The sequence below is a fragment of the Nycticebus coucang genome, chromosome 12 (genome assembly GCF_027406575.1).
Source record: "Nycticebus coucang isolate mNycCou1 chromosome 12, mNycCou1.pri, whole genome shotgun sequence".
Classification (NCBI taxonomy): Eukaryota; Metazoa; Chordata; class Mammalia; order Primates; family Lorisidae; genus Nycticebus; species Nycticebus coucang.
The window spans coordinates 13,855,129-13,923,999 of record NC_069791.1 but is presented as its reverse complement, the minus strand read 5'-3'; the positions used below and the strand labels follow the sequence as shown (position 1 = coordinate 13,923,999).

The following is a 68,871-nucleotide window of genomic DNA, read 5'->3' as shown; positions in this document are numbered from 1 at the left end:
AGACGTAGGTCTGGCCGCAGGGGGCAGTCTTGATGTTGCTTCCCCCCTGAGTGGCCTGTGTGGCTTGGCATTTGGGAGATGAGTGGGAAGCGAGGGCCCCTGGAAGCAGGAAGGCCTGTGGCTGGTGAGTCCAGGGTCATGCAGGCTGAGGCTGTGAGCAGGATAAGCTGCAGGACCTCCGACTGGCTGGGGTCGGGCAAGGCAGGCTGTGTACAAATGAAGGCAGGGCTTCCTGCTCTCTATGAAGGACTGTCTTGGGGGTGCCCTCATAGGGCTGACCCAGGGAGCTGGGCATGACGACGACTTGGCCGGCTGCTGTCCTCAATGCGTGCTATGTCTTGCATTCCTTGTTATATCATGGTCAACTCCAGGCAGACCCCAAACTTGTCATGCTTTGTCCAAGTTCTTGGTTTTGGCACACATTGTTGCCTCTGCCTGGAACATTTTTTCCCACTTAGTGACAGTGAATTCATCATCCTTTGTATCTCTGCTGGGACACAGAGATACACAGAGATCACAGAGATCACATCCTTCAGGAAGCTTTTGATGGTGCCCCAAGTCTGGGGCAGGCCTCCCCTCTGGGCCTCACGGCACTGGTTCTACCCTTAGCGTGCGAGTCATACTTGCCTGTTCACAGTCCCCAAGAGACTGTCTGCTCTTGGAAGGGAAGGACTGACTCTCCTTAACTACTATTTTCCTAACATCATGCCTGACATGTGGTAGGCACTTATCAAAATAAAAGATGAAAGGTGGGAAGTGGGTTGCATGGAGGGGAAGGCTGAGAGTGGATGCATCTGGGCAAGTCACACAGGACTTGTACATCATATGCCATGTTAAGGAATTTGGGCTGTTCTGGAAGACAATGTGGAGCCACTGAGGGCTACAAACCGGGGAGTCTTGATCAGTATTCCACGTGAGAAAGACTTCTGTGGCAGCATCATGATGAGTGAGTTGGATAAAAACAAGAGTAAGCACAGAAAGACCAGGGGATCCCTGCAGTGATCCCAGAGGACCTGGAGATGGGGTGGAGTTGGGGAATTGACAGAGGGTTCACCTGGGTCAGGAAGAGGGCACCTCTGAAGTGCAAGGTGATGCCTAGAGAGGAATGGGCTGCTTGGCACTTGTTTCCAAAGCCTTTGCGATGTCTCCTCTGCCTTGCAGAACTGTGAACCCCTCCAGGAACCCCTCTTTCCTCAGTGCCTCCCTGTGCCAGGGCCACTAGTTTCTATCCCTGACAAGTCCTCAGCAGGGTGGGCCCAGGAGCTGGTGAGCTGGTGCAGTCTAGGGGGCAAACTCCTCCATGCCCCCCATGTGATCCAGTGAGAGGCAGAGTTCTCATGAAGTTTGCTTGGCAAGTTTATTGAAAACGCAGGAACACAAAGAGCAGTACAGACAGACACCCCATCCCACCCCACTCCCAGGCCCCTCAGGGCTTCCCGACACAAACCCTGCAGCAGACAGGGCTGGGCCGCACACCACTAGCAGGGCAGGGGCACCGGCAGTGTTGCAGGGCCCACCTCTCCATCTGCACCTTCACCCATCTCGCAGACTCACATGCCACAGCTAAACTGACAACACAGGAAGAGAAGCAGCCAGGGCCCGTGACACCGGGAGAAGAACCATCTCTGGGGACTTAGGGATCCCTGGGCCACCAAGGAGTGCAGATCCTCTGGGACAGAAAGAGAAGGAAAGAACCTTCTCCTGCCAGGGAAAGGAAGAGAAGGAAGCCAAGGACGGTGGGCTAAGGACGCTGCCAGTGTGGACAGTTAACTCTCCCTTCTCCAAAGCCACCCAGCGATGGTGCCCGAACACATTCTTTTTGACTCTGAACTGTCCCTTTTCTCCTCAGGCACACAGATTTTTGTAGTTGTATTAAATCTGCATTTTCAAGGCTGTTGCTGGATGGTGAAGAGAGATGCGAAGGAAGGGAACTGGGAGTCAGGAAGAAGCTAGCCTGGTTGGGGCTGCAGATGGAGCACCCACATGGTGAAAAGCTCCTCCAGGAGCCCTGGGGCCAGGCAGAGCAGCCAGGGGAGAGCCAAGGGGTAGCGTCTTGGCAGGAGGGGAGCTGGAGGCCCCTCAGGCCCAGAGTCCGGGGGGCAGCAGGCATTGGGCTGGTTCTTCTCTGGCAGCGGCTGGGCTGAGGCTGGGCTGTCAGTACTTGGTCCGGCGGGAGGTGGTGGTGGACGTGAAACGGACACTGCTGCGGCCCCCGCTGCAGCTGCTGAAGCCACCCTCTGTGGGCAGGGGGCAGGAGACGCTGGGGACACAAATCTCGCCCTTGGCGCCCGTGCTCAGCAGGTCCCCACCAGCCAGGGTGGCCCGGGCCCCACCTAGGCTCGAGCCACAGGTAGTCAGGCCCCTGCCGGTGGTGCAGACGTTGCTGCTGGAGAAGGTGGCTGCAGAGCGGGAGAGGGAGGAGCTGGTGACCAGGGGCTCAGGCCCGCACACCAGGCCGCCGCGGGAGCTGCTCACGGCTGCAGGGAGGAAGGAGGAAAGTGTCAGGAAGCTGTGGACTGTGGGGTCTGGGCTGCACCTGGGAGACTGGCACCCGTGAGGTCCCAGGAGAGGCAGGGCTGTGGCATCTGGGAAGTGGTCCCTGGGGTCTACACTGTCAATATCCACTTTTCCCTTCACTTGTCGGGGTAACTCAAATGCTGACTATGCTAAAATCAAACATACAAATTAAAATGGAAGCATTCAGCCAATTCCCCAGATGTCTGCCTGCCTGGTCAGGCAGGTGGTGTGAGGTTGGCAGTGAGCTGCTTCTCAGCAGCGGGAGCGGCAACTCCCAGAAAGCAATGGGGCTCTTCCAATTACATTATGCCCTCACAGGGGCCCCCACATTTCCTGGAGCCTGGAGCACGAGAAACCCTCTGGCACTAGTCCCTGTCACTTCTCTCCTGACCTTCTGGTGTCTCTGCTCTGTGGCCCTCAGCTGTCCATTGGGCACATTGTCATGCCCTGGGGTTCCAATCTAACTAAACCTCTGCCCCATCTGCAGAGCACACACTCATTTCTGTCCCCTCCTTCTAGCAGAATCTTTTACCATTTGCCATCTCCGCTCAGGAAGTACTCTCTGTCTCGGGTCCCAGCTCCCCTGACTGCCACGGCCAGACTGGCCATCTTGGGAGCCTCCCAAGTCCACAGGGAGCCTGAGTTTAAGGAAGTTTGAAGGAGAGAGAAGTGTGTGAAGGGCAGAAGACTTAAGTTTCTTACATATGTTTACTGGTCCAACGCCTTCACAGATCCTGGAGAGGGAAAGAAACAAATCATTTTACAGGCACTGTTGTTCCCCCAAACCCTCCTTGCTATAAAAAGGGCTTTCTTGTCTGAGTGGACCGGTGGAGCCGTGGTTCTCACCCTGGATGTTCCCACACTTCTGGGGAGCTTTGAAAAACTCCATATTCCTAGACCCTTCCCTAAAACTATTAAATTAAAATATTTGAGGAAATAGATTATTTTTATTAATTTCAGCTAACTAACCAACTAAGCCAAACATCCAATGATTCTGGTGCAACTTGTTTACAAACTTGCGTGGCAAGGACACCCCAACTACTGTATGCAGAAAAAACATTGTTACCCCTAGAAATTGCTCATTTCTGCAAATTCTTCACCTAGTCCCCTCCCCTGCAGAGTCTGACTCCATGCCCGCCCTCCTGCGCCCTGCACCTGCTCACCGGATTTCCTCGCCCTCCAGCAGGCGCCTATAGGTGGCGATCTCGATGTCCAGGCCCAGCTTGGCATTCATCAGCTCCTGGTACTCACGCAGCTGCCGGGCCATGTCCTGCTTGGCCTTCTGCAGGGCGCCCTCCAGATCTGCCAGCTTGCACTTGGCATCATTGAGGGCTGCCTCGCCCTGCTGCTCAGCCTCGGCCACCGCGGCTTCCAGTTTGGCACGCTGCGGGGAGGGCAGGTTGCAGGGGGTGGGGGCTTTGGCAGGGCCAGGGGATCCCCAGGTGGGATCCTCTTGGTGGGAATATAGTCTGGTGCCAAGCCAGGGATGGACCCCATGGGACTGGTGCTCCTGCAGTTGATGTCGCCGGGGGGTGGAGCGTTGCTTTACTTCAGTTTGCATCCCCGCTGACTTTGCCTTTTCAGACTTCTGCTGCCCCAGGCCCAAGGGGGCCAGGAAGCGAAGCTATTCTTTCTGCCTTACTTCCCTGTCAGGGTCTGCCCCAGCCTTTCCTTCTGTGTGGAAAGCTCTCCCTCCCTTCCGTATTTTCCTCCTCCAGGAAGCCTTCCTGGCCTAATTTCTCCATTCCTCTGTCTGAGTCTTGGTGATCTCCCTCCCCTCAACCAACTTGGGCCCTGCCGCTTGGGGCTCTGCCTCGTCTCCCCCCAGAGCTTTCTCTCATTTCCTTTACCCACCTGAGCCTTGGCATGCTCGATCTCTGCCTTCAGCCTCTGGATCAGGCGGGTCAGCTCATTGATCTCGTCCCGCGTGTTACGCAGGTTGTCACAGTGCTGGCCAGCTGTCACTCGCATCTCTTCATACTGGGTGCAGAGGGCATTTTGAGGGTCTGAAGGTCAGGTCAAGAACCCAGCTCCCACTGAGCAAGGGGCCTCAGACCTCCACTGGGCCCTCTCTGTTATCTATGATTCTTGCCCCCAGACCTGCCCACACCCCTTTCCCAGCCTCCCCCACCCACCCACCTTGGTCTGGTACCAGGCCTCAGCATCAGCCCGGCTGCGCCTGGCCACCTCTTCATACTGAGCCTTGACTTCGGCGATGATCCCATCAAGATTTAGGTCCCGGCTGTTGTCCATCTTCACAATGACTGATGTCTCTGAGATATGTGACTGCAGCAACTGGATTTCCTGTGTTGAAGAGTCAGCAAGACAAATGGGCTCTGAGTCCCATTCAGTGGATAGCACTCTGCCATAGGGTCCCCAGGCATTGGTCGGGGCAGAGGGCATTGGTTCAGAGCAGAGCTAGACCATCCAAATCAAGGGCAAAGAAAAAGACATGTCTGAGAAAAGTTTCAGTCTGACTTTAGAGCTCTTGTCATACACTTGGAGCTGCCCCTTTAACATACTGCCTTGCTTAGGGGAGTATTAAAACCATGGGGGCCTAAGAACTTGGTGGAGGGGTGTGGGGCCAATATTCGGGCTTAAACATTTTTTTGGATGATCCACAAAATGGTCGTGCTGGTCATGGGCCATTGAAAGCTGACAATATTTTAGAGCATGGTGGTGTAGGAATCCCTACATCTCAAGTCCTTAAAGGAACCAGAGAGCTTGGACCTGCAAGGTGAGGGCTCTGGAGGATGCTTTCCTCAGCCTTTTCACCCGGACCTAGAAATTCAATTCTGGCTAGATCTATGCCAGACCAGATTGCTGATGAAGCAAAAGGTAGCATCCTGGTTTGGCTAATTAGGTTAAACACATTTTTCCTTACTGCTCCTGGCAAAACAATTTTCCAGAGTTCTGTGGTCAGTAGATAGGCAGTGACATTCCAGACCCCAGTCTTTAGACTGGTCAGTAAGGATTTGGATCATAGATCCAAGGAGTTTATTTATGGCCTTGAGGCAGCTCCCCAGGGTGCCTCCTCTGCTTGCAGGCACATGAGCCCTTAGGGCTTGGGGGGAAAGACTGATGCCACATGTTGAGGATATGCTGGCTCAGACCAAGCCCTCAGGAGTCCAGGCCAAGCACTGGACTTGGACACTTTAGAGAAGACGCCTCACCTCCATGTACAGGGCTTTCAGGAAGTCAATTTCCTGAATTAAGGTATCCGCATTGGCCTCTAGATCAGACTTAATCAAGAAAGCTGCATCCACATCCTGCACAGAAGAGAGAAGAATAAAATGCTCGTTACCTGTGTTCTGTTGGACCTTCCCGCGGCGACAGGAGCTGGGTGGGAAGGTTGGGCCAGTTCCTACAGGCCGGCCAGAGGTAGTGAAGGGAAGCCCCTGGGTGCAGTGAAGCTTAGTAACGACAGCCCTTCTCCCTGCTGCAATGTGAAAACTACCCCTGTGGCTGCCAGACATTTTGTGATGCTCGTTTCAAGATGGGGAAAGTCTAGGTAATCCAAGACACTCAGGGCATCTTTTCACACCTCTGCTCTCACGGGACCTAATCCTAAATAATGTGAGGCCATCTTGGAATTTCACAAGGAGCCTCTTATGATCTCAGGTCTTCCACTGTGAATCGGAGACTCCACGGGGCTGCCTGGGTAGATTCCTAGGGGTCTGAGAACACTTGCGTGTTTGGAGGAAAAGGTTGCCTGGCCTGTTGCTCTCCTTACCTTCTTCAGAGTCACAAACTCGTTCTCAGCATTGGCCCGGAGGCCCACCTCCTCTTCATACCTGCATGATAAAGATAAAGAGGGTGAGTTCTCACTCTGAACTGAGAGCCAATTATGCCAATTCCCCAGTGAAGCTCTTAAGACTTCTTGGTTTCATCCAGGATAAGAGTTCCCTGCTGCCACTCCCACACCATCATCTTCTCTGTGCCATCTTTTAAGACTGTTTAATGAATTCAGACCCCTCAGTTTCTCCATATCCCTTTTGCTTTCTCAACTTGGATTTGAGGTCTGAAAATCAGGTCCATTGCTATATTCCTCTGATAGAAGCAACTTATGATCATTGCACTTGACCATGGAAGAAGTAGGACCCGACTCAATGCTGAACTTGGGCACTATTTTCAAAACCAGAGTGGTCCCTTTTCCTCAGGGGGGGTCTCCTTCCGTTCTTGATGTATCACTGTCCCCCCCATCTCTGTCCCCAGGCTGAGTGTTGTAACCAACATTCAACCCTGATCCTTCAGCTGATCTCACTTGAGCTTGGCTGATGATTTGGGGGCCAGCCCATGCCTGTCCTTGGCCTCTGCAGCCCAGATGTCACTCACTTCTTCTTGAAGCCTTCCAAGACATCCTGCATCTGGTTGCTCTCGGCCTGGAGCCGGGCCTGGTCACTGACCAGTGTCTCCAGCTGCCTCCGCAGATTGGTGATGTAGTTCTCAAAGATGGGCTCCAGGTTGCTCCTGACGCATTTCTGCTCTTGGAGGAAGCTCCACTTGGTCTCTAAGAGCTTATTCTGCTGCTCCAAGAACCGCACCTAAGGCCACAGGGGCAAGGGAATGAAGGCATTTAGAGTGCTTGACAGGGTCCTCCATTCAACAGCTGCTCAGACAGCCAGCTGCTCAGCCACACTTCACAGTGTTTTCTCCTCTGTTGACTGTCATCCCACCTCTCACTCAGCAGAAGCTGGAAGGGCAGGTCTATAGCTCCCTCCCCATGCTCAGCTACTAATAGAGACTTTTAAGCCTCAGCACTTTAAGGAATTGTGTCTACCCTCTAAAGCAGGTGTATGCTAGTTCAGTGGGAAGCTGGAAAGATTGATTCTGCTTACACTGGGGTTTCCTACAGCTCTGGCAGAGAGTGAGGAGCAGAGTAAAGGACATTCAGGGTGAGGCAGGTGCAAGAAAGGGGGACTTTTCAGATTATAATACCCAACATCTCAGATATTCCATTGGCAGAGATGTGTAGAGCTGAAGAGAACTTAAAGATCCTTTGCTCCAACCCCTCGCATTAGAGATGAAGAAACTGAAGCTGACAGAGGTCATGTTCTGTCACAACCAAACATGTGTCTCTGACACAACCAAAGCACCCCACTCACATAGACAGGGTTTGTGGTTTGTCAGTTCTTCTGGGTAACCCATGTCACTGCTTCCCTGCATCAGCCAAAGTCTAGTGGCTGCGATTTCCCCCAATCTAGCCAACTTGGCAGAACCTTGAAACTCTGTGTTGTGGTATGATTCTTTGTTTTTTGTACAAAAATTACTCAACTCTGTCTTGAACTCTCCTAAGCCTAAGCATGTGAGGCCACTGGCCTCAGAAACTATGAGGACCTCATAAAGAGCACATGGACCTTGAAGGATAAAACCTTTTAGACACATGCCAGCCAACACCTGGCTGAAATCCTGATGTTTCCAGCCTGTTCGGGAGCTACTTCAAAGTGCCCGGATGGTAGGCCTTAGCTTTCCCAGATGCCCTCTGACTTGGCAGGATGTTCTTCTTTCCTTCAGAAAACACAGCTTCTGCCTTACTCTGCCCGCCATGTATATTCCTCTGCCCTGTCCTCGCTGTGTAGCAAATCAACCTAGAAATCATACTGCAATGCCTTTGGCAGACATCTGAAGGACCTAGGTCAAGGTCAATGCCCCAGAGCCTGGCTGGCTCTTTTTAAGAAAAAAAGCACCCATATACATTTTTTTTTTCATTCCTCATACTAGACTCAGAGATTCAGCTATCACAGGTACCTTGTCAATGAAGGAGGCGAACTTGTTGTTGAGGGTCTTGATTTGCTCCTTCTCATCCTTCTTCACTCTCTGGGCATTGGGATCAATCTCCAGGTTGAGAGGGGTCAACAGGCTCTGGTTGACAGTCACAGCTGTGATAGATGGAGCTGCTGGAACTCCAATTCCTCCGAGTCTGTAGCCAAAGCCAGGGCTGCCAAAGCCATAGCCAAGGCCACTGCTAGCTCCACACGCCAAACCAACACCACTGCTGGCCCTAAATCCTAGACCAGCACCACTCCCACCACCAAAGCCCAAGGCCATTGCACTGCCAGCACCAAAGCCAGCTCCACAGCGGATGGGACAAGGGCCTACAGCTGCCATCCGGGGTGAATATGATCCAAGGTTGACGACGCTCCGACTCCCAAAGCCACCAAAGCTGCCAAGGCTCCGAAATCCAGACCCACTCCTACAGGAGACAGAGCCAGCCCGGAATTGGTTCAGGTTCTGGGGTGACCCAGCTGAGCAAGAGCTGAAGTTGGCCATCCGGTGACCAGAGGTGACTCGGTAGGAGCGGCAAGACATGGTGGCTTCCTAGGTGGGAGCAAAGAGGCACGTGTAGAGTGGAAAGCTGGAGCTGGGAGTCCTCTGAAGCCAGTGGATCCTTCTCACCCCTTTTATGTGTGTGGCAATCTGAGGCTTGGCCCCATAAAAATTAGAAAAAGCCATTTTCAGGCATTTATGAGCTTGGGTAGTTAGCAGAAACTCTTCATGCCTGTAACCTCCCTGACAACGGGCTAACACAGACACACCTAGTCTCATCGGGGTGAGGGCTGTACCATCAAACGCATAAACATTAAAAACACATAAATACATAAACATTATAGTCCTATTTTCCTCTATAAGTCTACCACAATTGCCAAAATGGGGCATTAATTTGCTTTGGTCATAAATGCAACAGGCTTTTTCACTGTAAGTGTGGCTAACCACCAGAAAGTTAGGATGGTAACAGTGCTAGCAGAAAGCTCACAGGGGATGCATCTGTCTGTGAAGATATTACCCCCTAAACAGATGAGGGGTGTGCAATAGAGAGACAGGGTCTGCACAGCTCCAAGTAAATAATGGTATGGAGAGAATATAGTTTATTACATCTCTGGAGATAGACACATCTCGGATTTGAAATACTCAAAGTATATTCATTCACTTACTTGTTCATTCATTCATGCACCAATTACTGAGTACCTACTCTCTACTAAGCAGTGTGTTTGGTGTTGAAGGTACAGACATAGCAAAGATAGCCTCTATCTCCCATGGTAGTAAGGGAAGATTTGCCTTGAGGACTTCACCAGTCAATGCTTTCGTGATATGATTTGAGGCCAAGGTATGTGGAAAGCTAACCTAATAATTTTAAGCCCCCCAAATAAAGCATAGGGCTGGTTTTATGGTGTTGCTCATTCAGGTTCTGCAAATTATGGGTGCATCTTTGGTTAGGACACAGGGACCCAGAGCAATAAGCATCTGGATAGAAAATGGCAAGTTCTCATCAACTAGACATTGTTATCATTATTGCAGCTATTTTAGGGCTCAAGGACAGACCTAAAATAGGGCCTTTTCTATTCTAGCCTGTCCTGTGCCTGGGGACACACTGACTGGAGGCTTGAGATTCTCTGGGATGCTTGGATTCTACCTAGAAGGGGATGAGAGCTTTTGACCGGAAGTATACAAGGTCTGGTGTGCACCATTGTCTATTCCTAGCTATCAACTGTGTGTCTGAGGGGGGAAGAAGCAGAGGATAATAACAAGAGAATTTCATCCTTCCTGTTACCGGTGGCCTCCGTGTTAAACTCAGTGGTGTTTTCAGCGCTCATTTCACTTGACTTATCAGCAGTACTTGACTTATCAGCAGTACTTGACTTATCAGCAGTACTTGACCTCACTGGCCACGTCCTTTTCCTTGAAACACTTTTTTCTTTTGATTTCCAGACGCTGTACTCTCCTGATTTCTTGCCACTCTTTTATTCTTCTTAGCTAGTTAGTTCCAGCTCATAACCCCAACTTCTAGACACTGCAGAGTCTTCAGGCTCAACCCTGGCACCCATTTTCATCCTAGACACATTCCCTTGGTGATATCGTACAGACTCATGGCTTTAAATACTATTGTTAGTGACTGCCAGGGCTCATCTGCACCCCAGACTCCACGCCTGCATTCCACCCGTATATTTTAATCAATATCTGTATTTAGATATCAGTTAGGCATCTCACACTTAATTCAGTTGTCTCTCAGTATCTGAAGGGGATAGCTTCCAGGATCCCCCCACCGCGCCCCACAGATACCAAAATCCACTGATGCTCAAGTCCCTGACATATAATGGCATGGTATTTTCACATAACATATACACATCCTCCTGTGTACTTTAAATCATGTCTAGATACTTGTAACACCTACTGCAATGGAAAAGCTACGTAAATAGTTTTCATAGTGTTTTGTTCAGGGGATAATTATAGGAAAAAAGTATGAATGTTTTCAGTATAGACACAGTTAAAAAATATATTTTCTGTCTATGGTTGCTGTTGAGTTCACAGATATAGGACCCGCGGGTACAGAGGGCTGACTATATCCCAAACTGTTCTCCCAATGGGTCCTGCTAAATATGTTCCACCTGTCAACTTCACTGTCCCTGCTGTAGTTCAGGTGAAAAATCCCAGGTTCATCTCTTTTCTTCTTTTGTCTGTATCCATACTCAGTCAACTGGCAAATCCTCCCCTCACGACACATCCAGCTGCTGCTTCTACCCGCCCCACTGTCCCCGTGATGGCCCAAGCCCATCGCTTTTCACAGGATCTGTTCATCAGTCCTCCCAACTGTTCTTCCAGCTTCCTCTCTGCCCCTTTAGACTTTTCTTAGCTCTGTAGTCAGAGTGATCCTTTAAAACCATGCTAGATCGTATCATTTCCGTGGCCTAAGCCCTCCATGGCTTACCAGCTACTCGGGGTTCCTGCCCTGAAAGAGGCTGCACAATGTACCTCTCCCTTCCCCGACCTCATTCCTGCTGCCCGATCCTCTCCAGCCGCTCAGGCCTCCTGGCTATCCATGAAACAGGCAGGAAAACTTCTGGCTCAGACACTCACTTGCTCACTATTCCCTCTGCTGGAACTTTTTTCCTCCAACAGCTATGTGGCCAAGTCCCTCAAACCTTCTGGGGCTTCGTGCATACTCACCTTCTCACCCCCCGTTGAAGCCTTGTCCCATGTCCTCCCTGTCCCCCTGCCCTGCTTCCTTCCCTCCTTAGCATGTATCACCACCCAGGGATCCCATCTACTGCAGGGGTTTGCCTGTGGTGGCTGGAGTGTAAGCCACGGAAGCAAGCGCAGCCGTGTGTTTCGTTCTTCTGGGGGCATGTGGTGAGCATGCTGTAGAGTTTTGTTGAATGAATGGACACACTACGGGGGGGGGGCGGGGGGGAGGAAAGAAATGGAGGACGGAGCAGGGAGTATAAAGAAAAGGAATTCAGGCATTTGATTTTGCAGAAATTTCAGAAAAAGGAAACTCCAGTCTCCCTCATGTACAGGAATGGCCCTGGGTGGCAAAGAGACTTGAGAACTCAGGGACAACCTGTCCAGTTTGCTCTGCAGCTCTGGCCTCCAGGGGTTCTGGGTCAGGCTGCTTGAAGAAAAGGGTTTCCCACTCCGGGGTCAGGCAAGGGGTTCCAGTAGATCGGGAAGGGGACCAGAGGATGCCCTGTGGCGGCGAAAGGGGATGGGAAAGGAGCAATGGCCTGGAGAACACCAGTGAGGACAGAAGACTTGAGCCTGATCTTGGAGTCAGATGGACCTGGGTATAAACCCAATTTTGCCACCAAGCAGCAGGGAGATCTTGGGTAGTGATGTACCAAGGGCAGGTGGTGGCAAGGTCTGTTCCAGATGCAAAGCAGCAAGGGGAACTTTATCTGAAGAGAACTTAAAAGCAACGATACATTCACCCAGACGTCGGCCTGCTGTTTACTCTCGCCAAGCCCTGGCCATTCTAAGCCACATCAGTAGTCACCCCCATGTGTACTAGGGCCTTCAGGAAGCCTCAGCTTGTGGGTATGTGATGTGGAGCATCCTGGTCCAGGATAGTGTGAGCACTGAACGTGAACTTGCCTGGGATGTGTGCCGTGCAGTGCCTGAAGCTCTTACTGCTCCCCACTTCCTCGCTCTCTTTCTCCCTCCACTCCTCCCCTTGCCCCTTCCCTTCCTCCCCTTTCCTCTCACTTTTGCACAATCCTCCCTTCACTTCTGAGGGATCCTCCCTGTTCCCGTCCAGCCCCCGCCTGCTTCCCGCTCCAGGGCTGAGGCATTTAGACTCCATTAGCCATTCCTGGGCTGTCCCACTTCCCACTTCCTCAGCCCTGACCAGGCCATGGGGGTAATTAGAACCAGTCAAGCATAACCCCTGTGCTGGGATGAGCTGTCACCGTCAGCAGTTTACAGGTCTGAGGCATTGTTTTTGCCAGACAAGGTATAACCAACTCAGCCATTTTAGGGGTGGCAAGTGGAGAGAGGGGGAAGAGTTCCCTGGCAGCTCTGGGCTGGAGGCTTTGCTGCTGTGACAGTTTTGCTGTTGTTGTCAGACAGCCTCAATGTAATCCCGGGATGTGCTGGCTGAGCCTGGCCCCAGCCCCTCACCCAGGTCCCTGTACAGCCGGGTCCCCTGGCTGCTGGCTCATCCTGATGCTATCTATGGGTGGGGGTGATGGGGAGTCCCAGATGCTGACAAGCTTTAGAGAGCTTTCGTTTTGCCTGGGGATGAGTCTGGGATGAGTCTGTGCTGAGAGAGGCTAAGGGAGGCTGTCGTGCTGAGACCTGCCCGTGGGAAAGGAAGCTCAGAAGTCCCCCAGAAGCGGGACAGGGTGGAGGAGGCTATGTCCATCCTTGCTAGTATTTCATAATGAATGCTTAGAGGGAATTTAGCACCTCCCCAGAGGGATAGAGCACCCCCTTCCTGTTTGGTATCTCTCCCACCCCATCCTTATAGGAATAGTGATTTTTTTCAGGTTTAATCCAAATGCCTCACTTTGCCTGCACAGCTGTCAGCTGTCCAGAGTGAAAGTGTTGCTCCTGGTAGCTCAGTCTGCTGCAACCAACTTTTTTTGGGAGCTGATGTATGCCTGACACTGCGTTTAGGGCCAGGATGGCTGGGACAGCCCTCTTCCTGCTACCCGGTGCAGTGATCCCAAGCTATCCCTCCTCTGCTCACGATGCCATCTCCGGAGCCATTTCCCAATCTAGGCCCCTGCCGGGATTCTTTCTGGGCACTTGGTGGTCCCAGTGGAGAGTGGCAGTAGAGGGTGGACCTGGGCCACATGAGACAGGGCCACTGGGGGCAGAGGCACCTGGGGTGAAGAGAGGCTGCCAGTAGCACCTGAGAGCGGTGGGAGGGACAGGGATGGGAAGTGGGGGACCTCTGTGGAGGCAGACACAGGCGCAGAGCTCCGTCCACCCTCCCTGTGCCTCTTGGGCGGTTTCTTCCCCGGGGCCTCACTGGGGTACTCTGAAGGGGCTGGAATTCGGATTCTCAGGCCGAGTCAAATCCAGTGGAGCTCTGGCTTCCTGCAGACAGTTCTCTCTCCTGCCCAGGGCAGGGGCCCGGGCCTGCTCCTCCTGTGTCTCAGCACCCAGCCCAGGGCTGGCCCAGAGAAGACGCTCCTGGCGTTTAGGGATTTGAATGGGATGTGGACAGCCGCACAGCCACCAGGAGGCACTTTTGTCCCTCGAGTTCTCTCCTTCCATGGGGAGGAGGGAGAATGGGGGCTCTGTGCCTGGGTCCCACACTGCTGGCCCTGGGGGGAGGCTCTCGTGGATGCTCTGCAAGGGCGTGCCTGAACTCTGCGCTCATGCCCAGGACTGAGCCGAGGCCACCGCTGGATGAGCAGTGAGGAAGGACAGATGGCTTCAGACCCTCCCCTGCCCAGCAAACTCTCCTCCAGGGCCTGGGTACTCTGGAACCTGAGCCCCCCACTCACAGCAGGGTCAGGGATCCTCCCGCCCTCTCCTCCTTTATTGCAACTTCAGTCACCAGAGTGAGTGCGCGTTTTCTGCCTCAGGTGGGGACAGAGGTGGGCGGTCTCCTTGGAATCTCAGTTTTTGTTGACTCTGGGACCCTGTAGTTTCCAGAGCTCATCAGCAGGGAGCTGAGCTGGTTTTAGGGCCAGGCCAGAATGAGGAGGCTTAAAGTGGGAGCTGAGGCTCTCAGGCCCCCATGTTCCCTTCTGCCCTTCCCTGATGTGGAAGTCCTTAATCATAGACCCCGTTGGGACCCAGGCACAGGCTGTGTGCCCTGCCCACAGCTTCTGACTCCTCAGAGCTGGCCGATCCTCAAGGAAGCTTTTGAGGTCTGTGTGTGGGGGGGACCCTCAGGATCCTCCACGGCCCTGTGCTCTGCACCTCACAGCAGTATGCACTGATGTAACTTCATGCTCAAGGTATGTACATCCTGTTGGGCTGTGAGGCCTGTGAGGTGTGGGGCCAGGGCCCCAGTTTTTAAAAATGGCCCTATTGAGATATACTCACTGTATAGATATATCACTGTACAGTCCACTCATTTAAAATGTACGATTCAATGGCTTTTAGTGCATACAACCATCGCCACAGTTGACTTTAGCCATTCATCACCTCAAAAGGCAACTGATAGCCATTAACTCACGTAACTTCCCCTAACCTCTGTCTCCCCCTCCCTCCAGCCCTAAGCAGCCAGGGGGGCTGCTTTCTGCCTCCAGCATTCCCCATACTGGACTTTCATGTGAATGGACTCGTGTAGTGGGTGGCTGTTTGCAACTGGGTTCTGTGGTTCAGAACAGGAGCAGAGCCCAGGGCTCGGGAGCTGCTGAGTACGGACATGACAGAGGACCCCGCAGTTTCCTGAGGACACATGCAGCAGGCCACTCGCTGTGGGTATCAGGGGCCACTCGCCTGTGCAGAAGGCCTGCAGTTTTCAGCATGAGAAGTGACTTGTGAACCATGGGGTGTGATGTGCCGGTTTTAAGTGCAATTTGTAAGGAGCCAGATTTATTCCGCAGGCCACTGTCCCCAAAGGCTGCTTCTGTGTTCCCCTCAGCCTTACCGCACCCCACACAGCAGGGTGAATAATCCTGATGCTGCAGTCTGGGAACAGAGCCAGTTTATTGGGAGCAGACAAGCCCAGGCACACACGGCAGAGGTCTTAGGTCCCCGGGTGGGCCTGACTGGGCAAGAGGGGCTCCTGGGAGGTGGAGTCAGCCCAGTACATCCTCTGCCTTCTCCTGACCCTTGAGCCAGAGCCTCCGAGTCAGCTTGGGCAGCCCCACATTACTGCAGCCGGGACCCACATTGAGATCAGACCCAAAGCAACAGGAATGAAAGGGAGAGGGCGTGGGAACTGGGCAGCTTTGTACAGAAGAGCGGGGGTTTGTTCACTGAGCAAATGATGTCAGCTCTTGATTGTCTGGTAAACACTCTGTGTCCCCTGCTCTTTGTTCTAGGCATTTCCCTGCCATCACCTGCCAGTGTGAACTCAGGAAGGACTTATTTTCAAGTAAATCTCCTGCCTAAAGACCACCTTGATTCTGCGTACTTGAGAGGACACTGGCAGGTCCTGACTGGTCCTTTGGAATTCAGAATGGAATTTGGTGGTGGCTCCACTCGGGGTTTACAGTAGTGCGGGTTTTAGGTGGTGTTAAAAGACCTTCACTTTTCTCAGGTGCCTAAGAGCTTGATGTAAGGGAGGCAGGGAGCCTGGGACAGGGGAGTGGAGCTGGCTTTGTGGGGAAACTTCCATGGGATAGCTGTGATGCCCTCCACCCACTGCTATTTTTGTGGCCACACTAGGGCCTGGTGCTATGTATTCTCTTTCTCTGCCTCCCACCTCTGTCCCCACGGTCTCACCTGGACTCTGTCAAAGGTGGCTGGAAGATAAGGAGGGCTAAGGGGCACTCAGCTCCCAGGGCACACTTGAGGGGAATCTGGAGTGGAAGTAGGAAGGTGGGACTTTGGAATATCCGTGTCTTCAGCCCTGGTGGGGTGTGACATCCAGGGCCAAGGGCTGGGGGCCGTGTCCCTGGGTTTCCAGCCTCTGGAGTGTGTGGTGTCAACACTTGTGGCTAGAAGCAGCCCCTGCCTTCGAGCTGGAGCCCTGCCCACCCCCATAGCCCAGGAGCCCCTGGGGCTCACAGCGGGTGTAGGGTCCACCCGTGCCAGCAACACTGCAGCCCCCACTGCTTCGGAGGATGCTGGTGCCCCCTGGGCAGTATTCAGTCCTTAGGATGGGGGTGCTGACCACACAGGGCTCATACAGGACAGCGCCTTTGGAACTGCTCACAGCTGTGGGAACAGAAAGGGGTGCTCAGGCCCTCCACTGCACCACTCTAAGGGGAGTGCCCTCACAAGTCTCAGGCAGGCCATTCCTCCCACCTGCTGCCATTCAGCTCCAAGGACACTCCCATTCCAGTTCCCAACTTCCATGTCTCCCCTGCTGGCCGCATGAAGCGCTCTGTCCCCTGCATGCCTCTCCTCTTTCCCCCAGAGCCTTGGCCAGGCCAGGCCTGCAGTCCGCTTCACCCTCTCTGTTTCTGCTTGTCTCATCCCTCCTTCCTGAAGAGTTTCAAATCCTCTTCTTCTAGAAAAATGCTTTCCTCTTAGTACTACTCTGTGTGACTTCTGGGCCCTGAAGCCCTGAGACCACGCTTCACATCTGCTCCCGGTTCCAACTTCCAAAAAGATACAGGTGGTGGGACAGCGTCACCATCAGCTCAGAGCTCATGGCGGATAGAGCCCTTCCTCAGAGGGCTGGGGAGGGGCTGGCTGTGTTGGGATTGTGAACCCTCGGGACCCTGAGCCCTTGGGGCATGGCCCATCTACTTACAGATATTCACCGGCCCGATGCCTTCGCACAGCCTGGGGGCAAGAGGGAAAAGACAAGCAACTGAGTCAGAGAGAACTAGGCTGCTCCCTGCATGGACCACCTTAGTGATGAGGGCCCACAGACAGTGTGCTGTTTGGTGTTCGATGACTGCAGACAGATCATAGCAGCTGCAGTGATGGGTGGGATGGACGGGCCTGGTGACCGCGCACCTGGTGCCCATCCATCCTCACCTGACGGTCCCTCACCCAGCTCACCTGTGCTCCTCACCCTCCAGCAGGCGCCTGTAGGTGGCGATCTCGATGTCCAGGCCCAGCTTGGAGTTCATCACCTCCTGGTACTCCTTGAGCAGGCAGGCCATGTCCTGTTTGGCCTTCTGCAGGGCCTCCTCCAGCCCTGCCAGCTTGCACTTGGCATCATTGAGGGCCACCTCGCCCTGCTGCTCAGCCTCAGCTATGGCACCCTCCAGCTTGCAGCGCTGCGGGGGAGAGTGCACAAAGGCTTCACTGGGGCCCTGTGACTCCTGAGACAGACTCACCACGAACACAGTGATGGGTACAGCCAGGTTCAAATTCGCTGTGGTTTTTACCCTTCACTTATGGCATCTGGTTCCTCCAGGAAATTTGGACTGGTTTTCTAGCTAAAATGACAATTTCTTTGGAGCTAATAGATTTTAAGCACCTGCCTAGTCTTCACTAACCTAGGAGAATAGGGTGGATCTGACTTTATGAACAATTCAGAGTCATCTTGCATTTTGGGATCATAGTAGTAAAGCCTTTGAGGGGACCATGGAGAATGTCTTTTCTATACTCTCATGTAGTGAAACACTCCTCCCATTTCGTCTTTGACAGGTGGTCACTTGGTCTCTGCTGGGGACCAGCCATTTCCTGAGGCTGCTCCTCCTGCCGGAGGTCAGCTTTGTTGTAGAAAGAGCTTGTTTCCTCTTCATTGAGGGGCCACAAGACTAAGTGTATGTTAGTCCCTCCTCAGCAGAGCTCCCAGGGAGGATTAGAGGATCAGAGCCACCTGCCCCCCAATCACCTGGGCTTTAACAGTCTCAATTTCCTGCTGCAGCCGCTGGATCAGCATGTTCATTTCCAGAATCTTGTTCTTGCGGTTGCGGAGGCTGTCACATTGGTTCCCAGCTGTCAGCCTCAGCTCCTCATACTGTCAGGACAGAGAGGTCAGAGCTCAAGGCCTGGGGGGCATCTCTAGCCCCCTTCTCACTATCCTGGGGCTCTGCTCTCATGATGTTTAGCTTGGACACTCCCTGGTTTCTTCTTTGCATCTGCTCTCCAGCTGACTCCTTTCCACTTCTGTTCAAGTTTGGTGTCCTTACACAGGCTGCTCCTCATTCCCATCTCACCCCCCACCCCTCAAATTCCTCCCCAAGCACTGAGATCCCCTCCTGTCCATTTAGCTGTTCTATATTTGACCCTTTCTCTCTTTCCCAGAACCAAAGGTCTCCGGAGCTCTCTCTCCCTCTTGGCTATCCCTCTGGACCTTGGAGGGACTTCTGTGCTCAGCCTGGATTCTTTGCCCATTCTGCCCATCAGGATAAAGACTTTTACATGTTTTCCCTTAAAACAATCAAAACCAGAATGCAGTGTAATGTCCTACCTTGGCTTAGCTTAAAAAGAAAAAAGCAAGACAAAAAACCTTTGTATTCTGAATTTGATTTGTGAACAGTATGTGTAGATGTAATTAATAAATTTTTAAAAATTAGCCAATTTAGATTTTCTGATAGTGGATGGGAGTGTCTTGAATAGAAAATACAAAACAAAAGATAAGCTCATAATTATCCTCTTTGGCTCCTTTGTTATTTACTGTGGGAAAGCCTGTAGTTGTTTAATAAACATCCACTCTTGCTTCTTAAAACAGAACGCTGCTTCTATTTGGGGTGACAGTGAGCACAGATAAGAAAATATTTCTCAGCCTTCTCTAATCAATGAGATCTGTGGCCATTGCTGGGTAGGGCTGCCAGGAAAGCTCTTTTTAAAGTGGGAATAACACAGCTGGCCTTTTCCCTGTTCTCCTTCCTGTCTGACATGACATCTGAGATTGGAGGCATCACAGCTGTCTTGGGACATAGGCAACCATGAGGACGAAGCTCGCATTAAGGATGGCAGAACAGAAAGCTAGAAGGAGCCCGGGTCTCTGATGTCATAGAAGCCCTATGTCATCTCGGGTAGTCTATTTTTGTACTTTAAGCTGTGAAAAAAGTAAAAATTGAATTTTTTGTTTTTAAAATTTCCGATCCTTATAGTTAAATATAATCCTTAATTAATAGAATTTTCTTCATGATTCTGACTTAGAAGGATGGTAAAATGAGGTGGTTATATACTCTGAGCCCACCTGACTGATGAGTGGCCTGGGGCAACCAGGGAGGGGGACAGCCAGGGTGAAATCTGCCTGGGGAGGGGCCACAGACTGAGTCACCTACAGCTGGCTCCATGCCAGCATTTGATACTTCTGATCTCCGTAGATCTCCAGAAAATGGGCAGAGTATCACTTGGGACACTCCCTGAGCAGTGGAACCCACTGTCTTCAGGAAAAACTCCAGAGGATCTAACACAGCTCTGCAGATGTGCTGTGACCCAGCCACATCTTACCTCCCAGCCCCAGCTCCTTCATAGCGCATCACATACCTGGTGCCCCTCTTTCATCTGCGTCCCGGCTCCTGCTGCTCTGCAGCCTGCCATCCCCTTCCCCTTTCCCTGCTCCTTGAAATCTTACTTGTCCTTCAAGAGCAGATCCAATGCCTTTGCCTTTCCAGACACATGTGTTGCTTTTGTCATCAAACTCCCTTAAGCTGCTGCTTGCCCTTAGCAATCACTTCATGCTATCTTGTATTCTGGCGTGGTGAGCCCACCCTTCCCAGCCACCTGTTTAAAACTGCATGCCCACAACACTCCCTACGCTCACCATGACTTATTTCTCCACAGCACACATCACCCTCTAACTAACATACATCCACAGCGCTTTGATCTGTCTGGTCTATTCTCTGGAAGGAAAGTAACATGAAGGCAGGGACAGGTGTCTGTTCTGTGTCCTGCTAAATCCCCAGCTTCTAGAGCTGTGCTTGGCACATGGTGGGTGCTCAATAAACAATCATGAATGAGTGAACCCATGAATGAATGCATGGATGGATGGTGCCTTTGTTTGTCAAATTGAATTGCTCTCAGAGGCTCCCCCTGCTCTCCCAGCAAGCCCTAATTACCTAGTCTGAGGCCACCTTAATCACCATTTTTGCCCTGCCATCAGTAAACACCCCATGCCACCAGCCTCCTCCCACACCTCAAAGCCCAGAGCCCTCTTTGCCATAATCACCAATTACTATTTATTGAGTGCTGGGTAGGGAAGCATTTCCGGTGAGTCTGCAGATAAATAAAGCTGGCACCCCAGCACCCTGGTGACAGGCTTGAGCTGCGGGGTCCCTCCCACACGGGATCCCTCCCACATGCCCTGGGGCATGGCAGAGATAGAAGGGATGGGGTTCGTGGTTCGTGGTGTGTCCTGGTCCTCATTAGCTCCTCACCACTTCCTGGGGGACGGAGGGGCTCTCCCTCTCCCCTCTTCTTTCTGGGCTCCCCCAGCTCCCATCTCAGGGCCTCACCCGGCACTGGTACCAGGCCTCTGCTTCAGCTTTGCTGCGGCTGGCGATGTCATCATACTGTGCCTTGATCTCTGCAATGATGCTGTCTACATCCAGCTCCCGGCTGTTGTCCATCTTCACGATGACCGAGGTCTCTGAGATCTGGGACTGGAGCAGGCAGATCTCCTGATAGGGGTCCCCATGAGAAGGTGTGAGGACAGAGGTGCAGAAGTAGGGAGAGCCACTCTGACCATCCCACAGCAGATTTGGTTAGAAATCTGCCATAGCTGTTCCAAATGCAGTCCAGCTAGCTCCCTGTCCCCACACTCTAGTTACCCAGAGCTCCATGGAAACTTTCTCAGAGGGGCCTATGAGCTGAAGGTTGGATGATCTGACTTGTGGAGTCTCACTGCCTGAAAGCCACCTGTCCAGAGCTGACCTCCCCACATGCTCACCCTGAGCCATCCCCACTGGGCAGACACTCTCCAGTCCCATTGCTCCCTGGGCACTAGCCCTTGACCGACCACTTAGAGGGAAGGGCGGCTGGTACCTCCTCATACAGCCCTTTCAGGAAGTCGATCTCCTGGACTAGAGCCTCTGCATTGGTTTCTAGGTCAGCCTTCATCAGGAAAGCTGTGTCCACCTCCTGTGGCAGAGCAGGGACAGAGCCATGCCTGGGCTGGAGCTGGACAAGGCCACAGCTTCCACCCCCTGGCTCCCTTCCCAGCCAGGCTGGTGGCAGGTGCAGGTATGGGGCCCACCTTTCCTCACTGAGCCCATGTGGATATGAGGGAGTGATGGACCCAAAGTGGGGGAGAAGGTCCCCAGCCCCTGGACCCTGTGCCTAGGCCTGATGTCCTGATGGGGAGGGCGCTGAAGTGGGTGGGAGTTTAAAGGAGCCTTGGGTGTGGCTTCTAGAATTCACTTTGCAGAACTTGGGCCTGGAAATATCAGGCTACCTGTCTGAAGAATCATCGCCATTGTCTTTGGGGGCTTGCATCAGAACTTTTGTTTTGCTTCTGATTTGGCATTATCCCTGGCAGGGGTAGACATGACTTTTACTCAGCTTTGATCCTCATGAGTTGGGAGGTGGAGGCCAGGCCGATCCCTGTACTTTTGCAAGGGGGCAGGGGAGAGGGAGTCGGCCCAGGAGTCTGAGGGTGAGGACCCTGTAGTGGGCTGAGTGGGCTGTAGACACATTTGGACACGGCCCAGGGCTGCCAGGCCAGCTTGGGGTCTCTCCTCCGGAGTGCCCTCCCTCACCTTCTTCAAGGCAACAAACTTGTTTTCGACACAGGGGCGCAGGGTGAGCTCCTCTTCATACCTGTGCAACGGGCAGGAAAAAAAACACTTTAGTCAGGCATGGATTTAGGAAGAGGCCTTGGCATCAGGCCTGTGGGGGAGACTCTGCCTGTCACTGAACACCCTGAGGAGTCACCAGGTCCAGCCCTGTCTCTGGACACCTCTCGTTCCTTCACCTTCTTAAGACAGATGACCGTGACCATGGCCCCTCACAACTGCTTTTCAAGTTTACCTCTCCCCAGGAGTTTACCCCTCCCCCTGTTCCTGTGATGAGTCATCCTCTGGGGGTCCTCCTTAAGGCCACCTTCTCTCACCTGTCCCCTCTAGGAAGGTGGAGAAAGGCTGTGCTGTGGGCATCGCTGTCTTTTCCAAGTCATTCCTAGGGACATTCCTAGCTGGCCCTGTGGCCCTTCTCACTGGGAGGACTCTGGGCCTGGCCCCTACCTGCCATCCAGCAGCAGAGGTAGCAATTACCCACTTTGCCAGACCTACAGAGACAGCCCACTATTGCCTCCAAGTGCCTGGGGCTCTTCGGCCCACTCACTGCCCCCTACGGCAGAGGGGATTGGCTGAGTCCTGGCTCTGTTACATGCTAGTCGTGGCCAAGTTGGGTATGTGACTTGGCCTCTCTGCATCTCATCACCTACAGTCCCATCATCTGCAGAGTGAGGGGAACACTGGTCCTGCCTCACAGGCTGCTGTGAGTTAATACATCACACACATTAGTAGGATAGGGCCTGGCCCGGGTGGGTACCATGTGTTTGCCACTACTGTTAAAAACGATAGTTTTGGTTCATCTCTTTCTTTCCTTCCTTCCTTCCTTCCTTCCTTCCTTCCTTCCTTCCTTCCTTCCTTCCTTCCTTCCTTCCTTCCTTCCTTCCTTCCTTCCTTCCTTCCTTCCTTCCTTCCTTCCTTCCTTCCTTCCTTCCTTCCTTCCTTCCTTCCTTCCTTCCTTCCTTCCTTCCTTCCTTCCTTCCTTCCTTCCTTCCTTCCTTCCTTCCTTCCTTCCTTCCTTCCTCCCTCAGTTTATCGCCGGGGCTAGGTTTGAACCCGCCACCTCTCTAGGTTTAAACCCGCCACCTTGGGCATATGGGGCCTGTGCCCTACTCCTTTGATCCACAAGCACCACCCTCCTTCCCCTATTTCTCACTTTCCAAAGCCCTAGTTCTCCTCTGGAGCTTCAGACACGTGTCCTGGGCTTACCTTCTACTTATTCCTCAGAACGGGCATCATCTCCGCTGAGGCTGGCCTCCACACCCCTCCACACTTCACCTGTCACAGTCTACTAGAGTTGTTCCCTCACCTGGCATACTCTGGACCTTCCTTATCGCCTGCTCCTGTCCTGTTCCTATTTCCAGGGTCTACTCTGGATTCCTTTTCATAAGAAGCCATTGGAATGAAAGTTAGTTATCCTTCAAGGCCCAGAGCAAATGGCACCTCCTCCAGGAAGCCTTCCCCTCTCTCTTGGGCTTCCTTTCCCTTCTGCCCTGTGCCCTGTTGCAGCTGCTGGTGTGTATACGGGGGTGGTCTGTGCATACTAGACTTAGCATCCTGAGGGCAGGAGCCAGCCTCTTCCCTCTTTATGGCACCCACACTTCCTGGTGGTGTCTGGCACCTGCAGCATGAGTGTCCCCAGTGGGGGTCCAGTCCACTGACCTCACATTCTTTATGATCTGTTGCTCTCAATCAATTTGAACCTTTCTACTTAGTGGAAAGACATTGTCTCAATTTTCCCCACCCACACACACTCCCATGGGGCGCTGGGCCCAGGGCCCAGTGAAGCAATTTATCTGGGCCTCAGCTTCCTGCAAGCACTGGCTCTGCTGGCCAGCAAGCTCTTAATTACCATATGCTTCTCAGCCACCTACTCACGCTGTGAATCAGACTCTAGCGCTTGCTCTCAGGGAGGGCGATTCTAGCAAGATAGAAAACAGAAACTGCTGGAAAGAACTTGGAAGTGAGATGGGGGAGCTAGAACTCTGGTAATGGGGGAGGGGGTGAATTCCAGCTATGAGATTTCCAGCAAGCCAGTGTCATGGGGTGAGAGAAAATGGGGGCTGTGGCCTGCGTGTGGTGGGAGAGGTGCAGAAGGAAAGGCAGGAGCAAATGCTTGCAGGGAAGAGGCCTGGGGCCTCAAATTAGTCTGTTTGGGGAGTAGGAAGTTCTTCAGGGTCTGCAAAGGGATTGATGGAAGAAAAGGCAGAGCAGGTGGTTTGGAGCAGGGACCAGAGTCCCAGCAATGGCAGGTGAAAGAGCTTGTTTTACAGGGAGAGCGATAATGGCCTTCTGTAGGCAGGCGGAGGGAAGGGAGATGAGCATGCAGGATTTCAGAGCTCCCACCGTGCACTGTGTGTGCTCTGCTCACATCAACCCATGTGATGTTCTGCCACCTCATGAGCCAAACTACGGAGCTTGCCCGGTAGCTTGCCCCGAGATCCCCGGTGGGGTGAGGCAGAGCCAGCTCACTTTTTCTTGTAGCCTTCCAGCACGTTCTGGAGGCTGCAGAGCTCGGACTCCAGCTTCGCACGCTCCCCGGACACGCAGTCCAGCTGCCGCCGAAGGGCACAGATGTAGCTCTCAAAGATGGGCTCGATGTTGCTCTGGCAGCACCTCTGCTCCTGCATGAAGTTCCACTTGGTCTCCAGCAGCTTGTTCTTTTGCTCCAGGAACCGGACCTGTGGCCAAGAATAGGATGTCACCAGGCAGCGGGACCAGGCCTTGGAGAGGGCAGTGGAATGAGCTCATGCCCTCTCTCTCAACATGCCTGCCAGTGTACTAGCATTTGTGAAAAGCAGAGTCTCTGTACATACTGGCACCTAAGGGTATGTGTTCTGTCTCCCACACCTGCTCAGGGCTTGTCTGCCATGGTGAAACGGGTACTGCCCGACAGGCCTGGGGTAGGGCCGCATTCCAGCCCCACCTGCCTGCCTCCCACTAGCCTTGTGACCTTGACCAAGCTATCCTATCCCTTTGAGGCTCAATTTGTTTCCCAAAGCTCCCACTTGGGCCTGTGTGTGGGAAAGCACTCTGTGAATCTTCGTACTGATGTAAGTGATGTCTGGGAGCTGAGGCTTTCTTATCTTGTTGCCCAGAGGCACTCGGGGGGAAGTGAAGATCAAGGGTGTTGTCTTAGGACTCTAAGCTCTTTTCACCTACTCTGCTACGTCCTGCATGGCTGTATCTGAAAAAAGCCCCTGTGCACCATAATGTGGAAAACTCTTAGCCTTCCTCTTCCCTTTTTGTGGATTGAAAGCTGAGATTAGGAGAATTTGAATGAGCTGACCATGGTCACCCAGCTAGGTCACCCAGTTAGTCATTGACAAAAGGAACATGGTCTCTATTCTTTGCCCCGAGATTTTCCATATGGTGCATTATCACTCAGGAAAACATCAGAAGTGGCTCGGCGCCTGTAGCTCAAGTGGCTAAGGCGCCAGCCACATACACCAGAGTGGCAGGTTCAAATCCAGCCCGGGCCTGCCAAACAACAATGACAACTACAACCAAAAAATAGCCGGGCATTGTGGTGGGCACCTGTAGTCCCAGCTACTTGGGAGGCTGAGGCAAGAGAATCGTTTAAGCCCAGGAGTGGGAGGTTGCTGTGAGCTGTGATGCTCACAGCACTCTGCCCAGGGAGACAGCTTGAGGCTCTGTCTCAAAAAAAAAAAAAAATCAGAAGTAATATGGCCCTACTTCTGGTCAGTGGCCCTACCAGCAGGAGGCTTCCAGCCTCACCTAAGGAGGTATGATGTTGTTGATGACCAGGGTCCACATTGGAATGAGTTTATGGTCGGAACTTAATATGCTTTAACTTAAAATGCTTTAAAACGAAAACTGTAAATGTGGCTAAACAAGTAGTTTGTGAAGCACTTTGCATGTATTACCTCCTTCAAGTCTCCCACCATCTCTCTTTTATCTTCCCACTGGGCAGCAGATGAGTGACTAGCCTGGGGATTCAGGGTCACAAGGAGTGGAGCCCACACCAGGGCTCAGGTCTCTTGTTCTGGCCCAGGACTCCTGCCCCTAAACCTCAGGTGTCACCAGAAATACCAGCTCAGTCCTTGGCATGGATCCTGACCCTAAGAGCCTCTCTGAGGTGTGGGCACAGGCCTGGGGGATAAGGGATGCCGCCAGTTCAGGCTTCTAAAGAAAGGCAGCACCTCCCCTGTCAGCATTCAGAGCTGTGGCTTTGGGGTTGGCAGATAAAAGCCTTTCCTGACAGTCACCTGGTGCCTCTATCTGTGGCTGCTATACGTTTTCCTCCTCCCAGCCTAAACTGACAGCAAACTCGCCTTTGCTTCAGGCCCAAGAGCCTTGACACAGCTCAAGTGCACAGAAGGTTCCATTGTTAAATGCTCATGAGAAAGGGCATTTTTCTGCCTCTTTGGTCATTCCTTTGGAGGTTTCTCTTATGGTCTGACCTCCGGCAACCTTGGTGACTTGGCCAGAGAGAGATGACATTAACAAAAGGACTGGGAGGCAGACACATTTAGTGTGGAGTCTTATCTAGTCAGCTTCCAAAGATCAAAGGCCACGGAATGTGGGAGAGGCCAATGGATAAACTGCGGCTTCCCCCAGACCAGACAAAGACCAGGTGACAGATCGGCAGTACATCTTGTCCTGCAGCCCTGGAGCCCTGGGCCCGCACCCACCTTGTTGATGAAGGAGGCGAAGCGGTTGTTGAGGCACTTGATCTGCTCTTTCTCATCCCTCTTCACCCTCTGCACGGTCGGGTCGATCTCCAGCTCCAATGGGACCAGCAGGCTCTCATTGATGGAGACGGGGGTGATGCAGGCAGGAGGCCCACCGGCGGCCCCGACTCGGTACCCGAAGCTGGGCAGGCCACACCTGGAGGCGACCCGAGGCCTCCCGAAACCCACATTGCACAGGCTCCGTGAGCCCAGGCAGCCCAGGGCCCGGAGGCCGCCAGAACCCCCAGGCCGGCATGGCTGCTTGCTCACTGCATAGTGGGTGACCACCCGGGGCATGATGGCCGAGTAGGAGCTGAAACTCCGACTGCCACATCTGGAGCTCGGCTGGAAGGAACGACAAGACATGGCAGGACAGAGGCAGGGAGACGTGGCCCTGGAGGGAAGGACAGGGATAGGAATGAGCCAGCTGTGGCCCAGTTTCCCCCCCTTTTATCTGGTAGGAAGGTGGAGGGCTGAGCTGGTCAAACCCCCAATCATCATGAAATCAGGTTTATGAGCTTGGGATATTGGCAGCGCTAAGTGGCAAGGTAGATAATTAGGGTAGCAAAGAGCAAAGAGAAGGTGCTGAGGTCGGTGCTGGTGGGCCCTGTAAAAATCCTACTTGTCCTCACCCCATAAACAGGTGAGGCCAGCCAGGCTGATATGTTTGCCCTATCCAATGTCTTGGCCTCAAGGAAAGGGAGGACTTGATGTCATTTCATAGGAGAGGATGGGGTGACATGAACTATACACCCTCACTTTCCTGGGATGGGAGGGCAAATCCCATATGCCTGTGGGTGTTTTGTCTACCTCCCCAAGGCCATCTGTATGTTTTTCTCTGGATTCTCCAAGCCCAAGTACCCTCTGTGGCTCCTAGGTGAGCTTAAGAGTTTCCAGGGAAGACGGATTGGGGATGGGAGAAGCCTCCCAACAGTAAGCTGGACCTTGGCCCTGCTCAGCCTCCCCCGGTCCCTCCAGGGGTCCTGAGGGTAGATGGGCTCCAGTCAGAGACACTTCTCTCCAGGGCCCATGAGTCCAAAAATGCCACAGGGGACTCAAAAGGAGGCCCTCGTGCCATGGAGGGCAGAGGAGAGGATGCTCTCCCCAATACTCTTTGGCCCCTGCAAACACGACTTCAGCATTAGATCTGGGGTTCCATGTTCTTTCCCTTTCTTCCCACTCCATCCTGAGCCTCCCCGAGGTGGACAGAGCTTGCTCTGGCCTGAGAACGTCTCTGGGGACAGTTGTGGCCATTAGGAATTTTCAAGTGGATATGGGATTCAGGCCTTCCTTCCTGCAGCCTGCTCACAGACACAGATCTTTGGAGATGCCTGAAGCCTCCTCCCCAGGCTCTGTCTTTGACTTCCCATCAGTCTCATCAATGAGCTCCTTGCTGTGGCTGATTGGCCTTTCCCTTCCACCTGAGACTTGTTTCCAGGTCCAAATCAAGCCAGTAGTGGTGAAAATGACGCTTATTGAGTGCTTACTGATCCAGAGCACCCTGAGCTTTCTGCATCCATGATCTCATTTAATTCTATGACCAACCTGTAGCTGCTGTGTTACAGATAAAGAAAGTGAGGTGCAGAATGGTGAAGCGCTGTGTCCCCAGGTGACAGGCCAGGTCTCAGTCCTATTCTTTCTGACTTCACCCCACCCTGCTGCCCAGGGGAGAGAAGCCTGGGCTAGGAATCAGGACCCTGCCACCCACGGGCCTCGGGTTGCCTCTATTCCTCAGATTCCCCTCCCCTCCTAGGAATCAGGACCCTGCCACCCACGGGCCTCGGGTTGCCTCTATTCCTCAGATTCCCCTCCCCTCCTAGGAATCAGGACCCTGCCACCCACGGGCCTCGGGTTGCCTCTATTCCTCAGATTCCCCTCCCCTCCTAGGAATCAGGACCCTGCCACCCACGGGCCTCGGGTTGCCTCTATTCCTCAGATTCCCCTCCTGTGGATCAGGGCCTGGAACATAGAGGTATCTCGAACCTCAGAAATTCTTAGTCTAACGGTGACATCCCACACTGTCCCCTTTTTCATAGTTTTGACTTTGGGTTCCAGAGTAGTGGGGAGGGGCTTTGTTATAGGGCTGGGGATGGGCAGATCCACATGGAATAGAGACATTTAAAGACAGGGTCAGGGACCCCTGCTACTCATGGGCAACAGTGGGAGGCAGAGGGTGTGGAGAGGGTGCGGAGAGGGGTGGGTCCTTTGCATGGTGTCAGGACAAGGAGATTCTTACTCTGCCCTGCAGTGAGTATCATAGAGGTGAGCCCAGGAAATGGTGCCAATGCTGATGGGGATGACCAGAGCCTGACTAGAGAACAGATTTCCACCTGAGGGTATGAAACAGTGGGCAGGACCGGTGCCAGGCTCACTGAAGGTCTGTGGACACAGCAGAGCATTTCACCACAGCCAGACCAGAGGATGGTCTCAGGGGCCATGTTGGGCTCCCTGGGGTGCAGACCAGAGCTCAGGAGCAGAGGGTATAGGATGGTTCATTTGATTCATTGTGGGCCAAAGTCGCCTATTCCCAGAGCCCACCAAGTCCAAGGTTGACCTCTGAGAGTGAGACAGGACGCAGACTCAGTCAAGAATAAGGTAAGGGAGTTTGGTAACTTTTTTTTTTATATTAAATCATAGCTGTGTAGATTAATTGGTGACCTTTTTTGAAGCTGTTTCAGGAACTAGTCAAGCATAGGGAGCAGGCAGTTCAGAACGGTTTGAATTGTTTTCTGAAGCAGTAAACTTCACATCAGCAGTGCGACACACAGTCTCTACTTGCCGTGGGAGTGCGTTTTGGTCTTGAACACATGGCAGGTGTTCCAAAGGTTTATATCTCTTCAAACTAAATAGGGAAACCATCCCATGGAGGCCAGTGTCAAGGAAGACCTCCATGCCTGCCCACTCCCTGTTCCACGCCAGCCTCTTCCAGCTTCCTGCCAGGGCTGAAGATGGCCCCTGAGAGTGAGGAGAAGCACCTGGGGAGAAAGGAGTGCCTCTCTCCTCTGAGTTTGCGGTCCTGAGCCCTCCCTGTGGGTCAGCCCTCCCTTTAAGTCCTATTGGCTTAAAGAGCTTGGGCTCCAGGCATGGCCAGGGCACATTTCAGGGATAGGGCCTTCCTGTTGGCCTTTGAAACCTCTGTTCTTTGTACCTGTCTGCTTGATTTGGCCTTCCGGCCTCACCTTGGTCTGGTCCCAGGACTTGGCCTCAGCCTCGCTGCATTTGGCTGTGTCTTCACACTGCGCCTTGACCTCGGTGATGAGGCTGTCCCCAGTGCAGTTGTTGTCCGTGGACAGGACCACAGAGGCCTGCCGTAGTTGGGTCTAGACACGAGAGCTGCAGCAGGGTGGTGCACGTGCGTTGGGGTGGAGCGCCTTGCTTAGACACCAGGAGGTCGCTGAGTTTGCATCTACCTGTGTGGGAGTGGGCAGCAGCACAGGTAGCTCTAGCCGGAATTCTCCGGATGCCACTCCCGTCGTCAAGGGAGCATACCTTGCTGTGACCTGTCTGTACCACAACGTCTCCTGTTCTGAGAAAACACAGCCCTTCACACCAAAATTATCTTATGAAAGAAAACTGAGTCAGAAGGAGCCAGAAAACTCAGCTACTTCCCGGTCCTGTTTCCCAACCTGGCTCCTCCCTGCTCCTTGGGGTAGGGAAACAGAAATCAGCTCGAACAGCAGAAATGGCACCAGACTGAAAAATCCCCATCTTGGGTCTGCCAAGCAAGTTTACACAGCACCTCTGAGCCTTAGAGAGGCCAAATACTGGTCTCATATGATTTCTGTGAAAATTAAATGATAAGCATATAAGATGGGTTTGGAAGCAGTAAATCTGCAATGAATTTTCTTTTCTTTTTCTTTTCTTTTTTTTTAGACAGTCTCACTCTATCGCCCTACGTAGAGCGATATGCCATCATAGCTCACAGCAACCTCAGTCTCTCAGACTCAAGTGATCCTCTTGCCTCAGCCTATGGAGTAGCTGGGACTACAGGTGCCCATCACAATGCCCAGCTAGTTTTTCTATTTTCAGTAGAGATGGGGTCTTGCTCTTGCTCAGGCTGGTCTCAAACTCCTGAGCTCAAGCAATCCACCAGCGTTGGCCTCCTGGAGTGCTAGATTACAGGTGTGAGCCACCACACCAGCCCACAATAAATTTGTCAATGACTACTTTTCAGAAATCACCTAAAATAGCGGTTCTCAAAATGTGGGCTCACGGGGGCAACAGGGGCTCCACGTGCAAGCTTGAATGAACTGCCACACTTTGGCCCCACCCCAGACGTCCTGAATCAGGATCTGTACTATAACAAGACCTCTGGACAATTCCAAAACTCTTTAAAGTTTGAGAACCACTGCTCCAAAGCAAAAATCCAAGTAAAAATATCCCTTTGCTCTCTTCATTAACTGGCCCATAGAATTCCTTTTCTGACAAATCATTTTTTGCTGTTTTTGTGCAGCGGTTAGTTTTTCCCAAGTAGTTTTTCCTGGTTGCTGACCCAAAAGTGTGAAGCTTTGCTGGCTGTGGGCTAGTTCGAAATTAGAAGCCAAACCACGTCAGCATTGAAGAGAACAAGCAGAGAAAAGGAAGATGTTTTGTCCCATGTGGGCTGTGGAGTGGTCATTGAACCCACCCAAAGACTCAGCTGACGCTGCAGATCCCGGAACAACCTGACCAGCTTCTGTCAGGCACCTGGTGTACGTACCCCGTGTGCATACTCTCAGGGGGCTGTAAAGATCTGGGCTGGGCTTTCCTTGGGCACCATTAACAAGAGATTCCCGGAAACTGAAAGCGCTTTGACTCAGACGGCGCAAAACCACAAAGCAAGCAAGTGCGAGCGACCAGCACCATTTTCCCTTCTTTCTTTCCTTTTTTTTTTTTGTAGTTTTTGGCGGGGGCTGGGCTTGAACCTACCACCCCCGGCATGTGGGGCTGGCGCCCTACTCCTCTGAGCCACAGGCGCCGCCCTACAAACTTTTCTTCTTGTATTTATTCTCTAATTCCAGCTTTGCTCTGCCGACTTCTGGTACGTATGCATTTCTTAACTCATGATTATGCGTTAGCTATGTTCTACACCCTCCGTCACGTAAGAGTTTCCACAATTGCATTTTTCATTACGTGCAGAGGTGGTGAATGTAAATGATATGTCAATGAAGGACTTGACATCCAAAGGTCAACTTCAGGGTGCCCTGAGGACTGTGCATGCTGCTTGTCATCATGAACCACAGGCACGCTTGTGGTTTGACACCCAGCTTGTATAGTCTAGTGTGCTCCCATCTCAGGGTCCTATTGTCCAACAAGAGCTCTTTTAGCTGTACCGAAACATCCCGGACTAGGCGGTATCCTCTCTATCAGGAATCATCTGTCTGTCTGTTCTTTTTATTATTCTTGTTTCTATTTTATTTTTCCATCTCTCACTCTGCTGCCTGTCTGTCCCTAACACATATCACCTGTCCTTACCGGGCCTACCTGCAGGTACACATCCACCCTACACCCCCCTGGCCACTGCTGGCCGCACTCCACCATCACCCTGCCCCTCTTCACACTGCCCGGTCCGCACCGCCTCCTCTGGGCACTCCCAGTCACACCTGGAGCGCTCATACTTCCTGTTCTGTCCGGCTGAAACACTGCTCCCCACAACTGTCCTCAACTCCTTCAAGTTTCATATCCAGCATCACCTGCTCACATCACTGCTATCTCTCAATTCTTTTCATTGCCCATCACACCTGAAGAGAGTCTGGGTGTACTGAGGTGCTAGACAAAACGTGTCTTCGGGAGAACCAGACCATGGCGTTGTGTGCTTCCAGAAACACCCGAGGACTCACCAATTGCCACTCGATATGTGTAAATGCATCATCCCGCAGTTGCTCTAGGAAGAGCAGCAGGTAAATTTGGGCTGGGCTGGGTGAGCCAAGCTGCTCAGAAAGATCTATGGAAACCTGTATTTCTATGATAGGCAGCCTATTCTTCACCTGCCCCGCAGAACATGTCTGCTCCAGGTGGTCAAGGCTGAATGTTTCACCCCTCCTCACCTGCCAGCTTCCCTCCCTTGGTAGGGGAAGCAGCATCTCTCCCATGAGTTACAACATGGGTAGGATGAGGAACAGAGTGAAGACCAGGGAAGGAGCCAGCAGCCTCTGTGTCCAGCTGAGGCCGAGACCCCAGCCCTCCTGGGACCGTGCTGGGCACTCTCACCATCTCGTGGAAAGCTCTCAGGAAGTTGATCTGGTCCATCAGGGTGTCCACCTTGGCCTCCAGCTCCACCTTGTTCATGTAGGTGGCATCCATGTCCTGGGCACAAAATGTGTCATACTCTGGGCCCTGCCCTTCCTGGTTTAACCACCCCTTCACCTTGAGTTAGGTGGGAGAGTGTCAGCTCCTGCGAATGACAGCATTTGTCTAATCCAGTTCATGGGATTAGAATGGGAGTCAAATTATGTGGGCGAGGGAAAACTGTCTGAGGACCAGGCCTCTCAGGGATGCCCATCTGCTTCTCAGCAGGTGTCACCTCACAAGGTGAGGACAATCTTGTCCTGGCTCTTGGGTTTCACTGCCTCTGGGCTCCCCAAGCCTCTCCCGAAACCTCCATGGCTTTCCTGCTATTGAACCTCTGTGCCTGGCCCCTTCCTTCACATACTCTGCTCCCTTCCTCCTCCTCCAGCTTAGCCTGGGCTGGCTCTGCCCCCACCTCTGCTCCATGTGCCCCAAAGACAGAGAGCCCAGAGCTCCATGGAGCGATCCCTGCACTGCCTCTGTCCCCCAGGCCTGATTCAGTGTCCTGGACACTCAGCTGAAGACAAGGCCCCTTGTGCTCGCCTCTCTACACACTGGGCTCTGGGAGGCAAGGGGACGGGCGTCACCATGTGCAGCTCAGGCCCTGACGTCCTGGACCCTGCCTCACTTCTGAGTAACTCTGGGCAGCTTTCTTAACCTCTCTGAGTCTTAGTTCTTGCTTTTAGAGTAAGACCTGCTCCTAAGACTTGTGCAAGTTAAATAATGTCTTGCATGTAAGGCCCCTGGCATAAGAGCGGATGTCACCAGGAGCATCTCTGTCCACTTGCCTTCCTGAGCACCACGAACTCTTTCTCTGCTGCTGTGAGCCTGTTGATTTCCTCCTGGGACCTGTGGGAAGGACCAAGAAGTGGCCGGGGTTGGAGTGGGTTCTGGGAGCGAGGTCAGAGCAGTGGGGTACAGAGCAGACTCAGAGAACACCGTACTGTAGCCGGGCTCTCCTGTCACACCCACGCCTCCCCGTCCCCACACAATCAGCCATCAGAACAAAACCAAAATGCCAACAACCACAAAACAGACCATCCCTCACTCTTTCCGAGGGTTCTTAGAGTACTTTATGGCTTCACTCCTTAGAGTACTTGGGTCCCATAAAGGAGCTCACGTTTCCTCCTTTTGTTTTTTAGTAGTCTCGTCCCAATCAAACAGGCAGAGAGGGGAGGAACAGAGAGTTGAGAAAGAGGAGGCAGCTCCTGCACACACAGCGTCCTCATGTTCCTTCTCCCTCTGCAGCCACCCTGAAGTGGGTCCTGAGAAGCAGGGTCTTCAGGCTCACAGGAGGCCCCTTCTCCCATGTTACTTCAACTTGCCCCTAGGCAGCCGGCCCCCACCTTCCACCTGGGGGCAGATAGAGATGTCCCCACTCATGATCTCTGGGGAAGAAGCGTCACTTCTGCTCCAGGAGACCCATTCCCCACCCAGCCCACCCAAGCACCAGCGAGTTCAAGGCTCCTAGGGTGCTGGACAGCTGTGGTTTGGACCTTGGTGCTTCTGTTACCAGCGGAGTACAACCTTGGGCAGGCCCCTGACCTCTCTGAGGCTCCCCCCCATTAGGAAATGGCGAGCTGTTCTTCAAACCCATGAAAACTCTCATACAACATGTGCATGCCCGGGGTGCCCCTGCTTCTGTGTCGCCTGCCCTGCTCAATGGGATCTGGGAAAATCTCTTGCCTGCCATTGAAACGTCAGTGCTGTGTCTTCTTCCATGTTCTCTGGGAAAATCAATTTGCTTTTCCTCATTGTTTCCTTGAATTGCCTTTTTGTCAAAGCTGAGTATCTTTTCTTCACCTAACTCCATACAACTGTCCTTGTGCTCTGCGTTTCCAGGCTCACAGTCCCTCTGCTGGAGGGCGAACACCAGGTGACCGCTCAGATGCCTCGGGAACCTTGCCTGGCCACCAGCCAGGAGCACATTTTCCCACAGGTCCGCACTATGTCCCTACCCTGTGCCTGCTTCCTTTTCAACCTTAAGTCCAGTCTCTCTTCCAGGGAGCCTTATTGGATTGAAACACTGTTACTCCGTGTTTGCATTATATAAATACATTTGGACATTATGAATTATCCATCTGCACTAGCTTCTCTTGTCTGGGTCTGTACCATTACACACACACATACCTCATGGGAAATACAATAAAAATAGCTAACTCTTAATGACGCTGTACCCTACCAAGTAATTTGCAGGCAGAGTTTGATTTAATTCTTCCAACCCCCTTATCAAGAAGCTGAGAGTTAGGGAGGTTAAATAGTTTTCTTGAGATCATTCAGCTAGTAAGTTTTGCCAAGATTCTTAAAATCACTAACTCCAGATTCCACAGGGTGATCCAACAGAACTTTCGGTGACCAAGGAAATGCTCTGAATCTGTGTTACTTACAGGACCCACTGGCAACATGTAGCATCTGAACGCTTGAAGTGTGGCTGGTGTGATTAAGGAGTTGGATTTTTAGTTTTATTAAATTTTAATTAATTGCAATTAAAATAGTCAAATGCAGCTCCTGGCTACCATGTTGCATAGCACAACTCTAGAACCTGACCTTGGGCTTATCATATAAACATTAACCAAAGTTCATTATCAAGTGACTAATTTTGGTGCAACCAAGAGAATTAGAAATAAATGAGAACAAGTAAAATGAGAATTACAAACAATGAAAGTAAGAAACCCGTCTGTAGGCATGAGCCCCTGAGCACACCGTTCAGGGAAGGTGTGTATGCCTGTGTGGTCCTGACTTTTCTGTTCCCCAAGCCTCTTGACCAGGGTTGGGGTAAATGCGTGAATGCTGTAAATTAGCAATGAGATTTAGCTGATTACATTTAAGAGTGAGGTTCTGTGAGACTAATTCTTAATTCCTGAGTTGCCAGTTTATGTCGCCCTGGGTCTCTTGGAACCTTACTTTCCTTGTGCACAGAGTTTAGGGTGTTGTGTGTATCAAGCTCTTGCACCCCTGTCAGTTATTACCATTTATGTCTCCAGCCCCTCCCTAAAGCCTCAACATTCTTGACCACAGGGTCAGCTCTCTTCCTATTTTTATGTCTATTTCTGACTCCACCTCTGTGCATTGGACTAGGAGCTTCTGGAGAGCAGAGCCTGCTGCTCCTGCTCCTTCTGGCCTCCCCCAGAGCCCAGGCAGGGCTCTGGCCAGGTGCTGACCGAGTGTCCAGGCAGCGGTCCTTGACGTCCCACACCATGCCCGTCTCCAGCCTGCCCTGCCCACTGTCCACACAGGCGGTCCTGCTGCTCCCTCAGGTCACCCATATAGGCTTCAAACATGGGCGCAAAATTGGCCCTGGTGATTTTCTGGTCTTGCAGGAGGCTCCATTGGGTCTCCAGGACTTTGTTCTGATGCTCCAGGAGCCGCACCTGCCCCAGCCAGAGGTATGAGACCACGAGGGATTCTATGCAGCAGCCTCCCCGAGGGCTCTGGGACACAGGGCTCTCTAATAGTGCAGGGAGCCTCTGCAAGACCTCGGGGTGCAGGAGGCAGGATCCTCCTCTTCTTCCTTGGCTGGGAAGGAGCTCAGAGCACTTAGAGCCAAGCAGATGTTGGTGCAATGAGCTTGGGAGACAGGCAGTGGTTTGGCTTGGGGTGGGGAGAAGCAAGAAGGGCCAGAGGGGCTGGGAACCATCTGAATGCACCAAGCCAGGTTGATGTGTGGTAACGTAAGAAAAGAACTCTCTACCATCATGTTACAAGTGGAGTTTTGGTTTCTGTGAAACAGGCAGGAGTTCTTGGTAGAAAGTTCAATCTGCTCATTTTCTTTCTGACGTGGTTTCTCTAGATCTAGAATCTGGACTCAGCTGTCCCCACCCTCTGGGAATGCTGGAGCTGCATTGAGTGGACCTGGGCACAATCCTGCCATGTCCTTCACCAGCCATGTGGCCCCGGGCAAGCCTCTTCCTCTCTCTGCTCTCTCAGTCCCTTGTTTTGTGCAGCTAATTTGGGTTTCTTAAATTACCCCATCCCTCCTCAGCCTGAGGGTCAGCCTTGGGAAACATTCAGAGTCATCTTCTCTCCTCCTAATCCTTGGCCTCTCCCGTCCCTTCACTGTATTCCTGCTCCTGCAGTCTGGACCAGCGCCTTTCAGGATCCTGGCTAGTAGCTCCCATCAGTCCCAAGCTCTGTCCTGAGCTCCCAGCCTTCTCCCTCCAAGCCCACAGCAGCAGCCCTACTCTGGCCAAGCCCACTGGGCTAAGCCCCATCTTAGACCTGATGGGAGCAGTCCAGGGGCCTCATAAACTCAGAAACTCGGGAATCTGGGAGCTTCCTAGATGTCCCACTGCAGCCTGCAATTACAGGCTAAATGGCTGCCTGTGAAAGCCTTGCCCTTGAGGCTGACTTTTAACTCCTCTCTGTGGCCTGTTATTTCTCTGCTCAGCTCTGCAAGTTGGAAGCTGTCAGGGAACAATCAGCCCCTTTGTGGGAGGAGTCCAGGGTCACCCAATCTATGCCAGTGACAGTGTCATTAGTTTCAGAGCTCTACCTTGAGTGATATACAGGGAGGTTGGAAGGGGCTTCTCCTGGGGACATGGGTTTTCCAAACCGGGCATGTCAAGGAGACAGGGAGGAAGCCTGGTGGGCCCTGCCCTCCCTGCGCCTCTGCAGCCACCCTCCTATCTTTCTAGCTGGCCTTCTCGGCTAGAGGGAAGGAGGCAGACAGACGCCTCTGTCTCTGCCTTCATGGACCCCCCTCAAGGAGCACACATATGGGAGGAGGAGAATCGCTCTGGGTTCTGTGGCCAGTTACATTCAGTCACCATTCCAAACAGAGTGCCTGAAGCCAAGCATATGACACATACTTTTAATAGATAAATTCCAGGGAGGGAATAGAGGGAACGCTCACTCCCGCCAGGCAGCTTATCAGAACCATGAAGCAGATGGGGTGACAACCTGGCATTGAGATGGCTTTGGAGACATACCCTGCCATCTCTGCATCTGGACAGAGGAAGGAAGAGAGGCGGAGCTAGGTGCCCAGACTGCCTTGGGCCTTGCAAGATAGGCTGACAGCCAGCCTTGAAGCAGAGAGGTGCCGTAGGCAGCTTGGCGCTTTCAGGAAGGCAGAGGCTGGCTCAGGCCAGGGATAGGGTGCACCAGCAGCACAGGTGCAAAGAGGGACCCAGGAGTGCCAGTGGGAGTAGAAATAGGCCTCCAGACAGAGGGCGGGGAGCTGGCACCTGCTCTCAGTGTTGGTAGCTCTTCCGGCTAGAGGATGTAGTGGAGACAATCTTGACGCTAGAGCCACTGCCCCCCAGACCCCGGCTGCTGCTGGCACTGAAGCCAGAGCCCCCCAGGCCTGCACCCAGGCTGTGCCCACCACTGGTGGTGAAGGAGTAGCCGCTGCCCCCACCGACACCCAGGCTTCCACATCCAACGCTGTTGCCACCGCCGTAGCCACTGGAAACAGTGGAGGTGACCACAGCTGCCAGAAGAGGGGAGATGTGATCAGAGTCAGGGGCAGGAGAGGAGACAGCCCAGGTGTCAGGGAGTCCTCGGCTGCGCTGAGGGGTCTCCTCAGACAGCTGTTTGCCTCCTTCCAATCTCCCCTGCTTAGTGAGATTGCTATTGCACGCCTCAGCCTGTCCCGGAACTATAGCCTCGTCCCCCAGCTGGGTGGCCTCCTGCTGCCCGCACCCCTCACTCTTGGGGCCTCTCCCCCCTCTGCAAGTTGCTCCCGTCCACCTGTGTTTCCTTTCCCTGCCCTGCCCTGCCCTGCTGCTCGGCCAGCCCTGTCTCCCTCCCTGGGCCTGGCTCTGGAGTCTACCTTCCTTCTGGAAGTTTGTGGGGGGCACACATGCTCCTCTCTTGGAATTCCCCCACCTAGACGCTGGGAGTCCCAGAGAGGAGTGGAATGTTCTCAAAGGACTCAGCGAACCCAGTCAACTCTGCCCCCTTTCTCTTCCCAATCTGTTCCTTTCCTAACTTAACAATTACTTAGCACCTTAAACACTCTAGTATCCTACTTTGGGTCTGAAGAGGGAAAAATGAAACTAAAAATGGGCTGTGTTATATGGGATGAATTGTCTTCTTTGTGAGACTATGGTGAAACCCTAACCCCCAGTGCCTGTGAATGCAGGCTCACTTGGGAACAGGATCTTTGCAGAGGTAACATGTTAAGACAGTCTTTAGGGAGGGCCCTAAGCAATTGACTGTGTCCTTATACAAAGAGGGAAGTCATTCATTGGAGGTCACAGATGTGCCACCACAGAGATGGAGACCAACAGATGCTGCTGCAACCGCAGAGCACCAAGGACAGCAGCACCACCAGAACCAGGAACAGGCGAGGAAGGACTGTCCCCTTCAAATGTCAGAGGGAGCGTGGTCCTGCCAGCACTTTGATTTTGGACTTCCAGCCTCCAGAATTGTGACATGGTGCATTTCTGTTGCTTTAAGCCACACTGCTTGTGGTACTTGGTTGGGGTAACCCTAGCAATAACCTCTGACAGCTTTCTACAGTCATGCTTTGCAGAGTTGAGCTGAGCAGTGGGGGCTCTTCCCAGACTGTTCCAGAGAGTAGTCACCTGGTTGACAAGGCCCTTGTGCCCAGCACGAAGGCTTCCTCCAAAGCCCCCGGGCAGATGGGAAATTTTCATAAATCCCATCCACTCCATCTCTGAGTTAGACTTGCAGACCCACATGGAAGGCTTGGATTCCTGGGAGGTTGGAGGTGTGGCCGGGTCTTCTAAACCCATGCAGAACAATTGCAACAAACCTCCCATCCCCCCTTCTGTGGCACCCTCCCTCTGGGAGAGGAAAGAATTGTGACATGAAAGATGCTCTCTCAATAGAGCTTTCTTTATAATGTACTCAAAACCTCCAACCTTCCCAGAATGAACCCTGTCTGTGGGATCCTCTCTAATGCCTCATTGTCCTCATCCTTCTGAAGCCCAACCTCCCCCATCCCCCACACACTCCAAATGGCACAAGATGGTTGTCGTACTCACAGATATTAACTGGAGAAACTCCCTCTCCACTCAGCCTGATTGGGAAGACAGGAGAGAAGAAGGGTTACTATTGTGGCCGCCAGCTTGTGGACAATTGCAGTGACATTTTTGGAATTGTTTTATATGTATTTCAAAACCCTTCATTATTTTTTTTCAGAAGTAATTTCGGTTGACAGTAGTATTAACAATAATAATCTAATGAATGAAATAAAGTAGAATTTGAGGTTCATAGGAGTAAAATCTATAGTCTCAGAAAGACATCTTTGGTTTAAACTAGTTAGACATCTTAAGAGAATTAAAATTCTCTGGTGTGAATTGGAAAGGCAGAACCTGTCCTATAAGAAAAAGGGTTGTCTCTCAACAAGGGACTATTGTCATACACTGGACCAGTACTGAGGTTATTGCAGGGTGGAGGGGAGTGTGATTCATAAGAATCACATTAGCAATAATCAGTCTGTTATTTTATTTTATTTTTTTTGTAGAGACAGAGTCTCACTTTGTCACCCTTGGTAGAGTGCTATGGCATCACAGCTCACAGCAACCTCCAACTCTTGAGCTTAAGTGATTCTTTGGCCTCAGCCTCCCAAGTAGCTGGGACTACAGGCACCTGCCAGAATGCCCAGCTATTTTTTTGTTGCTGCAGTTTGGCCAGGGCTGGGTTTGAACCTGCCACCCTCAGTATATGGGGCTGGCGCCCTACCCACTGAGCCACAGGCGCCACCCAGTCTGTTATTTTGTTAGCGACCAGAGTGACTTTGCTTTAGCATTTTGCAGACAGAACTGGCATTCATTCATAAGCTCATACTTAGACCCTTAGCAACATCTGGCATTGACTGAGTAGGTCTAATGATGCCACTTAGTTCTCTCAACCACCCCATAGGTTGGTTTTATCTCAGTTTCACAGGGGGAGAAATTGAAGCTCAGAGGGTTAATCAACTGGACCATGGTCACAAAGCTGGATTTGGAGCCAGATTTATCAGATTCCAAAGCCCATGTCTTTGGCCATTAAACTGAACGATAGCTAACAATTATTGAACATTGTGTGTTATGCTTTGTTCTAAGAACTATGTGTATATTCTGTTATTTAAAACCCTTTAAAACCATGAATTTGGAACTACTATTCTCCTATTTCATAGGTTAGAACACTGAGGCATGGGAAGGTTAAGCAATTTGCTCTCATTACACGGCTGGTAATTGGCAGAGCACAAAATTCCCACTGAACTTTGGAGATCATGGAATCTGGCCTCATTCTATTACTGAGGCCCAGAGAGGGCCTTTCACTGGTTAGTGATATACCTGTAAGTCTCAGTACTAGGACAGGGCCTTTCGTACATTTTGAGACCTGCCATGTAACCAATTTCTCTTTTGATTGAATTCAATTACTTAAACCTAATTAGGTATTGGAGTTCTATGGGGTACTAAACCTAGTCACACCTCAAATGATTTCTTCGCCTAGAAGGAAATTGTACCCATATTATTATACCCAAAATTGCATCGCATTTTGCTCCCTTTTCCAAAAGAGGAGGGACTATAGCATTGAATCCCTAGGAATTCCCAGGTGGCCAGAGTCAGTGTTGGCAGCTCCCCTTGCTTGAGGGTGGAGTTAAGGTGTCTGCCCACCTGCTCTCCTCGCCCTCCAGCAGCTTGCGGTAGGTGGCGATCTCCACATCTAGGGCCAGCTTGACATTCATGAGCTCCTGGTATTCGCGCAGCAGCCGGGCCATGTCCTGCTTGGCCTTCTGCAGGGCCTCCTCCAGGTCCACCAGCTTGGCCCGCGCATCCTTGAGAGCCAGTTCTCCGCGCTGCTCGGCATCGGCGATGGCTGTTTGCAGGCTGGAGCACTGTGAGGGAAGGAGGAAGCCTGGGTCCTGCCAACAGCCCCCGAAGGTGTGCTGCTTCTTGGGTCAAACACATAAGAGGGCAGAAGGACCCAGAGAAGAAATGAGTATTTTAGGCGCTCTTGGCCCTGCTGAAGCTCTACCTGCTTCTTGGCACTGTCGATCTCAGCTCTCAGCTTCTGGATCATGCGGTTCATCTCCGAGATCTCTTGTTTGGTGTTGCGAAGGTTGTCCCCGTGCCGGCCCGCGGTGACCTGCAGCTCCTCATACTGAGAGAACCAGAGCAGACTCGGTCACCTTGTCAAACACCCAGCCCGGGCGCTCGTCACGTGTACAGCCTGGCCCTCGGTGCCCCCACACAGGCCCGTCATTCATGATCATTCACCCGTTCCCCCTGAAGCTTGCAGTTTATTGGGAGAAACAGACATTGATCGAATCAGTGTATTATAAGAGACAAGTGCACCTTAGGAAATGAAGGGTCCTGGGAGAGTGTAGTAAAGGAATCTGAGATAGGTTTGGAAGTGAGGAAGTGGTGGTCCAGGAAGTCTCTCCAGAGACAGAGATGTTCCAGTTGTGGGGGAAGGATGGGAAAGAGGGACCTAAGCAACCAGTTTCTGGGGAGAACATTTCAGACAAAGCAAACAGAAGGCCCCAGGTCAGGAAGAAACATGGCAGGTTCTGGGAGTGAGGCAGTGACCAGTCACTATCCTTAGGCTTATTGTGTCCAGACCAGTGGTGTCTGTGAATTTTGTCAGCCCTCTCAATGCCAGTGCTGGGAAACAGGGAGGAGGTGCAAGGGAACAGCGTTGGGTGGTGCAGAAGCCGTGGGTGGCGCGAGTGGAGACTTTGGGAAAGAATCCCCAGCTCAGGTGGCGCTCAGTCTAATGGTACAGACCCAGGACACACTCATTTAGGAGAAATAATCACATCCTGTGTCCTCCGGCAGACTGGGGTGAGAGCCACATATTTCCCCGACAGAAGGAGAGCTCCTGCCTGAGCCAAGATCTGCCAGGTTTTGAAAGCACAGAATAGCTCAGCTTCCTGTTTCTAGATGCACATGATTAAAAGGGACAACAACCCAACAGCACAAGGAATTGTTCACTGTAAATTGCAGCACTTCCCCTCGGCGTTCAGGGCATTCCACATCTTCTCACCATCAAGGGGCTGCCTCTGCACCACGGAGCCCTGGCCCTGACCCCGCCTTCCTTCCTTTCCACCACCCTGCTGACCAGAACTTGAGGCAGCACCCACAGCAGGGTGAGGGACAGGAGCCACTTGTCCGAGAGCAGCTGCCCCATGTTCTCCTGGGTCGACTCTATCCTTCCAAAGCCGCCTCTTTCTGGCCATCTGGGCCTCTGGACAGCATCTCTTTAGGGTTACCCCAACTTTTCTCTTCCTGACATGAACTCTCCTGCTCTTCAGAGTGCTCATTCCTGCCTTCCAGTTGCTTGCTTGGCCTTAAACACGTCCCTGTTCCTAGACAATCTTTTTTTGTCTCTCACTGCTTCCCAGTTGGGCCAGAAGCCCGCCTCTTCCTGGGAGCTTTTATTAATTTTGTCTTGTCCCTTCCATGATTGTCCACTCACTTTACGGCCTCCTGGACCTCAGGTTCTCTGTTGGCAGTTTACAGCCTTGCAATCCTGCTTGGTGTACAGTAGGAGCTCAGGAAATATAAATGGAATGAAGGCTTATAAATAAGCCTTTCAGAAACTGTTTTATGACTACTTCCTGGTTCTTTTGGACACTCACCCTGCCACCACCCGGATCTCGAGCAACATGGAGCCCCGAATGTCCTAAACATCCAACATTGCATGTGAGTATGTGTGGTTAGGTGTTCACGTGCACTTCAAGCCACATTTTCATAGCGTCTAAGATACTCCTACCAAGCTGAAAGAAATGGAATTACTCACACATTTCCTGAGTCTTGTAGCTCAGAGTTACGTGATGGTGCCTCAGAGAACACTAACCCTGGAACCTGTCGTGGACTCACCTTGGTCTGGTACCAGGACTCAGCTTCAGCCCGACTGCGGTTGGCGATGTCCTCATACTGCGCTTTGACCTCAGCGATGATGCTGTCCAGGTCCAGGTTACGGTTGTTGTCCATGGACAGCACTACAGATGTGTCACCAACCTGGGTCTGCATCTGGGACAGCTCCTGCATAGCCATAAACTCAGCATCACCAAGGTATAACAGGAAGAGACCTTGGATCCTGGGGTTGACTGCCCATATAGGTCAGGAATCCCTTCTTTGGCATCCCTAGCAGATTCTTTCAGCTGTTCCCTGGGCACTCCCAGCTATTTATGGGACTCCTTCCATCCTGGGAAGTTTCTGGGTCATGGATCAGCATGGTAGGGGTGTTTCTGCAGCCTGGCTTCTCGGGCTCCCATTTGTGTATTTTCCCTGGGTATGGGGGTGGGCAAGTGTCCTCTGCATTCATATTACACAGGTGTTAGTGTGACGCAGGTTTGCTCAACATGCCAGCATCAGAGGTTTCTCCAGGGACGGGTGATGTTTAGGATACTATTGTCCCTGCATGGTGTGACTTCATCATTTCCTACATCTTTCCCCTTCCACAGACCCAGGTCTTTGCCTTCAGAGGGGTAGAGCCCAGCATGAAGCAGCTTCCAAGGATAAGGAGACCTGGAAGACCCTGACCAGTGAGCCGAGGGAAAGGGAAAGGGAAGGGAACACGTAGGTCCTGATTCCTCAGGAATATTATTACCCAGTGACCTAGAATTTGAAAATTGGCACTCCCTCCATACTAGGGGTTGTCCTGCCATGGGGTGGGAGGAGAAGCTCAGAGCTGAGGTGGTGCAGCATGACAAGGCCCTAAGAGCCCTCCCTGCACTGCTCTCTGAGCCCCTGCCCGGAGTATCTGGGAACCATGTGGGTAGAGGCACCGTATGGACGGCCCTCTACGGTGGCCCTTTCTTTCCAGGTTCAGGCCTAGGAGGAACAAGAAACACTTGCAGACTCTTACTGCCTCAAAGACCAAGCGGAGAAAGTCGATCTCATCTGTCAGAGATGTGACCTTGGCTTCCAGCTCCACCTTGTTCATGTAGGCGCCATCCACATCCTGGAAAGACAGTGCACGATGCTCTTCTGAGAATGCAGCCCCAAGCAAGTTTCTCCCTGGACTTCAAGTTTGGATGTTAGGAAACTCTGGGTCTGGTGGATTTGGGTTTGGGGATGGGTGATTACTGTGAACTGGGGGCTTGAGCTCTCTGGGCTGGCTGAGACCTGAGCAGGCCAGTGGGACCATAAACACAGAGGGACATTTTGTCAGGGTTGAGCTCTCCAGATGTTCTCACAGTTGATGTGACATTTCATGGGTCAGGCCACCCCACACTTCAAGATTCAGCTTTAAGTCTCCTTTGAGAGACACTTCTACTCACCTTTTTCAGGGCCACAAACTCATTCTCTGCAGCTGTGCGCTTATTAATTTCATCTTCATACCTGTAAGGGCAGAGACGAGGGGGTGTGCTATTGAGCAAGTTTCCACTGAACTCTTCCCAGGCTGGCGTAGCAAGAGTTAAGACACCTCAAATCCTTTCCAGCTCTTCTGCTGACCTGTGTGTGACTTTGGTGATTCACTTAACCTCTATTTCCCCCTCTATAAAAGGGGGTAATTATTTCTGCCAGGTATATACATATATATGTGTGTATATATATATATATTTTTTTTTTTTGTGAGACTAGACAGTGAGCATAGAACTTAAGGAAATAGAAATATATACTCACACGACTCCATCTTTCTGTGAATGCACAATTCTTTAATAAAGTTTGCTGCCCCAAGTGCCTGCTGAAACTGTGAGGTAAACTTTCTCTGTTCAGGAGGACCTGAGGTTCCAGATAGATTCTGATTTATTTTCCTTTGACCTCAGGGTGGCCATGGAGAAGTGTGCTTTTTGTAAGTAGGTGTAGCTTAAACTCAGAAGCAAGAGTAAGCCAGCTAAAGGGTTAGCTTGGGCCTTCCTTTCCCACTGGATACCTTGTCTCCCACAGTCTGAATAATGTGCAGTCGAGATGTCCCTCCATAAGGAAGATGGGATTGCCTTACTCCAGGTCTTCCTAGCTACCTCTCTTCACTTCCAAGCTAATGCCAACTTGGAAATGCAAGTCGTCTCAATTATTGAACCCATGTCCAGTGGAATTAAATAATGTGCAGACTGTGAAATAATATTATGCTTCTCAGAGTGAGTAACAGTGTTGTGTTAGATGACACTGGTCTCCCTTTGCAGTTATATGGATGTAAGAATAGGCTCTTTGTTAGCAGTGATGCATGAGCTGAAGGTCCCTTTGTTACCCTACCCGGTCTCCACCTTATAGGGTAATGACTGCCAGTTCCAAAGCTCCCGGCTCACATTGGCATCTGCTTCTTTGCACCTCTTTGGTCCTCAAACAAAGGAGCCCTGGGATGGCCGTGTGTGGCCAGGAGCCTGTGTCCCCCTTACCTGGCTCTGAAATCTTCAACAGTGTCCTGCATGCTCCTCAGCTCGGCCTCAAGCCTGCCCCTCTCAGTGGTGATGCTGTCCAGCTGCCGCCGGAGGTCACCAATGTGGGTGTCAAAGAGGGGCTCTAGGTTCTGCCTCACGGTCTTGGTGCCCTGCTCCTGCAGGAGGCTCCACTTGGTCTCCAGGACCTTGTTCTGCTGCTCCAGGAAGCGCACCTGGGGGGAGAAGAGAGAATAAAATCTTGGGAAGCTGAGGAGGTGGGCTCAGATACTCTCATTAATAAGGGAGAGAAGAAAAAGGCATTTTTCCTCTGACATCCACCTGGCAACTATGTAATTGACAACTCTAACCCAGAAGGAGAAAGCTCATGAAGCTTCCCCAAATTCTCTTGGGCTTCCATAGAAGTAGAGTACTGGAGCGTGAGGGCATCTCTGGGGAGCCTCCGGGCTGGGCTGAGATTTTCTAATACCAACTGCTCTGGTCAACGGCAGCGTGCTCAGTGGTGACTCTCCTCCCATAGAGAATCAGCTTAACTCTACCCTCAGTCTATGAACCAGCTCACAGCACTCCAAAAGAGGAAATGACCACCCGGTCCTTTGGGGCCAGCTGGCCTGTCTGGACAATGCCGGGCCCGGTTAGGCTTTCCTACAGGGAATTGCTGCATTGCCATCCTCTCTGGGCTGCGGCCTTTCCAATGGCTTATTCAATCCCAGACTCAAGGGAACAGATGAAGCTCGTCTCACCTTGTCAATGAAGGAGGCAAACTTGTTGTTGAGGGTCTTGATCTGCTCACGCTCCTCCTTCCTCACCCGCTGGATGGAGGGGTCGATTTGCAGGTTGAGGGGAGCCAGGAGACTCTGGTTGACTGTGACCTCTTGGATGCCTCCAGGGGGGCAGAGGGGGAAGCCAGGACTCCCAAAGCCTCCTCCAACCCCACCCCCATGGCTAAACCCACTGCTAGCCCTGCCACCAAAGCCACTTCGAAAGCTGCTGCCACACCCACTGATGGAGACCCGCCTAGGCCCCCCCAGGTTGTAGAGGCTGCGGCTTCCGAAACCAACCCCAGCACCCCCAATCCTTCCTGGCCCCCCACTACACCCTGTGGAGCGGGCTACAGAGGTGGAGCTGAAGCGGGAGCGACCCGCTGCTGGGGTGGTGGCTGAGGCGGTGCTGAAGCCCCTGCGGCTGCCAGTCTGGAAGGTGACCGTGGATTGCCGAGACATGGTGGCGAGGAAGGCCGGAGAGGAGACTCCTGCAGGGGGTGGAGGAGGCAGGTGATGGGGAGCCCCCGGGGGACTGTAGCTTTTATGGGTCTCCAAGAGGGGCGGGCACTCTGAGGAAGAAGGCTTTCTGATGGCATCCCCTGGGCATCCGCCAACCCTGAGCTCACACTCAGCACCCTTGGGAAATGGCGTAAGAGCCACGGGCTGCTTCCCTGGCGTACCCCCCACCCCATGAAAACTGCTTTCCAGTTGCAACTTGATCAGCAGACCAATGAGAAGCGAGTTAATTGCTCTCAGTCATGTGCTAATCACGCATCTTATAAGAGACTCAGAAAACACTGCCTCACTTCTAAACCGCTCTCCTAGGCCTGGGACTAACTCTGTCCTGTCCAAACATCTTGTGTCAGTCCAGGTGATTGCCGCCTACTGTTTCCTCTTCCTTAGCGCGCTTCCTATTTCTAAGCATTTTCTCAGCAACTGCAAACGGTCCCGACCCATCAACCTGTCCCTCCAGATCTTGAAAATCTTCTTTAGGAACCCACCCTGTTATTGATTGCCCTCTGGGGGCATCCAACCTTTTTATTTCCCTGCCACACATTGGAAGAAGAGTTGTCTTGGGGCACACATTAAATACACCAACACTAAGGAAAGCTGATGAGCAAAAAAAAAAAAAAAAAGAAAAGTCTGTGCATAGTTGTGTTTGGGACCTTGGGCAAGTCAGGAAACTCTTCTGAGCCTCAACTTATGTGTCTGCAAAATAGGGCCTATGATGAGTATTCTTGTGTGAAAACTACTTTTGTAATGCCCAGGGCATGTACATGCTGAGAATGGTCTGCCGAGGTGTGTCTCCTTCTGACATATCGAGCAGGTATTAATGTAGTGTCCTCTGTGTGTCCCTCCTGTGACAAGTCCTGTGGGCAATCGAAAGAAACTCAATACACATGATTTTTCTTTCTAAAAATTTCATGGTCCCATTGGGCAAAAAAACTGAAGCATGTTAAATAATCTGTGAATGAGGCAGTCTACGGTGAAGGGTTACCACCAAGCTATGTTGGGGGCTGCCTTATCCCAGGAGTCCCCAGCCCCCCAGTCCCTCATCAGAAGGGCTGTGCTGGTTGCACCCGGTGGAGGAGTTCTTCCTTCCTTTCCCCTGCTAATCTGTTGGCTGTGTCCTCCACTCCCATGAGTCTATAGACTGGTAACGAGACTTCCTAGAAATTTGCTGAATCTTCTATCTTGCGACCTCTTGCTTCTTGCTGTGGTTTTGGAGGATGGGAGAGTAAGAGAGGAGATGATCTCTAGTCATTGTCCATTTGTGGATGAGGAAACTGGGGCCCAGCATGGGTAATGTAGCAGACAGGCTTCTGAGAAGCAGCACCAGATGCCATGGTCTTTTCACACAGGTGTCCTTTTAGGGGCACACCGACTTAGGGTAGCTGGTGGTTTGGTGCTCTCACTGGCCTGGAATGGCAGCTTGGCACTTGGAGCGGTGCTTCTCTGTTCTCTGAGCTTGTCCTTCCTTGGGGCCGAGGCCGGGGGGCAGGCCTCTCCTCCATCTAGAGATTGTCTGAGAGTCTCAGTTTCCACAGGGCACATATGAGTCACAGCTTTTGTTGACATGGGCCAAGGACAGCGCAGGAATTTTCTCACCGGGCTGCCAGCAGGGGCGGTGCATCATTCTGGAGTGGAAAGAATAATTATCTTTGTTTTCTGTTCTCCTCATTCATGATAATCTGTCCCTCAGAAGGAGCCACACTTGTTCCCTGAGCCATGCTGAGTACAGGCTTATAGCGCATTCCACAGACCGAAAGCCGGCAAGGGTCAAGGCGTGGACAGTGTCTTAGCCAGCATGGCAGTGGGAAGGGAGACCACCCACTGTCCTCCCACAGAGTCCCTGAGCTGCCCATGTGGGCAGCTGGCTCCAGCCTGCCTTCCTGGCTTCCTACCCCTGCCCACTGCTGGGACCTCACTCCCAGGCCCCGTCATCTCCTTCTCTTTCCATTCTGCCTTTTCTCAGCCGTCACCCCTCGACCTGATTTGCTCATTTATTCTTTTTCTCCTTCTTCTCTCTAATTTTTCCACCAGGATTGTTGTTTCTGGAGCTGGATTGTCTCACAGACTTGGGTGAGTTAGATTGAAACAGACAAGTCTCTTCCTCCTTCACTGATGCTTATGACCTTTGACCTGCACTGTGACCTGGTGGACAATGTCTATGTGAGTGCCTGGGACACTTCCCTCCTCCTGCGCCCTGGACAGCCTGTGTCACCACCCACTTTAAAGTCCCTGAATTTACAGACTATTAACTCTTCTTTGCTTTCGGCCAAGGAAGTTTGTTTTGTTTTGTTTTTAACTTCCTTTTAAATTCTGTTTAAAACTCACCCCCAAGCAGCTTCTCAGACAAACTGGCCCCAGGTGCTAAGCCCTTTACACCTGTTTGCTTAGAACACCTGTGTTTGGCCTGCACTTCGGTGTGTCGGTTTTCTGGTGGTCTGGCTGTTGGTTTACCTCTGAGGTGTTTCTCCTTCCCCACCCTGACTTGCCTCCTAAACCCTGTAGAATTATGGTGGAAGTTTGTGTTACATGGATTGTCTCATTTAAAGAAAAGCTACGGATCCCTTTCTGTTCGCCCGGAGTTCCTGAGTCTCTCCAGCTGGGTCTGGTGTCCGAGGCTGGGGGAGTGAAACCCTTCTACCTCTTGCTCCCTGCACCCCCTGCCCAGGGCAAGCTCCATCATCCTCAGAGGGACACTAAGGCCCTCGGTAGGGAGGGTGGCCATGAGGGCTGTGGAGGTGGGGAAGGGAAGAGAGGCAGGTGAGGGTGTGCCTCCCAAGGATGAGGAGTGGAGGGTACACCAGGGAGCTTGGGCTCTCAGTGGGCCAGGGCTAGGGGAGGGTGCCTGGATGGAAGGCCACAGACCAAGGGCACTACCTCCCTGGAGTGGGCTCAGCTAGGGTTCAGCTGAGGAAGAGCTGCCAATTGGGAAACTGCCTGGAGGATTTTAAAATGTAGAATTCAGATGGCAAGTGGTGTGACTGGTGTCTGGATGGACCTTGAGGGCTGGTCTCCCTGTCGATGCCACACCAGGGCGCACAAAGGAGGACGGCAGGAGCCATGAAAGGGGCTGAGGAAGGCGGCTTGGCTAACCTTTCTTGAGGTGGGTCGTAGACTGAACCCGCACCTAGGCACACACTCTGGCGTTGCTAATGTGTTCCCTCTTGCCTATATGATGCCGTGTTCTTCATGAGACCTCTGGGTGACACTTTGTTGGCCTGGGTGTCTCCAAGAACAAGAGGATTAGGACATGAGGCTGTGTTTTTCAGGATCCCCAGGAGGGGTGGTCTCCTTAGAGCCCCTGCCTCATTCTGAACTGCTGACCTGCAGGCTCCAAAGCAGTGCACACTAGTGATGAGCACAGTGACAATGACAGCGATGATGATGTTGGGAAACCCAGAGCCATTAAGCTAGGAGTGACTCACCCAGGGTGACTGGATAATAGAAACCTCTCCTTGCTGTGCTTTTAGAGGGCTAAATATTCAAAAGCCTAGACAGAGGAATGAAAAAGTAGGGCCCATGACTCATTATTGCAAAAGAATTAGTCTCTTTGAAGCGGGATACAGCAGAGGGCCCTTCCAATTAGCCAGCTCACTTTGTGTGTATTCAGATTGCAGGCGACTGACATGCAGCATGGGGAGAGCTTCCAGGGGGTGAAACAGACATGTTCCTGGAAGCTGATGTGTGAAATAGGTTCTACTGAAGAGACCAGGACCATGTCCACAATGCAGGTTACAGCTGAGCAGCCAGGACACCTCTGTCCTCCCTTCCCAGAAGGGGCAGATGGCACCTGACCTCCTCCCCGCAGGTGGGTGCCAGGATGCCTTCTGTCTCGCCCTCTGGATATTCTGGGATGTGCTCCCATCAGGCCAGTGAGGGGGACTAGTTCCTTTCAAAGGAAATGCCTGAAAGTGCTTTTCACCCCTAAGCGCTGGCTTATTAAGCAAGAGTTGGCCAACTTGGAGTGAGCCCAGAGACTAATGAAAACAAGAAATCAGGAAATAGGAGGTGGGAGGAAAGGGCAAAGGATCTGTGATTAGGAGGCCAATAGGTTTCTTTGTTTTTGTCGTTGTTACTACCAGGGAGTAAACGTAAACTTCAGTAAGAAGGATTCAATTAAGGACTTCTGTAACCTAACAGTAAAGAGAGAAATACTCCCTTGGGGGAAGTTTCTTTTGAGGGATGCATTTACTGTCTCTATGAGATAAGCACCATCTGTCCATGCGCTCTAGGCGTGATCGTCCTTTTATGGGTTTAGAATGGAAATAGGGTTTTCCTACATCCTTCGAAGTTTCCACTTGAAGGAACAGATACCTACTTAACTTCTCCAGACTCGGACCTGCCATTGCTCGCGCGCCTTCCTACCTCGTGCGCCTTCCTACCTTGCCTTCATTGCCTTTGCCCCTCGTGGGGTGTGTGTGTTTATGGGTGTAGTTTTGCCTCTGCCAGATGAGAGAGATTTTTCATGGGCGGGCATATAATTCACTTGACTCCAACATGTATTGCATGATGGACCAATCTCCCTTTAAATTTTTCGGACGTATCCAGAGCCCTGCTGTGCTGCAGGTCATCCTCAACTATATTGCTTCCTGCTGAGTGATGTTGCTGGGTTGCTGAGTGACACAGGCCACAGATGAGCAAATAATGAGACTCTGCAGACATTTTCTGAGGCAAAGGTAACACAGGCTAAACACGGTCATATGTCACTCATCATTTCCTCATCACGAAGGAATGAACAAGAAGTCGGGGTGGGAAAACAAGGTTTCAGAGACTAGAGGCAGAGCTGGGGGAGGAGAGGGCAGCCAGCTGTGCCAGCTTGGGCAGAAGGAGACTTTCATCTTTTTCCCAGCGTGGGCTAGAGTTGCCGGGTAAAAGGGCCAGCATTACCTGGTGTTGGCCCTCCGTGTGTGAGTGTGTCGCTAGCTGATGTCATTGCCCACAGATGCCCCATTTACCAGAGCGGACTTCTCCTGTGTCTGCTCTCAGCTCCTGGGGCAGCAACTCCGCCAGCAGGGGGCAGGCAAAGCAAGGAAGGGCTGGAGTGGGGGTCATACAGGTCAGTCCCTCCTGCTCATCCAGGCAGCCCTCCCCTTGCGCCGGGGGAGGTAACAGCACCAGCCCTGGGGTGAGACCACACCTCCCTAGCAGTGGAGAAGAGCACAGATTCTGACATTAGGCAGATTGGCCCTTGGATCCTGGCTTTACCTCTCACTCGTCATTTTACTTAACTTTTCTGGGGCGTGGTCTCCTCATCTTTCAAATGGGAATAAAGTTTAGCAAGGTGGTTGGGTACAAGATCAAGGTACAGAAATCAATACTTTTTATGTACTACCTTTAAGTAATCAGAAAATACAACAAAAAAAAGGGTTCTAATTCTGAACGCAAGAACTCAGAGATACTTAGGTATACCTGACAGTAATAGAATGCACAAGAATAACCAGAAGACACTGAAAAGCGACAAGCAGTGACCTGGACCTGCTGTAGCAGAAACCAACATGTGTTAGGATGTAAAGCTCTGGGAATTACAACGGGTGATTAACACGATATCCATGGAACAGAAGAGAAGGATGTATGACTTCAGTGTGTAATAGAACAGGTATTTCAATGAGGGGGGTGAAGGAAGATGTTTGTTCTTATGTAGCAGAAATGTACAAAAATGAAAATAGCCATCACCCAATTCCCATTCCTCAGAATGAATCACTATTAATATTTTGACCTATTAGCTTTTGTCCTTTGGTCCATGTTAACATCTTTTAATATTGATATGTCACAAACATGATCAATAAATACAATGTCCTTTAAAAATAATCCAGAGTTCAAGTTGCTGCCAAGATGACCAACCAGCTGCTCTTGCTATCTGCCTGCCGCAGGATAAATGTCAAGAAATCGCAGGAACACTTGGAAGGCAGGGAAACTAGGGATCATCAATGAGGACCATAAAAATGAGGCTACCCAGGGGAGCCCAAAGCTGTTTTGAGCTGACGTGTGTTGGGGCAGGTGAAGCCAGAATCTAGAGCTAAGGCTGAGGTAGCAGTGTGTGTGTGTGTGTCTGTGTGTGTCTGTGTGTGGGGGTGGGGGTGGGAGGGTGGTCTAGAGGACGGGTCTTAAGCTTGGTCCTTGCCTTTTGTCTACCCCTCAGTGGAGAAATCTGAGCAGTGACCCAGCCATCAGGGCCCTCATCTGCAGTGTTTTAAGGTACTGCAGATCAACTTCACAGGCGGAGTTACCAGAATTTTTTTTTTTTTTAGAGACAGAGTCTCACTTTATTGCCCTCGGTAGGTAGAGTGCCGTGATGTCACAGCTCACAGCAACCTCCAACTCCTGGACTTAGGCAATTCTCTTGCCTCATTCTCCTGAGTAGCCAGGACTACAGGCGCCCGCCACAACGCCTGGCTATTTTTTTGTTGCAGTTTGGCTAGGGCCGGGTTTGAACCCACCATCCTCAGTATATGGGGCCGGTGCCCTACTCACTGAGCCACAGGCACCGCTCAGAGTTACCAGATTTAATAAATAAAACTGCAGGATGTGCAGTTCAGACTGAATTTCACATAAACAACAAACAATTTTTTTAGATCTCGTGGACCTTTTCTTGCTTTGCCTTTCTCTGTGTACAGATAAGAATCTGGTGTGGAATGCCTGATTGTGGGATCTGAGAATAAATTTGTATAAACATGCTAAAAGCTAGAGTCTGTGGCTGTCTAAAAGTCAAAAATGATAACTCTGACGTTCATATCTGAAAGATTTGAATGATCCTCTAACACCTATTTTTTTGTCAAAATTTGTATATTTACAGTTAAAACAGTGTTTTGACAAAAAAACCAGCTTTTTGGTTAAAGTTAAAGAAGCTTACAGTTAAAAGTTTTTTGATTGTGAGAAACTTTCTCATATATAACCTCTCCGTGTTAATGTGTGTCACCTGTCAACATGGGCCATCTCATTGCTGCCAAGAGTACCTTGCTCCATAATCTCTAACCAACACTGTTTGGAGATTTTATTAATTTATTTTATTTACTTTTATGGACAGCTTCGTTTTCTCAGGGTTGCTGAAGTAAGGTACTGACAAAGCTACTGTTTTAGGTGTACAGGAATATAAAGTATAACCAGCCTTTCCCAAGAGAAGTACTTTAGTTGAACCCACGTACCTCTGGTTGTGTCAAAGCCATCCCAACACACGTAGCACCATGTGCCTATAAGTCTACACCTTGAGACTGAGGGGTGCTCCTTCACAGTATCAATTCGTTTGATAGATCAGAAGTCGAATCAAAGCAACCACTTTGTGGCAAGTCTGGATAACCACAAAGATGGGTGGAACACATGGCCTTCTGAGCAAGGGCTTCTGTTTGGAGGATCAGTGGAGAGTTTCCCTGGGAAGTATAAGAGGGACTTTCTGAGGGAGTCTCAGAGACCAGGATATAGGTCAGCCGCCAAATGATGGGGCTAAAAACCAAACAACAGGTATCAGATTATTTTGCTGTTCCAGATTCCAGAATCTGGCTTTCCTTTTTGTCCTAGTGCTTTAAAGAGACTCTATTTGGGGAAAAAGTCCTGAGTGGTGAAGGCTGAGTAGTTGTCGAGAGCGTCCACCCACAGGACCCTGTGGAATTTTGTCATGGCACGTGACAGAGTAGGGTGTGAAGCACAGTGAGTTGTTGGTGGGGATGAGGTGGTTCCCCAACAAGGAAGATCAGTTTCTAAGTCAAGGCATGATCAACAGTACAATCTGACAGTGCGTTTAGATTCTGTATTTGCTTTATTCAACAGAACAAAAGAAAGCAGAGAGAGCAGAGCAGAGCCATGCAGGGATACAGATTGTACAGCAGGGGCCTGGGTCACACAGCAAGTGGGGACCCTGCAAGGGAGATCAGACAACTTATTGTCAGATGGAGAACTCCTGAGTGTAGCTCTCATGGGCAGGACAGTGAGAAATCAAAGGGAAGACTCCCCGTCCACACCAGGACCCAGACGGAGTTTCAGTTCTTAGGGGCACATATGCCATTTTCTTCTTAGAATTGTGGCCGATTCCTACATCTGGTAATGAAATGAGGACATCAAAAAACAATGACTGTTGACCTGCTGATGGAGAGCAGGGGAAGCTCGGGTAGGGGCGGGGTGCAGACAGAGAGGACAAATGTGGGCACTCAACATCCATCCTCAGCTCAAAGTCACCGAGCAGGAGAGACCAGAGGCCAGGAGAGGACAAGCCATGTGAGGAGGGGACTCTGCAGCCAGAGAGGGGCCCAAGGCTGGTGGGGCAGGAGCAGGACTTCAGTGCTTGTAGCTCTTCCTGCTGGAGGAGGTGGTGGTGTATTTGATGGAGGAACTGCTGCCTCCCACGGAGCTGAGGCCACCCCCCAGGCCTCTGCCACTGCTGGAACTGAAGCCACCTCCAACGCCGTGACCGCTGCTGTAGGAGTAGCCGCTGCCTCCACCCAGGCCGACGCCACTGCCGATGCCACTGCCGACACCGCCGGCGCTGCCGTAGCCACTGGAGACGGTGGACTGCACCACGGCTGTGGCAGGGAGGGGACAAGGACAGGAGAAGACACAGTGAGTTCATTCTGCCCGCCTGAGCCAGTCAGTAGAGTGCCAGGGCAGGGGAGGAAGGCAAGCAAAGGTACTTACAGATGTTGACTTGTCCGACGCCTTCGCCATTCAGCCTAGAGGGGAGGAGCACAGAGAGGATGAGACCCCAGAGAGCCCTTCCCTGAGCCTGCATGGGAAGCCTCAGTGTGAGGAATGGTCGGCGGGAGAGCGCTCTTTTAGTTGTTAGACAAGACTTGCGATTATGGCCAGGGCGAGTGTGCCCTAATGTTGAGCTGGTTGAGCTGGGGGGCCACCATCTAGAAGGTGATACTGGGGGAGGTTGTCAGGTCCCCACCTGCACTCCTCGCCCTCCAGCAGCTTGCGGTAGGTGGCGATCTCCACATCCAGGGCCAGCTTGACGTTCATGAGCTCCTGGTACTCCTTCAGCAGCCGCGCCATGTCCTGCTTGGCCTTCTGCAGGGCGTCCTCTAGGTCTTCCAGCTTGTTCCTGGCATCCTTGAGGGCCATCTCCCCACGCTGCTCAGCATCCGCAATGGCAGCCTGCAGGTTGGTGCACTGGGAGGGAAAGCAAGTGAACCTGGAGTCTGGTGCTTCGTTGAGCACTAGCCTGGGTCTTCTCTTTTCCTAGAGAAAAAACTCCAGGAGCCCAGAGTGATGGTGAAGGAACTATGACTCTCACTGTTCAATATTTTTCCTTTTTGCGTGCTTCTCTACTCTGGGAGGTAAGAGACAAAATCTTAAGCCCTGTGTTAGCACACTGCAAGGAAATGTCTTGATTACTGAGGGGGACACCACAGTGGGCATAGTAACAACCATGCTGGAAGTATGGACCCACTGGCTTGTTTGGAGTGCTATCTCCAAAGCTGCAACAAGACCAGTGTTGATGGTCACATATGGATGGCACATGAACTATACAAAGTCATGGGGTCCTTAACTGAGGTGACGACTCTTCACATGAGACCGTCTCATCCTCCTGGGTGGGATCCACATATCCGGTGACTCTTAGCGAGGGCGGCGGCCACTGCACGGCTGCTCTCCCTCATGTTTCTTCACCTCCCAGGAATCCTCCCCAATGACAGCTGAAGACTGGCTGACAGCCTAGCGAGGAAGTAAGTGCTGCTTTTCTTCACACTGCCCCTCACCCTACCTGCTTCTTGACGTGGTCGATCTCCGATCTCAGCCTCTGGATCATGCGGTTCATCTCAGCAATCTCCTGCTTGGTGTTGCGCAGGTCGTCCCCGTGTCTGCCCGCGGTGACCTGCAGCTCCTCATACTGCAGCCCGGAGGGAGAGACAGAGACAGTGTCTACAGGTTTATAATGTGGACAACGCCTTTCACTTCTGCATCAGGCATGTGTCAAACATGAACCTTACGGTTTCTCCATAAGGTTGATTTTCCAAGACTGAGAAGAATTGGAAAACTAAATCGCAGACCATCCTTATTACGGCACCCTGAGTGCCTCACTCCCTTAGGGACTGACAGTGCCCTGCACTGTATTTCTGAGAGCCAGCATTCAGAGTGAAGCTGAAAGCAAATGCTACTGGGTGGTGACCTACACCAGCTCTCCTCCCGCATGGGGTCCTTTTTCCTTCCAACCTTGGGCACAATTTCTGTCAATATCCACTCTAACAGTGCAGTGTGCACATCCTGCAGAGGACTCTAGTGCCATCTTCCCAGTGAAGTCTATAGCCTTCTGGTATACATGGTGGGATATGGGGATTTCTCCATAGCTGCCGACACCCTGCTCACCTTGGTCTGGTACCAGGACTCAGCCTCTGCCCGGCTTCTCTGAGCGATCTCCTCATATTGGGCTTTGACTTCAGCGATGATGCTGTCCAGGTCCAGGCTACGGTTGTTGTCCATGGAGAGGACCACAGACGTGTCTGAGATGTGGGTTTGCATCTGAGACAGTTCCTGCAGAACAGGAGATCAGAAGATCATCTTTGCCTGGGACGTTCACAGAGGTAGCCAACACCAGTATCTGCCCCCCTTTGCAGATCCCCTCAGAGTAAATCAAAGCAGAGTGGAGATGCTTACTGCGTCATAGAAGGCTCTCAGGAAATTGATCTCATCTGTTAAGCTGTCTACCTTGGCTTGCAGCTCAACCTTATTCATGTAGGCACCGTCCACGTCCTGGAAAAGAGCCAACAGCTTGCAGTCAGCTGAGCCCCCTTCGGGGATACCCATAATTCACTGTCCCTCCCAGTTCTCCTGTCGCACCAGAGCAGAGACATAGAGTCATTTCTCCCCCTGAGCAAAGAGGCCTGACGCCCAGCTTAACCTGCTCACCTTCTTCAGAGTCACAAATTCATTCTCTGCTGCTGTGCGCTTGTTGATCTCATCTTCGTACCTACAGGAAGAAAGGAAGAGGTGCTACTGAGCCGACGGGTAGCACCCGTCAGAAACGCAGCCCGCCATGCGACCCTGTCCGCACGTGCAATGGATACTCACGGATCTCTCCTGCCGTGAGTGCCTACAAGACCACTCGGGTTGCTACTGAAATGTTCACTTCTCTAATCTCCCCCCTCCTCATGGCGGTCTTTTATTCTTACAGATTGCTCCTAGGCCATGACTTGAGACCCTCATTTGCATGGTCCTGTTTTGCTAGGAATCACGCCCACTCTGGACCTGGCCGCCCCACGTGTGTGCTTCAGACAGCTGAGTGCGTTTCTGCTCTTTGACTCACTTGTTCTTGAAGTCCTCCACCATGTCCTGCATGCCCCGGAGCTCCGAGTCCAGGCGGCTCTTCTCCCCGAGAATGCCGTCCAGCTGCCTCCTGAGGTTGTTGATGTACTGCTCAAACAGAGGCTCCAGGCTCTGCCTCACGGTCTTGGTACCCTGCTCCTGCAGCAGGGTCCACTTGGTGTCCAGGACCTTGTTCTGCTGCTCTAGGAACCGCACCTGGAGAGGAGGCAAGATGGTCATTTGCCAGACAAGGACGGAAGGAAGAAGTGTCAGCGTTCTCAGCTCTGCTGGCTGGTCTGGGGTGCCCCGAGGTACTGGGCTACTAGGCACGTGTACAGAGGCTCAGCTGAGCTCTGCTCCCAAAGTCTTTCCCCTTTCACCACACAGATCTAACCGCAGAAATTCTTCCACGGCCCACTGAGTCGTTCTCCCCTTCTACATTAGTGAGCACATCTGTGACTTTCCACATTCCTTCTCCTTTTGCCCAGCACAATCACAAGTCTAGTTTTAAACTACACGGTAGAGCTTTCATCACTGGTAGGACCTCAGTGAGAGGCATGTTGCATGTGGCCTAATGGTCAGACCCAGTCCCACTTCCCCTTGAGTGCGTGTGTCACCTCTAAAGCATTCTCATTTGTGGTCCTTGTCTGTTTCTGGAGTCAGTTGCCATTTGTGCATTTTGTAAATATTTCTAAGTCTTTTGTCTTGACCTATTTAGAGTATTTTTTCTTTCCTTGTCGAGTTTCCTTTTCCTCTTGCCCAACCCCAGAGTGCAATTTACCAGCCTGTATACTGTTGTCATTTTCTTTATAATCTCCAAGACACATTGGAGGAAAATTAACTCATGCCATCACTCATCTCCTTCATGGTTGTGAAGAGTCCCTAGTCAGGGTGAATGTAAAGGTCATCACCTGCTGCCTGTGGTCAGCTAGGGCCATCTGGCCTCCCTGAGGAGAGGAGGCTGAGCCCCTCGCCCCTTTATTCCCCCTTCCTATGTCTCCCCCAGGGAGAATTTTGCTGTTTCTCCTGTCAAGGTCTCACCTTGTCGATGAAGGAGGCGAACTTGTTGTTGAGGGTCTTGATCTGCTCGCGCTCCTCTGTCCTGACCCGCTGGATGGAGGGGTCGATTTGCAGGTTCAAAGGGGTGAGGAGACTCTGGTTGACTGTGACTTCTTGGATGCCTCCGGGGGGGCACACGGGGAAGCCAGATCCCCCATAGCCACCACCAAAGCCAGCTCCACCACCGAGCCCAAAGCCAGCGCCAGCTCCACCGCCAAAACCGAATCCGCTCCCGGCTCCAGCTCCAAAGCCATAGCCGCCTCCGACTCTGCCGCCATAGCCACCCCCGATGGCACAGCTGCCCCCTCCAATGGAGATCCTCTTGGAGCCCCCCAGGTTGTAGAGGCTGCGGCTGCCGAAGCCAGCTCCTCCGCACACTCCACCCAGGCCGCCACTGCCCCGGGAGCGGGACACAGAGACGCTGCTGAAGCCAGAGCGGGAGACTCCAGGGACCCTGGCTGAGCCCGAGCTGAAGCCACGGTGGCTGCTGCTGTAGCTCTTCACGGTGGATTTGCTGGTCATGGTTGCAGAAGATGGGAAGGCTGCAGAGAGCGTGAGAGGCTGGAGGCTGGGGTGAGAGGAGCAGGGCAGTGAGCCGGGCTCGGGGCCGCAGTCTATATATACCCGGTGAGCAAGGGCTGGGCCCAGTGCTGGAAGGTGAGCTTGCAGATTGGGAGGGGCTGGGCTTTACACACACAGTGAGATCACACCTGAGTATTGGCTAAGTTTTGAAATACCGAGGTTGCATTTTTTGTTTCCTTTAGTCAGGGAAAATGGTCTCGCCTCCAGCTTTGACTTGATCTCTGCACAATAAGACTATTCTTTGTGAAGTTAGGACTTAGCCACCGCCCCACACAAAGGTCCTGTATATTGTCCTGTGTTCAAAACTGATTGATTGATTCCTGATTGATTCCTCTCTACCAGTAGAGGAATTGGAGCTTTGAAATCTCTTTAAGCTAACAGAAAAAAATCATGATTTCCTCGCTGACTTCAAAGGTGAAACATTACTTTTTTCCCTAAAGACGTAGAAAAGTAGAACACCATCCCATGGGCTCCTAGATCTGCATTTTTTTCATGCTTCCACCCAATTACTCACCAACTATAAATTATGTATTTGGAAGCAAATGAGAGCGTTTATTATTTCTTCAACACAGGAATTCAACATTTATGTCTAATGGCAGGCCCCTTCAAAATATAACCGAAATGGCTTTTTATCTTTTATGTTTATGTATTTGTTAATCAAGCACCTATTCAATTTTCCAGTACTCTTACATGTATTATTTATTTATTTGCAGTGATTGTCCTGGGTAATGTTTTGTGATTTCCTAATGGCTGAATCACAGTGTCTTATTTCATATGCTCCGCATCCTTTGTCTTTTCTGTAACGAGGTAGTTAAAACTTGAAGATCAGCAAGATTCCATTATATATGTAAACTTCCCTGATGTGGACGTAGTATAATTCCTATGTACATGTTGAAGAATGTTACTTACACATGTAATTATATATTTACAACATCAGTATGTAATAGAAATTGAAGGAGAGGTATACAAGGAAGACCGCTCTCCAGGCACCCCGTTTTTGTATATGAATGTAAGCAGTGTGTCCGTTCCTTGTGTATTCTTCTGGGAACTTTACTTGGAGATGTCTCTATGCTTTTTCTGGGGAATATGTGAGGTGTGTATGTGTGTGTGGGGGGTATTTTCTATGTAAGAGTGAACCCCCATAGTTACAATGTGTTTGAAGTGTAATACAAGTCTGGCTCCCCTGGGGCTCTAGCTAACCATCTGAGACTTGTCAGCCCCCCAAGTCACATCACCCAATTATTTATAATAAATCAGCATCTCTGCTCTTCTTTCTCTCCCTTGCCGTACCTATATGTACATATAGATATATAGTTGTAAATGTATTTCCTATAGTTTCTGCTGCTCTGGAGAACAGGTTTGTGCACGTACATATTGGTTTATGCCTTGTTAGCCAGACCACTCAGGAAACAGTCTCCCCAGGGGAAGTTCAGTTCTTACATGTCGTTTTTACAATTCCTTTCGCTTTTTCTCTTACAGATTCCACTTACTTCTCCAGTGACTTAGGTCAGCCTTTTCTTCTATTTGTCCCCTTCAGTGAGGTGATTTAATACACTTCAAATATTGTCATATCCTTTTGTCACATTGTACATTCTATCCAGGGTATCTAAGCCTCATACATTATTTCTTACAAGTTTCAAACATTAAGATTACAATGTACATTTTTACGCATTTTTTCTAACTAAAATCCCTGCAAGTTGCTTTGTGGATATCACCAAAGTGTTTCTAAAGTCCATATGGAGATGTGAGAGACTCAGAATAGGTGACACAATATTGAAGGAGAACAACAAAGTCACAGTATAGCCATCATCCTCCTGGAAGCTACAGTTACCAAGACAGCTTGGTATTTGCGAAAGAATAGACAAATAGAGCAAGGAACAAAATAGGGAGCCCAGAATTAGACCCACAAAAACACAGTCAACTGATCTTGGACAAACAAGCAAAGGCAATACAATAGGGTGAAGATAGTCTTCAACAGATGGTGCTGGAACGACTGGGCTTCCACATGCAAAAAAAAAAGAATCTAGACACACATATTACACTCGCCACAAAAACTAACTCAAAATGAATCATGACTCTAAATAGAAACACAAAAATGATAAAACTCTAGAAGATAACATAGGTGAAAACCTGGATCAATTTATGTATACTGACAACTTTAACAGTTATTTATTTAGTGGATTCTATTTTTATTCAATAATGTAATAAGAGCATGTGAATGGCACCATTCACATACTCTTGCCTTTATGCACAAAACAAGCCAAGTTTACCTGCATCAGTAGCAGAAAAAGCTACCGGAGCAAACGCTAAGTGAATGGATTAGGGTTTCCAGGGTGACTTCATTCTCTGGCTCTTGTAGATAAGAGGATGGGTCTTGTGAGCTGTCCCCTTTTCTACAAAGATGACAGCCTGACCACCTAGGTCCCTGCCCCTGGCTGTGAGCATGTCCTTCTGCAGAGACAGCAGCTGTGCTGGGTCCCCTGGAGCAGCTCTGTTCTTTGCCCACACAGGTATCCTGGGAGGTGGTCCCTGCTGCTCACCATGCTTCCCACCCCCCTCTTCTTCTTGTGGTGCATTGTCCCATCACCTTCAGACTCAGACTTATACTCTGAGTCTGAGCCTGACACACTAGACCTGGAGGAGCTGGAGGAGCCACTAGAGCTGGCCCCATGGACTCCTGAAGGTCAACCAAGATGGCCAGGACTGCCAACTCAGTGTGCTCTTGCTTGAAGATCTTGGACACCCTTTCCTTAATAACTTAAGACTCTCTCTTACTGTCTTGGGCCATACAACAGGGAAGTTGGTGCTGTTGGCAAAGTTCCGGGTAGCAGCAATAGCAGTGTCAAGACTATCATGGACAACATGCCATAGCATGTCCTGGTACAAAGACAATCTCTCCTGGTTTTTGGAGGATTTCCAGGGGATTGAATTCAGGTGGCCAGGTTGTAGGCTGTGTCCAGGGATAAATCACATTAAACCAGGTAATAGCTTCGTCCTGCTGGTTCCATCCTTCTTCCCATGTTAGAAGACGAGCTGCCTGGAAGCACTTTTTGGGAATAAGCTTGAGGCCCTGAACTAAGACATTCCAGGTATTGCTTCCCAAAGGGTTGGTGTGAATCCCGGTTCCAGAGTGTGGTGGTGCCATTACAAAGCACCTGTCAGGGGACCTATACGTCTTCCCTACATATTGGAAAAGGTCATCAGTGCAAAAGGTGGGCACCTTGTGGTCTTCCAAGAGTTTCCTTCTTTGGGGGTGCTCCCCATCAGTGCTATCAAAGACACAAAGGGGGCTGTCATCTTGATATTCTCCATGTACTCCATGTAATATTTCATCTTCATCATCACTGAGCATCCATTGTCATTCTCACCACCCTTGAACTTCCGGTTCCTGTATTTCCTTTTTAAGCACTCTGGAGTCTGGTTCTCCTTTGCAGACCTTCAGGCATTCAGCAAAACCAGGGGCTGGTATGGCCTTTCATGTCACTCCACAAATTCTTCCACAGACATCTGTAAAGCATTTGCTGTTTTCAGGTTGTCTACCATGCTGCCAGGCTCAGTGAGAAGATCTCCTAGAAGCTATCCTAGTAGTTGTGCTATGTCCAGTCCAGCGAGTCCTTGCGCGCTGGCTGTACACTCCACTTGGCCTTGTGCACAGCTTCTTATTCTTGTGCTTCATCCTGCAGAGTCACCAGCTGGTTCCATGGTGATCTCAGCCCAGCTCACTTCCTTCCACTACCAAGGACTTTTTAAATATGATACTGAAGTCATGAACTATGAAAGACATAATTTATAAGCTGGACTTCATGAAAATGAAAACTTAAAGACAGTGTCTTCTTAAGAGAATGAGAAGTCATAGCCTGGGAGAACATATTGGCAAAAGACATTTGATAAGTGATATGGACTATTATCCCAACTGTACAGAGAACTCTTAAAAGTAATAATAAGAAACAAACAACCTGACTCTAAAATAGGCCCAAATCCTTAAAGAAGATGTACAAATGGCAAATAAGCATATGAAAGATGCTCAACATCACATGTCATGTGGGAGATTAAAACAGCAGTGAAATACCACTACATGCCTACTAGAATGGCCACAATTCAGAACAACAACACCAAATGCTGGCCAAGATGTGGAGTAAAAGAAACTCTCATTCATTGCTGATGGGAATGCAAAATGGTACAGCCACTTGGGAAGAATAGTCTGACAGTTTCCTAAAAAATTAACATACTTTTATAATACAATCAAGAGATTCAACTCTGTGGTATTCACCCTAATGAGCTGAAACTTACAGCCATACAAAACCCAGCACAGAGCTATTTATAACAGCTTTATTCCTAATTGTCAAGACTTGGAGGCAACCAAGATGTGCTTCAGCTGGAGAGTGAATAAACGATTGTGGCACAACAGAAATGAAATATTATTCAGCGCTAAAAAGAAATGGCCATCAAGTCACAGAAAGACATGGCAGAAATTTAAATGCTTATTACTTAGTGAAAGAAGCCACTCTGAAAAGGCCACATACTGTGTGATTCCAACTATGACATTCTGGAACAGGCAATGAAGATAGTAAAATGATCAGTGGCTCCCCAGGGTTAAGGCGGAAGGAGGAGTAAACAGGCAGAGTACGGAGGATTTGTAGGGCAGTGGAACTATTCCGTGTGATATTACAATGATAAAACGATGTCATTATACATTTTTCAAAATCCACAGACTTTATGCCAAGAGTAAACCCTAATATGAACTATGGGCTTTGGGTGATAATGACACAAATGTGGATATGTTGATTGTAACACACATCCTACTCCATTGGGGTTTGCTGGTAATGAATGAGGCAATGATGTTGTGGGAGACTGAGGCATATGGTAAGTCTTTGTACCTTCTGGACAATTCTTCTATAAATCTACAACGGCTCTAAAAAATAAAGACAACGTGAGTCGGTGCTTTCCGTGCTGGAGTTCGGGCCTCTGGCCAGAACTGGGGTTGCTGCAGTAGCGTTGCCCCTGGACTTAAATATGTTTGCTCAGGTAGAGCCCCGCGCTCTGTTCGCCCCCACATATGGTGCTGGCATGAGCGTGAGACGCTAACAGGACAAAGGAGAAAGCAGTTCCATCTCCTGGAGATCCTAGTCGTCTCAGTGGCAGTCTCTGTAACGTGTGACCTGAAGGTACTGGGAGATCTGTAGGGAGGACACCAGGACATCTCTGAAGCTGTGAAATGAGCCTCAAGCTGTCGTCCTGGGTGGAGTGCCATGGCATCTCAGCTCACAGCAACTTCTAAATTCTGGTCTTGAGGGATTCTCTTGCCTTAGCCTTTCAGTCCACAGGCACGAGAACTTAAAGAGCAAGAGGAAGTGAAAGGAAAATTAGGGCAAGGAAACAGATAAAAGAAATCACCCATGAGGAAGAATCAGCAGAAAACTCCAGGCAACATGAAGAACCAGTCCAGAACAACCCCGCCAAGGGACCATGAGGTAGCTACTGCAGAGGATTCCACCTATACAGAAATGTTAGGAATGACAGAAAGGGAATTTAGAATACACATGTTGAAAACAATGAAAAAAATGATGGAAACAATGAAGGAAACTGCTAATAAAGTGGAAAATAACCAAAAGGAAATCCAAAAACAGAATCAAATCAGAGATGAACGATATGAAGAATATCAAAAGGATATAGCAGAGCTGAAGGAAATGAACCAGTCAATCAGGGAACTTAAAGATGCAATGGAAAGTATCAGAAACAGGTTAGACCAGAAGAAAGAATTTCAGAGGTAGAAGACAAAGTTTTTGAGATAACTCAGATAGTAAAAGAGGCAGAAAAGAAGAGAGAGAAAGCAGAACGTTCACTGTCGGAATTATGGGACTTTATGAAGCGTTCCAACATACGAGTTATAGGAATTCCAGAAGGGGAAGAAGAATGCCCCAGAGGAATGGAAGCCATACTAGAGAATATTATAAAAGAAAATTTCCCAAATATCACCAAAGATTCTGACACACTGCTTTCAGAGAGCTATCGGACCCCAGGTCGCCTCAACTCTAACCGAGCTTCTCCAAGACACATTGTGATGAACCTGTCCAAAGTCAAGACAAAAGAAAAGATTCTGCAAGCTGCCAGGAGTAAGCGCCAGTTGACCTACAGGGGCAAATCCATCAGAGTTACCACAGACTTCTCTAATGAAACTTTCCAAGCAAGAAGACAATGGTCATCTACCTTTAATCTACTTAAACAGAACAATTTCCAGCCCAGAATTCTGTACCCTGCTAAGCTAAGCTTCAAAATTGATGGAGAAATCAAATCATTTACAGATATACAAACATTGAGGAAATTCGCCACAACAAGACCAGCTCTACAGGAAATACTTCAACCTGTTCTGCACACTGACCACCACAATGGATCAGCAGCAAAGTAAGAACTCAGAAATTAAAGGACAGAACCTAACCTCCACACTGATGCAAAAGATAAAACTAAGCAATGGACTCTCACAAAATAAGATGAATAGAATACTACCACACTTATCAATTATCTCAATAAATGTTCATGGCTTGAATTCCCCACTGAAGAGACATAGATTGGTTGACTGGATTAAAAAACACAAGCCATCCATTTGCTGTCTGCAAGAAACACACCTGGCTTCAAAAGACAAATTAAAGCTCCGAGTCAAGGGTTGGAAGACAATTTTTCAGGCAAATGGAATTCAGAAGAAAAGAGGAGTTGCAATCTTATTTTCAGATACATGTGGATTTAAAGCAACTAAAATCAAAAAAGACAAAGATGGTCACTTTATATTGGTCCAGGGAAAAATACAACAAGAAGACATTTCAATTCTAAATATCTATGCACCCAATTTAAATGCTCCCAGATTCTTGAAGCAGACCTTACTCGGTCTGAACAATATGATATCTGATAATACCATAATAACAGGGGACCTTAACACTCCTCTTACAGAGCTGGACAGATCCTCTAAACAGAAATTAAACAAAGATATAAGAGACTTAAATGAGACCCTAGAACAACTGTGCTTGATAGACGCATATAGAACACTCCATCCCAAAGATAAAGAATATACATTCTTCTCATCACCCCATGGAACATTCTCCAAAATTGATCATATCCTGGGACACAGAACAAATATCAACAGAATCAAAAGAATTGAAATTTTACCTTGTATCTTCTCAGCCCATAAGGCACTAAAGGTGGAACTCAACTCTAACAAAAACGCTCGACCCCACACAAAGGCATGGAAATTAAACAATCTTCTGTTGAATAACAGATGGGTGAAGGAAGAAATAAAACAGGAAATCATTAACTTCCTTGAGCATAACAACAATGAAGACACAAGCTACCAAAACCTGTGGGATACTGCAAAAGCAGTTTTGAGAGGAAAATTCATCGCTTTAGATGCCTACATTCGAAAAACAGAAAGAGAGCACATCAACAATCTCACAAGAGATCTTATGGAATTGGAAAAAGAAGAACAATCTAAGCCTAAACTCAGTAGAAGAAAAGAAATATCCAAAATCAAATCAGAGATCAATGAAATTGAAAACAAAAGAATCATTCAGAAAATTAATGAAACAAGGAGTTGGTTTTTTGAAAAAATAAATAAAATAGATAAACCATTGGCCAGACTAACGAGGAATAGTAAAGTAAAATCTCTAGTAACCTCAATCAGAAATGATAAAGGGGAAATAACAACTGATCCCACAGAGATACAAGAGATCATCTCTGAATACTACCAGAAGCTCTATGCCCAGAAATTTGACAATGTGAAAGAAATGGATCAATATTTGGAATCACACCCTCTCCCTAGACTCAGCCAGGAAGAAATAGAGCTCCTGAATAGACCAATTTCAAGCACTGAGATCAAAGAAACAATAAAAAAGCTTCCAACCAAAAAATGCCCTGGTCCAGATGGCTTCACTCCAGAATTCTATCAAACCTTCAAGGAAGAGCTTATTCCTGTACTGCAGAAATTATTCCAAAAAATTGAGGAAGAAGGAATCTTCCCCAACACATTCTATGAAGCAAACATCACCCTGATACCGAAACCAGGAAAAGACCCAAACAAAAAGGAGAATTTCAGACCAATCTCACTCATGAACATAGACGCAAAAATTCTCAACAAAATCCTAGCCAATAGATTACAGCTTATCATCAAAAAAGTCATTCATCATGATCAAGTAGGCTTCATCCCAGGGATGCAAGGCTGGTTTAACATACGCAAGTCTATAAACGTTATCCACCATATTAACAGAGGCAAAAATAAAGATCGCATGATCCTCTCAATAGATGCAGAAAAAGCATTTGATAAAATCCAGCATCCTTTTCTAATTAGAACACTGAAGAGTATAGGCATAGGTGGCACATTTCTAAAACTGATTGAAGCTATCTATGACAAACCCACAGCCAATATTTTACTGAATGGAGTAAAACTGAAAGCTTTTCCTCTTAGAATTGGAACCAGACAAGGTTGTCCTCTGTCACCTTTACTATTCAACGTAGTGCTGGAAGTTCTAGCC

At 50.6% G+C, this 68,871-nt stretch overlaps 4 protein-coding genes across 4 annotated transcripts; all 4 read right to left on the bottom strand.

Annotated features, from left to right (window-relative positions):
• Positions 1–1,338: 1,338 nt before the first annotated feature.
• On the bottom strand, positions 1,339–8,885 carry KRT84 (keratin 84). The gene is made up of 9 exons (XM_053557928.1): positions 8,266–8,885; positions 6,853–7,061; positions 6,251–6,311; positions 5,691–5,786; positions 4,657–4,821; positions 4,372–4,497; positions 3,681–3,901; positions 3,220–3,251; positions 1,339–2,477 (listed from the first exon to the last, which is right to left on the bottom strand). Exons 1-9 carry the CDS (start codon positions 8,824–8,826, stop codon positions 2,155–2,157), a joined length of 1,794 nt encoding a protein of 597 aa, XP_053413903.1. The 5' UTR covers positions 8,827–8,885; the 3' UTR covers positions 1,339–2,154.
• Positions 8,886–14,965: 6,080 nt separating this feature from the next.
• KRT82 (keratin 82) lies at positions 14,966–27,139 on the bottom strand. The gene is made up of 12 exons (XM_053556565.1): positions 26,663–27,139; positions 24,480–24,688; positions 21,975–22,035; positions 21,262–21,357; positions 20,733–20,897; positions 18,158–18,283; positions 17,374–17,594; positions 17,120–17,151; positions 16,376–16,578; positions 16,144–16,220; positions 15,507–15,570; positions 14,966–15,205 (listed from the first exon to the last, which is right to left on the bottom strand). The coding sequence occupies exons 1-12, from the start codon at positions 27,065–27,067 to the stop codon at positions 14,966–14,968; spliced, it is 1,899 nt and encodes a 632-aa protein (XP_053412540.1). The 5' UTR covers positions 27,068–27,139.
• Positions 27,140–38,157: 11,018 nt separating this feature from the next.
• KRT75 (keratin 75) lies at positions 38,158–47,449 on the bottom strand. The gene is made up of 9 exons (XM_053557926.1): positions 46,955–47,449; positions 46,212–46,426; positions 45,153–45,213; positions 44,738–44,833; positions 43,747–43,911; positions 41,900–42,025; positions 41,539–41,759; positions 39,919–39,953; positions 38,158–38,396 (listed from the first exon to the last, which is right to left on the bottom strand). The coding sequence occupies exons 1-9, from the start codon at positions 47,432–47,434 to the stop codon at positions 38,158–38,160; spliced, it is 1,638 nt and encodes a 545-aa protein (XP_053413901.1). The 5' UTR covers positions 47,435–47,449.
• Positions 47,450–55,216: 7,767 nt separating this feature from the next.
• LOC128562706 (keratin, type II cytoskeletal 6A-like) lies at positions 55,217–60,378 on the bottom strand. Its single transcript, XM_053557924.1, has 9 exons — positions 59,756–60,378; positions 58,716–58,930; positions 58,319–58,379; positions 58,067–58,162; positions 57,779–57,943; positions 57,177–57,302; positions 56,364–56,584; positions 56,108–56,142; positions 55,217–55,995 (listed from the first exon to the last, which is right to left on the bottom strand). The coding sequence occupies exons 1-9, from the start codon at positions 60,293–60,295 to the stop codon at positions 55,751–55,753; spliced, it is 1,704 nt and encodes a 567-aa protein (XP_053413899.1). The 5' UTR covers positions 60,296–60,378; the 3' UTR covers positions 55,217–55,750.
• Positions 60,379–68,871: the final 8,493 nt, after the last annotated feature.

Excerpts from the sequence above, each read along its gene's own strand:
- KRT84 (XM_053557928.1), bottom strand. The coding sequence starts at position 8,826 with ATGTCTTGCCGCTCCTACCGAGTCACCTCTGGTCACCGGATGGCCAAC. Across the intron at positions 7,062-8,265 it reads TCGCCTCCTTCATTGACAAG|GTGCGGTTCTTGGAGCAGCA; the intron begins GTACCTGTGATA and ends CTGTGGCCTTAG. Across the intron at positions 4,822-5,690 it reads TGAAAGCCCTGTACATGGAG|GAAATCCAGTTGCTGCAGTC; the intron begins GTGAGGCGTCTT and ends TCTTCAACACAG.
- KRT82 (XM_053556565.1), bottom strand. The coding sequence starts at position 27,067 with ATGTCTTGTCGTTCCTTCCAGCCGAGCTCCAGATGTGGCAGTCGGAGT. Across the intron at positions 20,898-21,261 it reads TGAAAGGGCTGTATGAGGAG|GAGATCTGCCTGCTCCAGTC; the intron begins GTACCAGCCGCC and ends GACCCCTATCAG. Across the intron at positions 17,595-18,157 it reads TTGAGACTGTTAAAGCCCAG|CGCTGCAAGCTGGAGGGTGC; the intron begins GTGATTGGGGGG and ends TCTCCCCCGCAG.
- KRT75 (XM_053557926.1), bottom strand. The coding sequence starts at position 47,434 with ATGTCTCGGCAATCCACGGTCACCTTCCAGACTGGCAGCCGCAGGGGC. Across the intron at positions 46,427-46,954 it reads TTGCCTCCTTCATTGACAAG|GTGCGCTTCCTGGAGCAGCA; the intron begins GTGAGACGAGCT and ends TTCTCCCCCCAG. Across the intron at positions 38,397-39,918 it reads AGTTTCTCCAGTTAATATCT|CTGTGGTCACCTCCACTGTT; the intron begins GTGAGTACGACA and ends CTCTTCTGGCAG.
- LOC128562706 (XM_053557924.1), bottom strand. The coding sequence starts at position 60,295 with ATGACCAGCAAATCCACCGTGAAGAGCTACAGCAGCAGCCACCGTGGC. Across the intron at positions 58,931-59,755 it reads TCGCCTCCTTCATCGACAAG|GTGCGGTTCCTAGAGCAGCA; the intron begins GTGAGACCTTGA and ends CCTCCTCTCCAG. Across the intron at positions 58,163-58,318 it reads AATTTGTGACTCTGAAGAAG|GACGTGGACGGTGCCTACAT; the intron begins GTGAGCAGGTTA and ends GCTCTTTTCCAG.